The following is a 72,089-nucleotide window of genomic DNA, read 5'->3' on the forward strand; positions in this document are numbered from 1 at the left end:
ATTCAGGTTAGGAACAACTTGAGGGTTCGTAAATGATGACAGAATCTTTCTTTTTTGGGTGAACTATCCATTTAACAATAATTGTGCACAAAGTCATTTTCTAAACTAATTTGTTGCAAGCAAATAAAAGAACATTAGCCTACGTGAAATTTAGAGGGAGGGGGGAGGGGGGGGGGGGGAATTACAAACGATCCAATTGATCAAAATTCTGGTGAGGGTTGGTGTAATGTCGTTTAGCTCCTTCAGTCGATTTAATTATTCTGCAGCGGGCCCCAAAAAAGCCAGGCTACCTCGAGCAACTTTCATGATGAATATATCGAAGACGAAGCTGCCGACATGTGCTCATGGCTGACGGACACAGTCACAGAGCGAGAAGAATGATGTGCTGCTGCAGCGTTTGTTCCGACATCTGCTGTCCTCGTAGTAGTGGAGTTTAACTCCGCCCACCGGGATCTCAGCTCACTGGCTGCTGCCCTAGCAACCGGACCCGCCCACGTTTCCCGCGTAATTTTCTTTTCCTTATATGGGCAATAGAATGCAGACGCAGTCAAACGTCAGCAGCGTATGCAAATGAGGTTGATTGAAGAAATTCAGAAAATGGTGGATGGACATCCGCGCATGCGTAAACATTTTACTATACTCAGACAGAAAGTGAGACAGTTACGAGTGGCGCATTGTTAAATGTGTAACGCCTGTAACTCTTTGATTTCGCTGTGTGGTTTGACTTCAACTGATCCAAGTCGAGGTAAGAATAAAGGTATTTTTCTTAAAAGTTATTTAACAGTTTATATGTGTGCAGAAGATGTCATAATTCGCCGTTCGTCAGGCCCCCTTAAGAAGTTGTGTGACAGTGCGATGTCCGGGTGAAAGCTGTCGCGTTCATCAGAAATGTAACAGTAAGATCACTTGTAGGCTAAAGCTTGCTGGAATTGTTTTACATTTTTGCTCTAGTATTAAAGCGAGCAGTAAGTTTAGTGTTTATATGCTGCCTATACAGCGCATCACATAGGGCGCTCGCATCCTTTCCTGATGATCGCTGTTAGGTGTTTGATAACAGAATTTATTTATTTGAGTTGATTTTTATTTCACTAACTTAGTCAGAACAGGCACGAACAAAAAAAATGCGTTATAAATGAGTATTTTGACAGAAACGGACAATGTTGCATTTTAAAATAAACAGTTTGCATTCGTAGTCTGGTTGAAAGCCTATATAAAACTACAGTAGTGAACATGCACTTTCAAATATATGTGTATTTGGTGTTGCATACATTCATTAAAACAAGTTTAGCTCTACTCGTTTTGAACTTGCGATGCTATTCGTCTGACTGCGTGTGGTCTCTTACTCCGCTGTTGGTGGGTGTGCTTCAAAACAAACCCGCATTTTCACAAGCTCATTAACAACATTTCCAAACTTCTGCTTTACTAACTCAACGAGTTTCGCGTTAATGTAATGGCTAGAGCTCTGGTACTGTTAGAGATTCGTTTAATGTGAGATGGAGGCTGTGTCACTGACGCATTTAAATGTGGAGCTTATAAAATCGATATTTAATTTAAGCATTCTGAATTGTTTAAAAGTGTATTAAGTTGTCTTATTATATTAAGGAAATACACATACAAATACGTGTTTTGTTGCGCTCAATGCTCTTCCGTGAAGTTGTTGCACGGACCGCATGTGTTTACAGTCTCGAGCGCGAAGCATGGAGTCGCACGAGCCACTGACGCAGAGTCGCGCCGAAAACAAAGAGCAGCGGTCGAACATTTCGACTAAATTCAACCGTGCTTCTTCTTTTAGCATAACTGACATCAAATAAAGTTCGCGAATTATTTGCTCGTACAGAGCAGGGTCGTTAATCAGTGAAACTGCGGTTAAAACATGCTAAATGTGTGTGTTTAAAGATGCCGTGTGGCGTGCCATGCTTCCGCGCGAGCTGGTGGGCGGTGAATTAATACGGCGGGACACACGCACCATTTCACTGCAGTGCGCGCGCGTGTACATTTAAACACCGCGAAACATTGATAATGTTCGTTCGATGTTATCTGGATAACTTTAGATGACACACTAAGATATTTTAATGCCACTTTTGATCGTGGTTTCCGCGACGGCATTGCATTACTTTCTTGTCCCCATTTTCTGCCCCTCCTCTCAAACGCATTGCCATGTTGAATTGCGTCAGAGCAGAGGCAGATAGAAGCGCGTTTCAACTCACACTGTACAGAGCCCAGGCTAAATGTTAGAAATCTCTCTCTCTCTCTCTCTCTCTCTCTCTCTCTCTCTCTCCTCTCTCTCTCTCTCTCTCTCTCTCTCTCTCTCTCTCAAATAAAAATGTTTGCACAGATGCTTCCTCTGTAATGACCCAGTTATACCGTATGAATTTGATGCCTCGTGAAGGCACCGCTGCTGTCCCCGACCTGTCGATGCGCGAGGCCACTGTGGTGTTGTCCGGCTCCATCATCAGCACGAGGTTATGGAGCACTCGATTAAGCTCTTATCCCATTGACGCGATGATGTCTAACGATAATCAATATTTCACATCTCTCTCTCTCTCTCTCTCTCTCTAATACATACTATACAGCTGTAATAACTACATTTAATAACACTTTAATGTTATTATTTAAATTTACTTTATATCTATAAAGTAATATGTACATATGTGTATAAATATATAAAATGCATGTACAGAAATTATGAAAATACTATGATAAAAACAAGACAACAATAAGCAGTTATAATATTTTCATATTAATTAGTGTAATTTTTAACCACTATTTCCATGACGTGACAATTTTATTTTAACTATTAAATTTTATTCCAAACATTTCCATATTTAAACTTACATCATTATATAAATAAAATTACAAAGTATGTTTATTATAATTATTAGTAAATGTATTATTATTGTTATTATTATTATTATTATAGCAGGCATTATTCTTGTCACATGATCTTTGAGAAATATGCTGATTTGGTGAAACATTTCTTATTATCAATGTTGAATATTATTCTTTATTTTATACTTAATCATTTAGTGGAAACCGTGATACACTACGATGTTTTCAACATTGATAATAATGAGGACGATAACAGTAACTTTGTTTGGAACTATGGGACTTCTATTGTGCAACCAATGTGTTTAAACGTGTGTTAAATCATTGTGATTAAGCAGAAGTACCAAAAAGAGAGTTGTTTTTCTTGTCACAGATGTTTGGCTTTCATAAGCCAAAGATGTACCGCAGCCTTGATGGATGCTGCATCTGCAGGGCAAAATCCTCCAGCTCTCGTTTCACTGACAGCAAACGCTATGAGAGAGACTTTCAGAGCTGCTTTGGGTGAGTATGTCTCTATTGTGTGTGGTTCATTTGTATTAACATGATATTCACATCTGCCTGGTGAAATTACAGTAAGTACAGGATTTGTATATTGTGTCTCTAGTCAAGCGATCAGACCTTTTCTTTTAGAAGAATGTAGAGGAAATAATGTTGTTTGTTCTTAACATAAGAACTTCAATGATTTCCATACGCATGCTGCCATTACAATGATATAACAATGGGATACTTCTACAGTTTAGGCGAGACTCGCTCTGGTGAAATCTGCAACGCTTGTGTCCTGCTGGTAAAACGCTGGAAGAAGCTTCCTGTCGGTTCCAAGAAGAACTGGAATCATGTAAGCGCCGCCGATTCCACCAGGCTGTGCACATCCACACTTACACAGCCTCTTGTTTATCACACTGAGTCTTTTCAAATCCATTTTCGAACCATATTGTTTCAAAGCAGCTTTTCACTGAATCCCCTCTGAGTGTGATTCAAATCCCTATAAGATGATAAAGTAGATGAGGATGAAACCTTGAGAAGAAATGGGAATTAGTTGAAGCCCACATCCTCAGGATGACACATATTTAAACAATTTTCTGCATGCACAAATGTGTATTTGAACAGATGTAATAGTATTAATAACAATTAGCTACATTGTATTAATCAAAGTATTCTCTAATTTGTTCTTCAATAGAGTACGATTCTAATGCAGTTATTAATATGATATATAAAAAATAAGATAATGTAATCATGTTTGGTCCACTGATGAAATATATATAAATGTGTGTGTGTGTGTATGTATGTTATAAATATTACAAATTAATATAAATGTATTTATTGTTTTTATAGTTATTTTAACCAGTATAATATAAATTATATGACAATAATTAAATAAATTAAACAATTAAAAACCTGATCTATAAGAAAATGAATATAAAAAATAAAATAAATAACATACAATCTAAAATAATAAGTCTATGCCAAAGAAACGAATTATGTATTTAACGTACATTTATATATGATTAAATATATATTTATTGTTTTGCTTATACGTAATAAAATATAATTTACATGAAAATAAATGTATTAAATAACTATAAATCTGACACATAATAGATAAAACCATTTATTGTTTTGTTTATAAATACTATAATATAAATATTATGACAATAAAATAATGATTTGATAAAACATGATTAAATAAATAAATAATTATGAACCTGACATATAATAGAATGCCTAAAACACATATTAATGTAAATATATGTATTGTTTTGTTTATAACTAAAATAATTATATGAAAATTAAATAAATAAAAGAATGAATATCACATTTCAATCACTATATGGAGATTGTTATTGTTATCGATGGTTATCAGGTGGTTGATGCACGAGGGGGACCCAGTCTGAAAACTACAGTGAAGTCAAAGAAAGTCAAATCCCTATCCAGACGGATCAGACCGAACCAGATCAGCAGAGTTCAGAAGGAGCTGAAGAGACACAGTGAGTACTGAATCACAAAACTAAATCAAACAAAACATGAAATTGCTCTTGGCATGTTCCTGATAAATAAACAAATGTCTTTATTAACAGATTCAGACGCTCACAGCACCACCTCCAGCGCAAGCCCCGCCCAGTCGCCCAGCTACAGTAACCAATCAGACGAGGGTTCTGACTCTGAGTTGACTCCTGGCTCCGCCCGCTCTCCAGTCTTTTCTTTCCTGGACCTGACATACTGGAAGAGGTATTCACTCTGCCGAGTCAGTCTGATTTACAAGTTTGACCTTTCAATGTTCATCAGATCGAGTACTTTTAAATGACATGAGCTCGTTTTTAAATCTCTCTAGGCAGCGGGTCTGTTGTGGCATCATCTATAAAGGTCGCTTCGGGGAGGTTCTGATTGACCCACATCTCTACAAGCCCTGCTGTCAGAAAAAACAGGAGCAAGAGCAAGAGGAAGAAGAAGAAGAGGAGGAGGAAGACGAGGACGGAGACCTTGAGAAAGAGGAGGTGCAGAGCAGTCAAGAAATCCTCTCGTCTATTCAACCACACTCCTCTTCCCAAATAAAAATGGAACAGGAAGTGGATGAGGAGTGGTGATGCCACATTCCCAGGTTACTGAATTGGCATTCTTAAGAAGCCTTCGAGAGTCAGAGGCGTAGCGTTGCCCCTCAGACACTCTCAAAGACGTTCTCTCGGATTGCCTTCGATTCATGAGCAGCTGGATCCTTGTTTGTCTTTTCCTGTTTTTTTCCTCCTTGTTGAGAATGTGTCTCTTTCATTTCCTTTGCAGTCGAAGCAACCTTTATTTATCAAACTGACTGAAAACCTTCCTTGTTTTTCAGAGCCTGGTACCACGCTATTCCAGTTCACCCCTTCTTTTTTTTGTAGATCAGGGAAAATGAGTTTGCTTTTTTTGCTATTTCACTCAAACACAGAATGCTGGATCTACATATATCATGCATAGAAATGTAGAGAATAGACTTGGACAGTGACCGCAATCCTACGCTGTCACTTTTCTACCCTTGAGCACCATTGTGCCCTTCCTCTGGGGTGACTGTGTCTGCAGTTAGTGTACAGCATTCCACCATTCCAGCTGGGATATAGCCATTATTTAGGGAAGCTTCTGATCTTTGCCTTTAAAATATTTATTTTGTTCTCTTTGTCTTTATTTTTAAGGCCTGCTATGTTCGCCCCCCCTATTGATTTGTAGTAAATTGGACAGGACACCTTAAAAAAAAAAAAAATCTGTCATTCACCCTCATGTTGTTTCAACTTTCAACTGTTTTGGAACTTTTTTCTAAAATGATCCAAGATTCAGCAAATTTTTTAAAGTCTGTTTAATGTAATTTAAGTTGCAATGACTTAAACATCCAAGTTGATTGTACTTTAAATATAAGGCAGCATCTTTTTTGTTTTTGTTTTGGGGGGGTGAATGGTCACTTTTAAACCCTGATTTCAGTGCAGGTTTTCTGTATTCAGCCACTAATGGGCAACAAACTCAAAGCAGACTGGGCACCGCCAGCCAAATATGATGCCTGGTTATCAACACTCTTGTATTCAGCATTCTAATGTAAATATCCAAAAGTGTAGATTTAAGGTTTTTGGTGAAGATCAGTGTCGAGCATGAACGCTAAGGAAAATATCGTCTTGATAAAAATCTGCATGAATTTTGCATGGCCTTCTAAAGAGATTTTAATTTTGTTTTGCAATAAGTTGGGCACATTTTGAGACAGTTCCAATATATATTTTTGTAGATAAATACAAGAAAAGAACAAAAATGAAATCAGAGTTTGACTACAACTTTGAGATGACAGTGACGTTTAATTATGACAGGGATTTAATTGTCTTCAAATATTTTTTAGAATTGGATATTTTCAATATTGTCTCACTCAAAGCCAAAAAGCCCAACATTTTGCTATTTATACTGTCATCGTATGTGTTTATACCCATTCCTCTCTCCCTCTCTGCCTTTTGAAAATAGTGTTCAATGACGTGTGTGTGTGTGTGTGTGTGTGTGTGTGTGTGTATGTGTGATGAAAGATTTGAGCACATGATCTGATCGTTTTGTCCATTTTTATGCTCCAGGGAAAACTCTTTTCAAAATACTAAAAAGCTAAATCAACGTCAGCTTGTACATTTTCATTATAAATTACTAGTCTGTAATAAGCTTTCATATATAAGGAGTATTCATATTTCATAGTATTCCCCTATAGTTTTCCCCTATGGTCCAATATGCCTGTCCTGTCAGTTTTTGTTATTATTATTATTATTTTATTGTTTGTGATTTCTGTCTAGGATTGTACAAATTACGTTGACGCACACATACTTCTGTTGAATTCCAGGGGGTGGCGCTAGAGATTTCATTTGTTTCACACAAAACACTCAATTGCACATTTATTTTAATTCTCTCTCTGGGCAATCTATTTAATATATGCTCAGTTTTGAAATGGGTATTTTGATGGTGGCAGCTTGTGGCTTTAGTGTGAATATGCCATATCATGGAATGACATTTGACTGTATTTGTGGTAACATCCTTTCAGCTGAAGCACCTATATGGGGTTTCTATCGTGTCATCTATGACGGCATTATTTGTAAATATAAGATGTGTAAGACTGAACAATGGTTATGATGAATACGCTTTTTGTCTTATTTATTTCATATTTATTTGTTTTGTGGTCTTTTTCTTTTTAAGTCTCATCAGAATTTGTCGTAGGACTGGCCTGTCTGTCCTAACAACACTGCAATATGGACTGAAAGTGCTTTTACACATCACAGATAGTAGGCTGAGATTCACTAAACGTCATGGAGAACTTCAGGACTGGATAGCTGTAAAAACAAATATTTGTGTGTGTATGCTAAGTACAACAATTTTATTTGATTATTTTTATACTTTAGTTTGAGGGTGTCTAATGCCCACATACCTTTCCTTAGCCTAGTCCTTTAGTTGTAGTGCTACAGGCATGTATGGTAGCTATGCACTTTGTATTCACATTATTAGAGATATATGAAGCAGGTTTTGTATTTTTTTTACATATTGTACTTTTTACTTGTTCCTCAATAAATGTAACTTGTGATGGTTACACTTGTGTGCATTGGTGTATACATGTATGCATTTGGCAGATGCTTTAAAAGCAACTTTTACACTGCGTTCAAGATGAATATTTTACTAACTCGTGCATTCCTTGGGAAGTGAACCCATGGCCTTGGCATTGCTTGTACCATGCTGTTTATACAAAAACTATAGTTAGATCATAAATAGCATTAAATAAGCTAGATAGGGTAACAATGGCTATAGAGAATGGAGTTTGCAACACAAAGGTTGTGGGTTCAGTTCAGGTAATATGTGAACTGCATGATGAAATACACTGTTTTGGGAGAAGAAATTAATATTTTGATTCAGCATTGATGAATTGAATGAATCAAAAGTGTATAATAATAATAATAATAATAGTAAGACATATAATAAGATAATAATATGAAATATTTCTTGAGCACCGAATCAGCATATTAGAATGATTCCTGAAGGATCATGTGACACTGAAGACTGGAGTCATCATGCTGAAAATTGAAAACAATCTTAAGTTGTAATACTCTTTTACAATATTACTGTTTTTACTGTATTTGTGATCAAATAAATGAAGCCTTGAAGAGAAGATAACCGACCCCAAACATTAACACTTTTTTTAACAACAAATGCCTGCCCCTTACGTGATGATTTTTGAAACGGTGACCCCATAAATATCATTATTTGAACCCATTCTAGAGCAAGAAGGGAAGTCAAGTAAACAATCTCAGATAGATAGATAGATAGATAGATAGATAGATAGATAGGGGTGTTGAGGTTGCGCGAGGGGACTGTCTGTCTGTGTCATATAGGTCTGTGTATGGCTGTGTGACGTCATGATTGCTCCTCCAGCTGAGCCGATGGGTTTCCTCTTCTCTGAGGGCATAAAAAGGTGAGAGGCTGCTGCTGTCTGTCCTCTCGGTTTACCCATCGCTTTATTTCGTCTTTCCTGCAGCTCACCGAAAGGCTATCCCATTTGCTTTTGACTCCAAATGAGCAGCCTTCCCACCCAAGTCATCCTAAAGATCTGAATCGCAGCAAACAAACTCACACACCGGCAAAGACGCATGAGGTCGGTGAGATATAGCGCGTTATGTTGTCACGTGCATCTGTGCTTTTATTCGTACTCTAGCAATTTATTTGCGTTCTGCGCGTGCATTTTGGGTGGTGGCACCCCGTCGATGCTGTTTGGGGAGGATTATTCTGGAATGCATTAAAATCGTGTCGGATAAATGATTTAAAAGTTGCGCTTTACAATATTGCAGCTGCTCTTTTTAAAATGCAAGTGATTATAGCTTGACTTGGTGGTATGCTGGATGCATAACCTGTGCTTTTGAACGCCAGAATTGCATTTTACGTTCTGTTGAATATTTGTAAATGGCTGACAGTAAATTATTATGGTTTTACATAGTGATTTCCGGGGGTTATTCGCCTTTTGTTGTTGCATTTGTCAGTCTATCATGTAAATGCCATGTCATGGTTGGTGAGCACTGGCGAATGTCCAGACACATGGGCAGAGTTTAGCTTATGATGCGGTTATCATACAGTAGCCTAAGTTCAGGCTATGCTTTTCGTGCCTAACTTCTCAATATCTGCTGATATTTCCTTTTTCAGTATTGTCATTGGGTTACTGAAATACTTGCATGATAAACAATACATTATATGGCACTACTATATACATACTTTTAAAGGTGAAACAAGTTTATGTAGCACAGGCACGAAAGAGTGATTACATTAAAAGTTTCTTTACATATTTAATTAGGTTGTTCACTTAAAATGAAGTTTGTAGTTTCTATTTTTCGTTAACTAAAATCATATTAGGCTAGTATCTCAATGATACTAAAATAACACAGAGGAATTTACACATCTGATTATACATACAAATTATACATAATTAGACTACATAAAACACCAGTATTGGTGGCCTTAAAGTTTAAGGAGAGTTGCCCCATTATTGTCACACATCCACACTTTTTAAATACAGTTCCGGAGTTTTTTTTTCCGCAGTGATGCCATAGAAGAACCATTTTTTTCTTTTCTATTTTAATAGTCTGAAGAACCTTTTCCCACAATAAAGTACTTTTGTCCAGTGGAAAGGTTCTATAAATTTTAGGTTATTTGTGGAACCATAGATGCATGTTGAGATCACATGACCCCATATCAGCAAACTCTATTGGCTGCAAATAAACTGAGTTTGTGTGATGCTGCATTCATACCAATAGGTGTCAGTATAAAGTTTGACCACTGTGTTGTTAGTGACATGTATTGTTAGGGCAATATAAAGGTGTATATACTGCTCATTATTCAGTAATAAGTAATATACTATTCCATTCTCAAGTGTTTTTATTTCCACAATAAATAGTGTGACCTTTCTATTCATTCCCCTGTCTATCAGAGAGACTAAGATCATGGTTCAGCTGTCACCATCTCGGACTATGGAGACGTTGTCTCCCTCAGAGTTAACCGTGGAGGAGGATGGCCAGGACAGCCCTAAATCTGGGTCCCCTCGAGTGCTCACCGCCCTCCAGCTCGCCCTTAACCCGGCCGCGACCACCTACTACGGCTACGAGAAGTACATCGAGGACGGCCTCATTTGCCTCAAGCACAAGATCCGTAACATTGAGAAAAAGAAGGTGCCGTAATTATGATATTTGGGCAGAATTGCCATAAAATTAGTTGTATTGTAGTCAGGTGGAATTGGTTTTGTTTTACTCGTAGAGCATCAAATGACCTTCTGACTTTGTTTTACAGCTGAAACTGGAGAGCTACAATGAGAGGCTGGAAAAGGGGGAAAAACTAAATCAAGACCAACTGGTATCATTCTTTTTTTTTATGTGCTGCATTTTGGGAAATGGGGCTTGATTTGACATCCCTGATGTGTGGTAATGTTGTAGGATGCTGTGGGGAAGTACGAGGAGGTTGTCCACAATCTTACATTTGCCAAAGAGCTCCAGAAGACCATTAGTGCCCTCACACAAGATGTAAGGCTTATGCATTTGTAAAGTACTGCGCAGAATGGAATTGTGCTAAATGGTTCACTGGATCTTCTGATGCTCTCCGTCACAGTTGTTGAAGGCTCAGCGGAAGGTTGTTCGCCAAGAGAAGATCATGAGGATCGAACAAGAGAGGAAGCGTCTGAGCTTGATTCTCCAGGTGCAATACGTCCTCCACAGTCTGCAGAGAGAGGACGTCCGGAGGAACTTCTGCAACGTCAGACAACATTCCCGTCACCTGACCACACGGGACACGGAGCGTTTGCTGGAACTGGCATCATTACTGGGATGCAAACGAGACCATAAGATGAGGTTTGTGCTACACCTGATAATGCCTTCAGCTCTAGTGTCAACGTTTTTGTATTTTGTTTATACATGTTTGATTTTATTACTAAGTGCTCGTCAGTGTCATTTTTACATGGCTCTCTGGAATTCTTGATTCTGATTTGTCAAACATGACATTCTGTGATCAAGCATAGTACTAAAGTTTATTATTGGAGACTAATTTCCCATATTGTTCGTCTGTTTTACCAAGTCGTTTTCGTTATTTAAAAAAGTTTATTGGAAAAAAATATTGATTTTGTGCTAGGTGTGTAATAGTGGGATAATTTACTGTGAAAAACTCCTTTGGGATGTTACAAGAGCCCTCATTTATTGTGCAATAATGACTGGCTTGACTGTTGTCCTCAACATGTCTATCTGTGGGTGCTGGTTATTTTTAACGCTATCACAGTACTGTGTTTGGTGTCTATTCAGCCTGTTGATGTGGCATGGTCTTCCTGTTGTTTCCTGCTCTAGTTTAGCGGATCAGATGGAACAGGCTGCTATTGTTTACTCTGAGCTGCTGGAAGGGAAAGAAAGGCCAGTTGCTGGCTCGACATGTGAGTTTCTAGCTCATTCTCTGATTGTCAAATTAATTTGATGGCTTTCCATGCGTGATATCTAATAAGCTATGATGTTTTTTTTCCCCCTTCTATAATTATATAGGGTAACGTTATTGCAGGTTTAAGTGTTTTTGTTACCAATTGTTCGTACTAGTTATTTAAAGTATTTAAAAAAATGAATTAAAGGGCATACGTTGCACAAAATATAATTTTTTTACCATTAATATTGTTACACGTATTGTATGTATTTCAAGGCATGGTGTTATTATGTATATGTAATTTAGCAAAAAACAACTTTTTTTATATTTGTATTGATGAAGGTGGGTTTGAGCCTTACTAATAGGGCTGTGAAGGCTCAAAGTAAAATGTTTTGAATGTTTCCACAGATAAGCACATGAAGGAGAAGTTACTTCAGCTAGTGGACTGTGGCTTTTTTGACCACCTACCACTTCCTAAAGTTGACAGCCAAGAGAAGACTGAGGCCGTAAAGGCTGACTCTCCATCTAGGCCTTGTAACCTCTCCAGTGAGATTTATTTAAATTTAACAATTTCAGCAGCCATTGTTTTGCTCTAATACATGCCATTTATATTTCTGTGTTTTAGCACTGGTGAAGCTGAACTCAAAAGAAGTGCCTCCCAAAGAGGTAAAAACAAGTAACCCTACTCAAGTCTTCAGCGCTATTAACTGTATTTTGGAGAGACCCAAGCAGGCCAGTAACTTCTGAATGATGCCAGTTTCTTAACAGACGATACCTACCTGAAACGAACGTCGCTGACCGTAGAACGGATGAGAAGGCTTTGTCCCGTAGCTGGAAGGATGAGTTTTTGGCTATGAAGGAAAGGGAGCCACCGGACTCATGGGAAATGGAGCTTTCTGATCCTCCTGTATCCTCTCAGTCCCCCATACAGAAGCCATGGAAAGGGGCAGCAGGATTGATTCCTAAGACTACAGACATCCTGAAGAGACCCACGGTTGACCCCAAGGAGGTGAGAATTTTATTTACTTTTCATTTTTATATTTATATGGGACCCCAAATATGATGATCCCGTTGCTTAACTACAAAGGCAGCTATATATTTTCATGAATACAGACCAGTTTATACTGAAAGAGAAATTGAAATGCAGCCAGAAAAAATTTAAATATCTGGAAATTAACAGCGTTTACCTCCCATATCCCAATATTATTTTTATATATAAAATGTGTAATTTAAAATGCACTTTTTTTTTTTTTTTTAAATTGAGAGGAATATTTTCTTACAATTATTGTATGGACCCCTAAGGTCACCTAGGGCTCTGTGGACTGTAGTTTTAAAACCCATTAAAAAAATGTTGCTGCTTATGACTTATCTTGCATGTGCTAATATGTAACACGGTAAGTTTCTATCTCTTCACATGTGTGTTCTCTTCTAGAAACGTCAAAAGAAGACCAAAGTGGAGCAGGACTCCAAATCGGTGCGTTATTTACATCCATCAAACTAATTTTTCAAAACAATTTAATCATTTTATGCTTTATACTCTCAGACTCCTGTCGCAGTGGAAGTCTTTAGCTCTCCATCTCCGTTACCACAAGACCCTGTTCAGCGTAAACAGCAGCTGGAGACTCTGATGGACCAGATCTCTGGCTCATTCAGTTTCATGCAGGCATGCATTAAAGGGGATTTTTAAATTAAAATGCAATGATACATAAATCAATTTGACCATTTTTGTTGAAACAAAGATCTTTTAGAAAGTAAGTGTTCAGAGACTTTCTCTCTATTCTGTTTGCAGGAGTCTCATCTGGATGGAGAAACTTCACCTGTAAACGGTCGTGCAAAGAGATGCCATCCATCTCCAGGCTGCTCTACTCCTCTTGGTACATGAGCGCTCCATATTGAAGAGACAGTTCTCAAAAAAATGTAAATTATGTCATTACTCGCCCTAATGTCGTTCCAAACCCATAAGACTTTTGTTTTCGGAACACAAATGAAGATCTCCATGATGAAATCTGACAGCTTTCTGTCCCTCCATTGACAGCTACGCAACTGACATTTTGACACTTCAAAATGTTCATAAAGAGATCTGAATGAATCGTGGTTTAGTCCAAATTGTCTGAAGAGATTTGGTCGCTTTATGATGAACTGATTTAATTTAGGCATGAGGGAGAGTAATAAATGAATTTTAATTTTTAGGTGAACTATCCCTTTAAGTTACACATTAAAATTAGGATGGTGTTAAACTGATATTGATAGTCTGCTTTTAACATGCAGCACAAAGGGAACTGACAAAAAGCCCATCAGATAGTCTGCCTCCGTCCCAGCTGGTGAGCATGTTTGACTTGATATGAGCTTATTTTGTGTATAACAATAAACATGAGGTCAGCATTCTCTGTGACCGACCGCCTAATATGACATGATGTGATCGTAGAGCACTCCTTTACGGATCCTGCTGTCTGGAGAGGGTAAAGACTGTCTGTCAAACGGAGACCATTCTATAACCAGCTCTGACCTGGATCTACACCATGAAGATAAGCCACATGTAAATATTTTTTTTTGTGATGGTACAGTTATTGAATGTAAGATACCAAAAAGTTGGCTTGTGATCTTAAATATGCTATAATTGTATCTGTTGTGTTTTATTAGAAGCAAAGTGAGGGCTTCACCTCTCCTCCACTGTACCACAGGGGATCCTCCATCTCACTCCCTCTAGAAAATCAAAGCACTGTACCGGTAAGAACTTCAGACAAATAATTCTCATTCATGCTAAACGGAGCGTTCCTAAACCTTAGAGATTGAATTTCTTTTCTTTTTCTATTAGTTTGAGACTTGAAGGTACAAATTTAAGGTTTAAAAATGTTATTTAGAGGTTTTAGTTGCGTACATTTGATTTGGATATTTAATATTCTCATTTCCACTATTTTTACGTTTAGATTACTTTTGCCTTCATCTATCACTCACTTAAAGTTAATCTTTAAAATGCCAATAAAAAAAATCTTTACCAAATCTCAAAATGAAGGGCAGGTTTTATACTGTACACTATAATGTTGTGGTTCCTAAATTCCTTATTTAGCAAATCTTTTTAAACTCTAAGGTAATTATCTGTTTTAGACAGAGTTTTAAGCTTAAATTTGCAGCCTTGCAAGGAAGTGATTTTAAAAGTTTCTAACCTTGAGCTCTAGAGATTCAGAAGACTTTGTGGCTATGAGTGTTTACAAGTGGAAATATGACTGGAGATGTCATGTGGTGCCATGGAAATGACTATCCAGTGCTTTTAAAACCTTGTTTGGGATTGACTTTATTTTTTGTATGCGTCAGGCAGGAAAGCAGATGTTATGCAATGGAGTATCAACCTCTGTGGTCACGCAGACATTTACAACCCCTCCTAGTCACCGATCCATCAGTGCAGAGAACAACTTCCACAACATCCACTCTGTGAGCATAATGTTTGTCTCCATGTGCTTCAGACGTCCCTAATATCAATTCCATTTATTTAATTCAAAACATCCTATCTTAAGCCTCTCCTCTCCTCATCAGGTGTTTAATGTGGCATCTTTGCCAATCAGTGAGAGCTCGGGGATGAAGTCAGATGAGAGTGGATTCTCGGAGTCTATGCATCTGAGTTACACGTCAGCCAAAACGCAGAATTATTCCACCGCAAGCACCCAGACGCCACCTGAACTCAACCTACCTGAAGATGACCTACAGATTGGTAAAACATGACCTACAGATTAGTGACGCCCTCTCTCAGACTGTTAGATTTTGCTTCTCTAATCGTGTGAGTTTTTGCAGAAGGCCAGTACCAGCTGGAGTGTCCTGTCAGTACAGGTGGTCACGTGTTCTCTACCCCTCAGCCACAGTCTCGTCTGAGTCAGTCCTGCTACCCCCGTGGTACAGCGAGAGGTATGACGCGTGCAGGCAGGGGTTTGGGTCACTCATACAGATCACCTGGTGGCTACAGAGGTACCCTCTTCCTCGGTCTCCTTATTCTCTTAGGCTTTCTTTTTAAATTTTTTTATTTGTATTGTGCAGATCACGTAATGGTGGTGTTTTCTGTTATAAACTTTAACACAGATCCAATGCATGGGTTCGCTTGTTCTTGCACAAACTTTATATACCGTTTACTTTACTATTTGTTATCTCTGCAGAACTGGATTAATAGTTTAAAACCTGCATTTTTCTTTCCTTCTGACTGATTTCCAGGTGGTTATGAGGCTTACAGAGTGAATGTGCGTTCTCCAGGAGGGGGCTTCATATCCCAGACACACAGAGACTCTGGATCTGCCTTTTATGTGTCTAGAGTAAGTTTGTTTTTACTGATTTGCTTAGTGTCAACACCAAAACAGTGTATATTCACTTTTTGTATTATAAAGGACAAACCAGTACACTTTATATTTATTTTGTGCTGTAGCCATTATATATTATATAATATATTTTATGCTTTTAGTTTAATTGTATCTTTATTTTTGTGTTTAAGTCATTTATATTTTGTATGTTCAGGGTTACTAATGCAATTTGTTATATAAATAGCAAGATTAATTTTGTTTTCATTGTGTTGTAGGCAATATTTTAGATTATATATATATATATTGGGTCAGTTGTGATCTGTTTTACCAATAGGAAAATGGGTATCCGCAGAGCTTCAAACGAGGTGGAGGCACAGCAACTCAAAGGAGCAATGGTATGAGTAATCTCCCATACTGGTATTTTGTCAAATATATTTAAATAAAAAAATTAATGCTTTCAATTTTAAAAATGGTCCCTGTTCAAAAGTTAAGATGTGAGGAACGGTATTGGGGGTAACTCTTTACTAGTTACTTGAAGTAATTGGATTACATAACTCGCATTACTTGTACATTTAAAATTAATGCTTTCATTTTACAACAGAATCTGAGTTATTTTAAATAAAGTTCTTGTTTGAAAAACTAATTATAAAAAAACACAAGCCCAGGTGGGTTACGCAATGCATTACTTTCTATGTAATTAGTCACTTTTAGGGTGTAAAGCGATGTTTTAATGCATTACTTTTTAAAAGTAGCTTTCCCCAACACTGGTGAGGAATGGCTCATAATAGATCAAAGTGATGGTCTGTCTTTGTCTCTTCCCCTCTTTAAGCTGGTTGGAGTGACTCTTCTCAGGTGAGCAGCCCAGACCGGGAAGGTGCGTATCCGCTCGACTCAGGAATCAGTGACACTCTCTCCATCCCGCCAATGGAAGTGCCCATCACACCCCAAGGCCCGCACACTATGATGCCCGTACACGTGTACCCGCTCAACCAACTCCGCGTGGCTTTCTCCGCCGCCCGCGCGGCCAACTTCGCCCCTGGCACTCTGGATCAGCCGATCGCCTTCGAACTGCTGCACACCAACCTCGGCGAAATGTTCGACACGTCCAACGGCCGTTTCACCTGTCCCGCTGCCGGCACTTACGTCTTCATCTTCCACATCCTGAAGCTTGCCATCAGCGTGCCCCTGTACATCAACCTCATGCGCAACGAAGAGGTGATGGTGTCCGCGTATGCCAATGACGGTGCTCCGGACCACGAGACCGCCAGCAATCACGCGGTCCTCCAGCTGTTCCAGGGTGACCAGGTGTGGCTGCGGCTTCACCGCGGCGCCATCTACGGCAGCAGCTGGAAGTACAGCACCTTCTCTGGTTTCTTGCTGTACCAGGACTGAACATCTATCTCTAAATGGGCACAAAATTGAGGATGGGGCATTTTGGATGTTCTTTGAAAGCTATTCTGCACTTTATTGCGCTTTTGGTTACGCATGGTGCAACTGCATGTTTGAAAGATGTTCAATAGTACAAAAGTTAGTGTTAAAGCTAATGTAAGATGTTTTGCTGGTGAATGTTTACATGGGTTTACCTGGGTTGTTCTCTTTATTTCATATCATTATTTAGTATACTTATGTTTTTCTTTCAGTGTTTTGAAAGTCTTTACTGTGTACTTGGGTGCACAAACCCGTAACCCAAAGTAGCTGCATTTAGTGTGCACTAAACTGAAATCCTAGCGTTCAGAAACATCTTCTGGTGTTTGTTAGATGGCCTTGTATTCTCGCCTGTTCATTTTAGATGAAAGGGGTTTCCCAGCCATACAAAAGTCTGCAACATGGTGCCTTTCTGTTTTGCAAGAATGGAGGATTCTTTTTTTTTTCTGGTAATACTTGACATGTTGAGCACTTTAAAATGACTTGGTGGCCTTGTTGGGATTTTGGGTGTATGTGTGCTAATCTGCGTGTGTTTGTCTGGAATACTGTGAGTGAATCAGTTGAACACTGTCTCCACCGAGAAGGCGTTTAGGCCAAAATTGCTCCCTCTTGTGCCTGATAATAAAAATGTGCAGTTTACTTCTGTGATGGCTTCATTTGTGCATCAAGTAAAGTTGTGAATGCGGTTCACATTTGCAGCTGGTCTAGCTAATATTGATTAGTATCAGTGCTGATAGTGTGGGAAGCTTCTATTATAAGTCTCACAGAAATTAGGTTTCTGCTAATTTTCATCTCCTGAAGTTGCTTATTGCAATAAGCTGAAAGTTATCAAAAGCAGGTTTTCTGTTAAAATGTGAGTATTGGAGGAAAGCAAGCTGACTACACTTTACAATAAGGTTTCAGTAGTTAACATTAGTAAATGCTTTAGTTAACATGAACCATCAATGAACAATACTTCTACAGTATTTATTAATCTTAATTTCAACATTAATACATTGTTAACAAATACAATATTTGATTTTAATAATGTACTGTAAACTATCACGGACTAACAATGAAAAACTGTTTTTAACTACCACTAACAAAGATTAAATGCTGTAACATGTATTGCTCAATGTTAGTTCATGTTAGTTAAAACATTAGAATGAGGTCTCATTTGTTAAAATTATTACCAGTGTGGTAATTAAAAGTGTTACCATTCATTTAATGAAATTTATATATTTAAACTGTAATATATAAATGTTTAATTTTAGTTTGAAATGACATTTTAACAATATATTTGTTCAAAAAGTTTATGTATCTTAAATTAAACCTATTTCTCACGTTCTGCATAATTCAATGCAATTAGCCTACAACTTGACTGAACATACAATAAAGTACGTTTGTTTCGGATGTGTTTATTACACATGGTTTTATGCTAGATGTAATGTCTGCGACACCGTATATACACACCCTTATATTAGAAGGTCCCTCGGAAAGGGTAAACGAAACCCCCTGATACATAATACGTAATCGCGAGGATAGTGCGTTGTCTCGTAGTGCATGTTTAGAAAATATTTAAGAGGAACACAAGAGGCCACTGTTGCCCAACTCGTTGATCGCCTCTGTACTGTGCGTAATGGAAAAACAAACACATTCGTTCAGTTGGACTTCACGCGTCTCTCGCGAGAGCTTCTACTCAGATCACTTGAGTCCTGCCATGGGCCATAAATGTTACAATGCACAAATGTTTACTTTCCATTTCTCAGCTTAAACAGCCGAGTGTGTCCCCGTGTATTCAAGTTATATTCTACTAATAGCCTAGGCTACTAATGGCTTTTAAGATTACGATTCATATTGATTTTGTCATTTAGTATGGTAGGCTAATATATTTATCTTTGTGGTTATGACACTTGTAGCCTACATTGGTTATACATGTGTTTATCAGCCGAGAGGGTGGTGATATAGCGTTTTTTTATTTTTATTTTTAGCTCAATTGAGAATCAACCTGTCTAGTCCATGCTAAGCAAATAAAAAAATCAGGGAGAGTGTCTGATATTATAATCCCTAAACTGAAATTTAACCTCCTGCTGGTCTGTAGGGCAAGTCTGTCTGCGGTCAACCTGCCCAGACTTGTTCATTTAATACCCTCTCTTTCTTAAACCTAGTTTTACGCCCCTGTATCTGGTCATTCCTCATGTGAACCCACTGCTCCTCCTCACCCATGTGTTCTGCGAGGTCCCGGGATGGCTGGGATGGTCAGCTGTCTTTTTGCATGCCTTGGTCTGGAGATCCTTTGCTGGACTTTGGATAAAGGGACTACTGTTCATTGTGTCCTTTTAAACAAACTGTTCTTTAGGCAGATGGGTTGTCTCTGTGCTTTTGGGCTTTTGGGGAGATGCAGGAGAGTGTAAAATTCCCACTTCTCTTTTTCTAGTTTCAGCCTGAGGCTTTTCTGATTTTCAGTTCAAAACAATGTTGAGGTCATGAGTCATATTCTGAGAGTGTAAATTTGGGAAGACACCGTATTCTGTGGTTATATCCCTGAGATTACCGTCATAACCAAAAGTCAACAAAGAAACTATACAGCTGTAGCTACATGCACAAAGAGTGGGTAAAGTTAACTAATCGAACATGACTATTTCTTTCGATTCATTTTAGTTTTTACAACAGTACCCAAATTAATACTTGGAATTCAGCCATTTATCAGTGGAAGACAGCAGCTAAATGGTGTTTTCACAAGCCACTAAACGTGTGAGACTAAACAGTCGTTTCTTCATGTTTCCTATCTTTAAACTTAATGCTGGTTATTTGTCATCTGCCACAATGTCATTCCTGAGAGAAACTAGATGTACTTTGTGAACAAAAGGACAGGTGACAGTGTCATTAGCAGAGATTTTTTGAACAAACAACTTTATAACAACTTTATGAAAATGGGTCATTGTTGTAATGTCTGTTCTAGCAAGTACAACATGTGACACTCCTGGCACTGTTTCAGGCAATCATACGTAATTTGATAGCCTTCTGTCACCTTGCCTTGCCGTTTTTTTTTTTTAAATCACACCTAAAATGAATAGTACTTTAGAATTTAAAAAGAAAATTCATGTAGATTCAAGCAGTGTTGGGGGTTATGCATTTCAAGTAATGCGAGGTACGTCATCAGATTACTTTTTTAAGTAACTGAAGTAACACATTACTTTTAAATTTACAAAAAACATCTCCATTGCTTTTTCAAATAAGCAATGCAGTTTATTCTCCTATGTTTTGACTGACAGCTCTCCTGTCCTCATGTTGAGAGAAATCAGGAGTTAGTGCAGAGGCGTTGTGTGCGCTGTGTGAATATGATGGATATTGTTGTTCTAGACTAAATGAGAGCATCTATCACTTGCACAAAAACAGATTCAGTATTCCTCAAAATTAATAAAAACAGTGAACTGCAAACTCAGAATATCATGCAAATCTGCAATGAAATGTTTAATTTGATTGAATTTGATTGAGCTGTCCCCTCCACTGTACAGATGTGAATTTGCATTTCCTTAATAAGCCTGAGGCTTATCGCCCCCATACCCTGAAATAGGGCATTATTTGAGGGGACAGCCATTTGTAGTGGTGTCTGAAACCATAGTGGAATGCACTCATTCAATCCCACATTACACTGCAATAATCATTTTCAATGCTCACTCATTTTCATTCACTCCTTTAAGTGAACTGTATTAGTGCACTAACGTAGAGAATAGGGATTGAGGGTTTAGGGGGCGATTTTGGATTCAGCATTGATTACATGTTTGACGTGAAAGGGCCTTTACATTTGCCAATATATATATATATATATTGTTATTAAAAAACAAACAAAAAAAGCTCAATCCAAGTGAATTTTTTAACGCAATTAGTTCCTTTTTAGGGAGTAACGCACTATATTGTAACACACTACTTTTAAAAGTAACTTTCCCCAATCGAGTTTTTCTAATCAGATCAGTAGCCTTAAAAAAAGCAGTTTTATTAGTGGGTCCCCTCATGGGGGCAGCCATTTTGAGATCACATGACCAGCCTACTGGAAATACTACTTTTTTTGATCTTGTTAACCCCTGTTATTGGTCATTTTCGAGAGCATTTCTTGGCAACTGAAAACTTTTGCATTTTGCATTGAGCATAAATTACTCAGTGTACCTTTAAGGTGCAAATCAGGATAGTAATTGTTTTTCTTGTTTTTGATTGACAAATATATATATTCTTAACATTAATTTATGCTATTTGGCTAATACATGCACAGCATTTGAGTTGCAAAAAACTGGCAGTCTGCGAAACAGGAAAATGAACATTTGCGTATTTGCACCATGAGTTTGGTGTCACATTTTTGCATGTTAGAACCTAACACTGTGACCACTGTCTTGCCCAAGCTTGGCAATGTTTTTCATATGTTTCCAATGAAAAAGTATTTTTATGGCTTGCATCTGTGTAAGAAGCGAGTAAAAGGATTTTAGAATTACATTCCATGAAAAGCACTTACGACAATAAGTTTGCATTGTGGGTTGGACTGATGACAGACTAAACTGTAGGCTGTGGTCAGTTTTGTTCACAGAGCTATATTGAGAGATGTTAATAAATACAGATCCATCCATTGCTGTATAATAAATTAAGATTACTTGGATCTCCTTTTGTCAGCAGAATACTTTGTTCATGTTGGCTTTTATCATTGGGTCGTTGTGTGTTTACTTCTCTTTTTTTATCACTTTTAGCACTGACATTCTTTAAAAAATTCCTTAGCGGGGAAAGGCTGTGTGCAAAATAGTTCAGCATAACATAGCAGGAAATCCCCTATCAGAGGTCCAATCCAACACATTTGCTGGGTGTCTTGCATTGTTGCCATCTACAGTGCATGATGGGATGGGGTAAATATTCTATTTTCCACCCAGGAAATAAACTCTGTAAGCTGCGATGGGTTTGTGATAAGATTTGCGTCTGATTCTGCAAATCCTGCCCTGTTGTTTTAATCTCTCTGATAACCATCTTCTCATAACAAGTAGTAAATTGAAAACAACTGAATTGCTAGTTTACAGTGAACTGCAGAAATGTGATGCCGAGGCGCATGTAGAATGTAAGTGACCCAAACACCCAGCGGAGTGAATGTTTTCTCACGGCCGTGACAGAATTCAGACATTTCGCACAAAAGAACAGTTGTGTGCCTTGTGCTTACACCTCTATGAGGAGGTCCAGGTGTGTGATTCTAACCTGAAGCTGCACCCCGTCGTTTCTTCTCATCCATGCGATTTCACTCCTTCATGTTGGACGTATATTTTTCCTAAACCTCCTCCCATCCTTTAACTCCTCCACTCAGTGTCAACATGTGGGCCTGCAGTTAGCTCAGTCTCGTGCTATGTTTGGAAAAGCATATTCTTACTATTCCAGCAATAGCATTTATAATGTTACGTTTTCTGTATGCAGTATGGATGAGCTACTATATTTGCAAAAAATATGCAGGACATTATGACGTGTTTACATTCAAGTTGAACATTTAATTTATGTGAAAAGTTATGAATATTGCAAAAATATTTAGCAAAGAAAGCACAGTTTGCACCCTCTGTGTTCTTGTGAACAAAATAGTCACTTCCAGAGAAAATCGGTGCAAAATGAAAGTTGAAGTCACTATACTCCATTATAAAATAAATTTACTTGCTATTTAGAGTGGACAAACAAAATGCTCTGATGCACTTCATGTTTTCTGTAATTCTGGAAGCGACGAGGTCAGTCATTTGGGAGGTAAAAGTAGTCAATCATCTTGGCAAACTATTCAGTTTTTACATCTTGGAATTTATTTGTTAAATGTGGTTCCATTGTAGTTTATGTACATGCCTTCTTACAGAATATGTTTCCATTTATGCACATTTTGGAAATCTAATCCACATCTATCCAATATCCCAATTTGCATAAAAGTATGTGAATGGAAACCTGACTAATGCTGTATTATTTGTATTATTATGTTCAGAATAACATACTATTCTTTCTACTCCTACACTACTATAGTGTGTACTGTGTGCACTACACGGAAATGGTTTATGCGTGGAATACCCAGATGACCAAATTTTGATCTGATTCCATTGTAGAGTATTATTGCAGAATGTTTTTCTAATGTACATATAGCAAATTTTATCCATATCCATCCAGCTTCATTATGCAATATCCCAATTGGCACAAACATATGTGAATGGAAACCTGACTAATGCTATTCTAACCTGATTACTACTATTCTACTCCCTTACAGATGACCACATTTGTTAAAATATGTAGTATGCAGCAGATCACACATGCTAGTAGACAACTGAGCTTATGAGGTGACAAGACTAGCAGTCAGTATCCAGTAAAATCTACACTGTATCAGTGAGTGGTAAATTAGTATCTCATTTTGAACACAACACTCTCTTTTACACATTTGTTTACTTTATAGCACAGACTTAACAAATTTCTGCCATTATAACATTTCTTCCTTGATGTAGTGTGTTGTAATATGTAAACACTGCGCTATGGTTTAAATCTGATTTATGTTTATATTAATGGCTGCCATCTTTCTAGTGTTTGTAGGCTGGAAGCAAATGAGTTTGATGCTTGGCATGGGGGCAGGCTCCTGTTTGCAGACTGAAGATAATATTGGGGCAGGTTGGAAAGTGCTGTGGTGTGGTTTGACTTGTTGGCGGGCGAGACCGAGTCTTTATCAGAACATCTGAAATCTACTACTTTTAGACACTGTTAGCAATATTAGCAATGTTTCTCGTACTGCACTATGAACCATGAAGCTATAACCAGTCCTATGATGTTTTCACATGCTAAAAAGGAACTAATCATCTATGTGTTTACACAGAACCAAACAAATAAAGATGAATGGCTAACACGCTAACACTGTGGTTCTTTTCCCAGTATACACACATGCTTTGTTTGTCATAGCAGGCCACTGTTTCTTATTCTTTTTTTTTTTTTAAGTATCGCTCTGTCTCCATCTCCTTCTTGTTCTCTTTCATCGTTATTTGCTGCAGTAGAAGGATAATTATAGCTTTCGGGAAATGATGCCTCTGTAAAGGCTCCTTTGGGAAAGAATCAGGCTGTAAAATGATTCTTCGCCTGCTGTGTAGAAAAGCATTGTGCTGTGTGGAGAAAGTGTGAGGTAAACAAGTTCTTTCAGCTTTCTCCGTATATAGTCTAAATGGTGAAATGCTTCCATGTTCCCTATTCATCTCTGCAGGACGTTCAGTGTGGAATAGACTCCAAACTCACTGGCATGTTAACAGAAGGCTGTTTTACCCATAATGCTCAAATATTTCCAGTTCATCTTAGCTTCACAGTGTAATGCAGTGTGAAATTTCCTTTTTTTTGTTTCATCTTAGATCCAAGGGTTGAGTCATTCATTGCCTGAGTCCTTTTGGGATATATGTGGCCCTACTGGTCTGTATGGAAAAGCATGCGTGAGAGCTTCAGAACCACAGCTCTAGGCCCGACTGGTTTACATTAGAGTTGTTTATCACATGTAAATTATCCAGAACTGATTTTCATCAACAAACGCACACGGACACAAAACCTCTGACGTCAACTCTTACTCAGGGGTCTGGCACAAAACTCACTGCATCACGCAGATATTTACAGCAATATTTTGACGCTGTCGAAACCACCTGGAAAACAATTGCACATTCCACTTCATTCCGTTTGTGCTCATTTCATACCGACACGGCTGCTGTACTGCATGTTGTTTAACTGTTTAGTCTCTCTTTTCACTTAAGCACTATGTTCTCTGACAATTACAAATCTGTAAATTTGATGTTTGAGTAATAGTACCACAGTGCTTCTGAATGTAATGTAACACAAACCTTTGTTTTTAGTTTCAGCTCTAATGAGGTTGTTGAACTAAACACTTAACCTAAAATTCAGGTAAAAGAAGCAGTAATCAGAATGTAAGGAATGTAGATACACCCACTTTCAGCAGGCTTGCCTTTCTGACTAAATAATTAACTGTCACTAAAGTTATTAGCTATACATATCATGGAAATTCATAAAGTCAGTTATGCTCAGCTCTAAAATACTTTAGCCTATTGGCTAGAAATTGCCCTTTGTAAATGCAATCTCAACAAAATATTTCAGTAATTTCACAAGTAGGCTACTGTTGTTCTAATTAACAAGTGTGATGTTGCTTAAATAAAATAGGCCAGTAAACAATAAATAATTTAGTAGGCCTATTCTGTATATCAAGTAATATAGCTTTTATACAACAGTTCAGTAAACAAGAAGTATTTTTTTTGTAACTTTCATTTATTTTAGACACACTATTGCCAGATGTTGTAGTGCTGTTTTGTTTCTAATGATTATCTCTGTTTTGCTGATTCAAGTGCTAGCAGAATAATATTCGTATTTAAAATTGGACATGACCGCCCTCTCAAGTCAAAATTTGAATGCGATGAGCTCGTAATCACGACTTCAGAACTGGGAAGTAAGATATTTCCGATAGCACGTGAAAGCAGCAATGCATGTTTTTAAACGAATCTTTCGAATGAACGATTCACTTAGCTGAATGAATCAGTAGTTTTAAACGAATCGTTTAAGAAAATGGCTCACTCATTAAAGATAATTTGTCGCCAGCACCTACTGGCGTCACAGATATACAAAGAAAAGTGTTAAACACCACCACAAATCCACCTTTCGGGAACGTTTAAACAAACGGTGAATAGACCAAGCCGTTTAGCCAATCAAATTCGAGGACCGGAACTGACTGTTGTTGTTTGTGTGTTCTGTTTTCAAATTCGTATGGAGAAAACTCGACCGACTAAAAATTCATGGATATTCATTAATGCAGATGTATGGCAACCCTGTCCTTCCATGTCACGCTTCGAAGGTCTATGGAAACCTATACATTCTACATTTGTTTTTGTTTTACAGGAGAGAAAGTCAGCATAGCTTCTCCTGGTTGACATACAATGTTTGTAATGCTACTAATGTCCCAGTTTAGTTAGTCACCTTGTGTTTTTTCTTTGTGGCCATTTGCAGGTGTTAATGGACTTCTGCACTCATCCATCTCAGAGAAATAGAGCCCTTGTTTCACACCAATGCTCTGTGGGATTGCATCAAATTCATGTATGAAGAGGTATTTCCAGTTTTGAGCCTAATTCCTTATGAACACCTTGAAATCTGAGAAAGGAAAAAAAGGTATGTACTGCAAACAATAGAATGGAAAAGTGTGTGAGTGTGTCTTCATGTGGCCCAGGACTGTATCTTGTCAGCGTGGTTGTATTTTCTTCAGCTGATTCAGTGCTATCAGTCTAGGCTAGACTAAACTGGAGACAAACAATATAAGCATGTGAGCAAGCTAGGATGTAACTCACATATTTAGCAAGGAATGATCATGGAAAAATCCTTATTATCCATATTAATGTTGATATTTGCTTGTAGTATGAGCAGGTTGGGAAATTGAATGACTCACTTATTTGTTTAATTTGACTGAGATTGTTTATTAATTTTAAATTATAGTGTATTGTGGGGGAATTAGTGTAGACCTTCTGATTTGAACATCATGAAAAAATTTGTTCATCACTTTGTGACTCATGTTTTGCCATTTGAGGGCTGATATGAACCGTCACTACATCCAGAGATTTTCTCTTTCCCTTTTCTCATTTTGGGGAGAGAGCGTGACCGGTTGGAACTGGCAGTGAATTTTTCTGTTTCATCCAGTTGGCCATGCAGAGAGAAATAAGAGCAGCTGATAAGAAGTCAAGCAACCTTGTATAATTTGTGTTGACCTGGAAAACAGAGTTTTTTATTTGGATTTTATTATCCAATCAGCCATTGCTGGAGGCTTTTTTTTAGGGCCAGTGAAAGATAACCAACATATGGGGATCTGATGCGGATTGTGACTTTCGTGTCCCACCTCACTGCAGCATTATATTAGGCACACCAGGTGCAGGAAGATAGACAAAGAAAGGAAGGATAAAAAGGACATGTACTGTATATTAGTTTGAAATGTTTGTATAGGCTTTTGTGAGTGATGTAAACCATTTCCCAGTTATTAACTGTACCACCCATCTCCACCCTTACAGCAACCATTCATTTCTTCTGTGGTTCACACAATGATTGTACATCACTATGGTGACTGAAGCATTAAATCTGTTGTGTAAGAGCTGATTACTTGACTGCAGTTGAATTTACAGAGAGGTTTTGTTGTATGGTGCATGCAGCAGATAGGTGTGCCATCAAGCACAGATTTCTATATGTCATTGTTAATGTTTAAAAAATGAGGTAATTTTTATATTTAGTTAATCTTTAAAATAAAAAGTATAAAATATAAGTAAATAGAAATCTATCTATCTGCAATATACATGCAAAAAATTATAAATAAAAATATATAACCGGTAGATAGAGTTGAAAATATCGCGATCTTAATTCAAACAAACCTCATGATCTTATTCCTAATGACAACGATTCGCCTGTGTCTATTAAACCTTTGACAAGCAGCCTTTGATCACCGAGGAACATTCTATTGGGAATCTGCCTTGGCGCTTTTGCTGAGCCAGAGAGAGCAGTTGTCGTGTATGATTGAAACAGCTTCACAAACCACACAGTATCATTATTTCTATTACAATAATTACAATTATCACAAAAGTTAATATTTTGGATATAAACACTGATAGCGATCAAAATAGAGTAAATTACTTTTTGAAAGCAACTTTCTGCTTCCAATAAAGATGATATCAATTACATTGATACACCAGTAGGTGACAACAAGGGACTGTTAAAAATGTATTTGTCATTGAATCATTCAAGAGATTTGTGAAAAAACACAATTCACCCAGCAATGAAACAAGTGAAGTCTTTGAGTGAGTCATTGAATCAATCATTAAAAAATAAATAAAAACGATTTCAAATTGCTTCAGCAATCAACATTTTGTCAGAACCAAGTAAATTACATGTTATTTTGTTAAGTTGTCTTGTTGTCATGATCTCTATTTAAAAAGAACAAAACAATGTGAATCTCAATTTATCCAGAATTGTGCGGCTCTAGTTGTATGTGCGTGCATGTCTGTATTTATGGTAATTGTTTTGGGGCCTGTTTAGGGAGAGGCTTTAGACCATCTAGTGTTGACGCAACAAAGCCTGGAAGTGCTGTTTTCCTGGAAGTGTCTGGCTGTAAGTGGTCATGTTGATGTTCCAGCTCTGCTTGCTTGCATGTAAGGATGTGTTTTATGCTTTTTCGCCTTAGTGCTGAATCACTTATATTCTTTTTCACTGTGTTTTGGAGCAATCATGACAGGCGTGTTCATGGCATGTATGAGTGCTGACACACAAGAAGGGTTGAGTTTGATTTGGATCCAGCAGTTTGGAAAACCACAGCTCTGGCTGAGATGGAAAGCTGAAAGCTTGGGAGGTGTCTCTTGTTATTCATACTTATAACTTTCAAAAATAATTTGTATGTGTGTGTGTGTGTGTGTGTGTGAGTAAGTATGAAAGTGTACAATACTTAACCAGTCCTAACCATACTCTTACTGGTACTCACACTTTCTGAAACGCACATGAACAACTATAATTTATTTCCAGTGTGCAGAGATGCTTGGTTGCATTTTTGCATCTTGTGAATGTGATATAAACACCAAAAATTCTCAAAACCCGTATATATATATATATGCTGCCGAGTTGAACAATTACGAATGTGCCTGCATGCCAGAAGTATTTATATGGATATTTTTACTGGTTTCTTGCTAAATGTCTTTTTCCACATAAATTACACTATTGAATTGCTCTGCTTATACGAAGAATTTCTCTTAAGTGCTGTGAAATGGTAATAAACCAGATAGCCAATCTATTGCAGGATTGAGTCTCTGAATTGTTAGCATTGCAGGTCAAATGTCATCTTACAGGGCGCTGTGAGCCTTACAGGCCTTAATGGGACCCTCTGTTCAGTTAAGGCACTGGCGGTCTTGGACCACTGACCTCAAGCTTATTTAAAGTCAGAGAGATGCATTCAAAAACAGCTGTGGGACAAAAACCAAGAGAGGACAGAAAGAAAGGAGAGAGCTTTGAATCCACTTGCATGTGTTTGCATATAGACCGTGTATGTGAGATACATACACAAACATTGAGTGCTGTGTTTCCCTCGAGTGGTAATGCAAAGCTTTCTTAGTTAATCTGGCCTAAAGAAAGTGTCTCACATAGAGCATGTTTTTGCTTATAATGTTAGACACTGGCAGTGGAACAGGGAATAAACACAAGGTCTTTAAACATCTTTTAAAAGTTGAACTTCTTTTAACTTGAGGTTCGCTTTTCTAGAACGCTGTGCCATGCGGGAGACGCTGCATAAGATGCAAACGCAAAGGTCGAAGTGCAAAAGCAATGGAAATGCAGTGCAGTGGAATACAAAAATGTGTTCTGTTTGAAAAGTCCCTTAGAAGTCTAAGGCAGGATCATATGTATCCTTTGCAGACAAATTATAATCCCAGAATACATTGCAACCAACAATATCCCACCTAGTGGCTGTGTCTCTCTAAAATATAAAATATTTTTCATCAATTTGAATTCAGATGTATTTATGGGCTTATTGTCCAATATATTATTTTGTGTTAAAGCTACTTCCATGTAATGTTTCCGACTTCAATGCAAGACATGTTGTTGTAATGAACAAACACCCAACTCAAGAGGTATGAGTTTTCCAGACTGCATTAAGCAACAAAGCAAAACTGAAGCGCCCCAATGGATCGGAGCTGTTGTGTGTGTGTGTGTGTGTGAGCAAGCAGCCACATGAGTGGGTTAGCATAGCTCTCGGAAGAACAGCTGCTTATTCCAGCTGTCTGTCACACATGTACAATGACTCACACTCTCATGGGTGGATGTTTTCATCTTCAAAATACCTTTACAGTCTTCCCACATACACATCACCACCACTTTAAACGACAACCAGCCCACACTGGAGGAAAGCTGCATGGTGTGTTCAAAACTGTACATTTTCCACAGAAAGCGAAGAGCCATCGGGCTGTTATGGCAACAAATAAAACCCCCTGATTCAGCAGCTCTCACACCCTGAAAATATCCATACAGAAAAATCGTCCTGTTTTCCCCCCCATCAGTGTTTATATTACGCAGAACTCTGTTTGGGCTACGCAAACGCATTATCATCCCTGTTCTTCCCCTCGGGCTGCGATATACAAGCACGGACAGGGCCGGCACACCCAGTGGTATTCAGGTAACACAAGAGACGTGGGCTGCTCGGTTAGCAATTATCTGATAACGTTGTTAGGCAGCTTTTTGTATGACAAAATAAAAAATAGAAAACGCATCACAACAAATGTGCAGTCCTTGTGTAGTATTGTTTGCCCTTAGAGACTTGTTTTTGCAAAATATCTGTTGTCCTGATGGTGCTGTTTGCATTTTTGCATGTTTGCAGCTGCTGTAAAGCCAAAACAATCTCTATTATCACTGTAAAGCTGCTATGAAACAATCTATATTGTTAAAAGCGCTATATAAATGGTGACTTGACTTGACTTGACTGTTTATTGTATGGGTATGCGTGTATGTGCCTGTGCCTAAGAAATAAACGAAAACTAGAACCCAGAAAAAAAAACCTGGCTGAAATAAATGAATCATAAACCAGAATAAGCATGTTTACTGTTCTTAGTTGGTCTGACAACTGGTTTGGTGGCTGGTTTTAGGGAATTTTAAGACCAGCTTGAACCAAACAAGACCAGCAAACTGATTGTTTTTAAAAGCCTTTCCTCAATACTAGCCCATATGTGACTTAAAAGCATCAAACAAACTATCTTATCTGCCTGTTTTGCTTTGTGATTAGGCCTGTGTTGGCTTGATGAAAGTTTCCGGGTTTTTTACCGCTTTCTTATTCTAATAGAGATGTTTTTGGTATGTTGTTTATTCTGTCTGTAGAGTCGTATGAAGCCGCGCAAGTGGGTGTGTTTGGAACGGCATTGTGGTTGATGCCCTCAGGCTGTTTTTCATCTCTGTGTTGCAGGTCCTGGCCCACAGTAAAAACAAACACAGGTGACATTTCAGCCATAAAAAAACAAACTTTGCATTTGCTCTAATCAGATAACAAGACAGGTTTGGGATGATGAGGAAATATAACAAATGTCACTTCATGTGCATCTCTCCCCTAGACCTCAAGTTTCCAAGTTTGTTGTTATGCTATAGCTAAGGTTCGTGTTTTTACATGTGCATGTGAGTAAAATAGACAAACAAGGAATTGAAAGTGTCTGTGCTATGTCTTAGTTCCTCTTACAAATGTGCTTGAGATTTTCCATACTCTATGTATGTTTTTGTCGAAATCTTCAGAAATTCTTCAAGTGAAAGAAGAACTAGCATGATTAGCTATTAGCCATTAGCTTTCTATCTTTAAATTATTTCTTTTTTCCCTCTTGTTTCTCTAATAATTCTGGATCTCTAGGATATTGAGAGTATATTGCTTTGCTCTGTCTTTTGCTTTTAAGTCACAATTTTTGTCTCGTGCCCACATGTTTTGCATAGTGCTAGCTGTGCCTGGTTATCAGACTTCTGTTTGTGTGTGTATGTACTTTTAGGAGGAGGGTATTTGGCTGGTGGTATAACCAGGCTATTGAGAGGCAGAAGGCCTGTGGGGGTCATGAGCAAAGGCGGCCATTGTTACTACAGATGTGTGTGTGCGCAAGCGTCTGTGTGTGTGTGTGTGTGTGTGCTGGGGCGGTGGACTACGTAAATGTGGTGGCCGTAAAGGAAAGGCGAGGGTGTTTTGGAGTCACAGACAGTCATTGTTGTTGTCTGCTGCGCCGGTCAATGAAGACCTCTGGAAGGTCCTGCCACTCTGAACTGTAACCCTGTTCTTTTGAGAGGGTCTTTTCATGTCTCTTGGCTTGTGAGAGTTAAGAGCTGGCTTTTGGACTGGGAAGAATGATGTGACACAGCCATGGTTTCTCCTGCCACTGGCTGAAGAAAGGGGGCTTTCAAATAGCAGGGCACGAGATCTCTTTCTAGGACGGTGACAAAGACCGTCAGCCACCCCTCTTGAAAATTGTTTATAGGTCAGACAGAATCCACCCTGCTGAAAAAAACTTCTCACTGTAAGCTGGTTAGTCTTAGTTGATGTGCCCTTTTAAATAACAAGCTTTATATTGGTCATATGCTTTTATATTTGTCATAATTAGCTTAGCAACATGTTAACATCAAACTATTGGCATCAATTAATTTGGAGTTTCATGCAATCCACTCTGCTAAAACAACAACAACAACAACATTTAAACCGGTCTGAGCTGGGGCCCGTTCTTTGTACGTTGCTTAAAACATCCGAGATCAAACGAGACATCCAAGATAATATCATCGTGCTCATCATGATCCGGCTAATTAGGTTGTTCGAACACTCCTGCTGGTTATGATTAGTATAGCTGGATTGAGTTATCTGAGATAATTGCGCGTTCATGCGCTGGGTTAAAAGGGGATATGTATCGATAGTAGAAACATTGATCAGCAACGCTGCTATTGGCTGCTCACCGTGGCCAAAGAGCGCGCTCGGTTTTTTTCTCCACAGAAGAGCAAGAGTTATTGCTTGAAGGATATGCAGAATTTGAAAATTTAATTAAAACGCCAGGGAACACCTCAAAGTGTGCAAAAGCCAAGAGAGAGGGCTGGCAAAACGTAGCAGACAAATTAAGTTTGTAGTTAGATGTTTTTATCACTTATTAAAGTATATATTTTGATATTTTAATAATTTCTAAATAATTAAAAACTTTGTTCATTGTAATGTCAGAGTCACCACCCACTACTAGAACATGGGAACAAGTAAAAGTGAAGTACTAGAATATTCTACATAATAGTAATTTGTACTAACTAATCTCTTTTAAAAAGGCACTGTTAATAAATGTTTGCCTGTTTAAAGAAACCAAGAAAAAGGCTGAGAAAAATGAAAAGAAAAGAAAAACAAACAGGTGGTGGTCCTGCACCCCCACATTATACCCAGGCAGAAGAGCTTACCCTTGGGTTGAGTGTGAACCTTGTGGAGGGCATCCCTGGGTTCAGATCTTCCTCAGACCCACAGCCAGAGGCCAGGAGCAGCAACACCTTCACTGCAGGTAAATGAACTTTAAATGATCCTAGTAGACTGTAAAATAATTTGTTGCTGCATTAAATTAAGTAGGCCTATAATCCAAATGGCTGTCCAGTCATATGAGCTGTTAAACCTTGAGTAGCAATGAATTGCTTTGACTTGTGAAAGTCTAAATGTGTGACTGTGAAACTACATAGTTAATGTAAAAAAAAAACTGTTGCCATGAGTTATTGATCACATTTCCCCCCCAGTGTACTTCATTGTAATGAAATTGGGTTTTCCTCTTTTGTGCAGTATTAAACAATACACCAACACTTTTATGTGTTCCCAAGCAAGTGGCTGAAGCATGTGCAGTAAGTGGACTTTTTCTAATGTTACATCAAAAGGGAAGAAAGTAGCTACAACACTTTGTAATGCCCATTCTTCCCCCCCAATGCACAGGACAGTGAAGAAACCCTCTCAGGTATAAATAACTTTACTTAATTTACACTTGAGTACCTATTATTTCTAATATGAGTTGCAGGAGTCCACATCTGAAGAGTCTGCACAAAGCAGTGATGCAGAGGTTGGCAGTGTTGTACTTTTCCTTTTAATTTTTGATGCATAAGCCATGTGTTTGACGGGTTTACCCCTACCCCTAGAAAACAGAGTATTTTGAAAATACTTGACAACTTAAAGAAAAAAAAAACTGGCACTAGAGATAGAGTTGCTTCATAGGAACTTCAGAGTAAGTGCTAATATATTATTTCACACAGAGTACAATGTATATTATTTGGAGGCAAAAGATGACTTGATCACTGGCTTTTCTTTACAAAGAACAATTAAAATAAAAATCAAGGAACTAAGCATATTTGTCTTGTCTTTTATTAAACATTAATAAAATGTTTTATATTTTTTCTGATGGTGCAGTGTTGTGTAATATGGCCCATGCAATGTCACAGGCCCTGTCAGGTGCAACCCTCAGACCTTTCAGATACTTTAGTTGGCTAAAGTTCACTTCATTGTGTGCCCTTGTCCTGGCTAGAGCTGCATTGTAACTGGTCTGGGGTTTGGGTCAGGGAATGGGGTCATAAAACACCTGTCTCCAAGCAGGATCCTGTTGTAATCACCTGTTTAATGGAAAAATGCAGTTCTGTTAGGATAAGCATACGTGTATGTAATACAGTGAGCTTGATATTTATATTTTCCTTACCACGTTCAAATAATGTGCATAAATCTCTGAAAATTCTTGAGTCATGCACGGATCCTGGCCATATTTGTGATATGGAACATAGTCGCACACCATCTAAGAGATTTTAGTCAGTCAACTGCCTTTTTAAAATTTGATATAATACTAATCTGGATAAGAATCGCAATAGTAACTTGCCTGCACTGTTATTAAAGCCCGACTCCGAGTCGAACATTTATGCGTTACCAACAAATTAATGATGTAAACGACATCCTCACGAGTCATAAGAAAAATGATATCTCTCAAAAAGTACACTATCGCGCTGCGCTAAAAGACGTCCCGTATCAGCTCCGTTTAAAAGGCCCCGATCTAATCCTGTTAACATGAAATAAACCTGCTCTCGAGCAGGTTAAGCTGGCACACCTGTTGCTATAACAGCAAGTCCAGGATGAGCGTCAAAGAACCAAACAATCCAAGATCATGCCAAATCGCCAACAATCAAATCCAGCTAACTGAGTTAGCGACGTACGAAGAACAGGCCCCTGGTTTGCTGGTCTTAAAGCCAGGTCAGGCTGATTTGGTTTGCTGGTTTTAGAGTTTTTTTGGGCACTTAAGCCCTACAAACTTAGGTTGGTTTAATGGTGCACTCAAGTCATGTCATATTCATGAGTTGAATGCCACCATAAAATCATAATTATGAGTAGAAAACTTTCAGTGAGAAAACATTGTATATTTATATACATATACATTTTGTATAAGTGGCATTAAAAGATAACCTTGCTGTATTTTTTGTAGAACTGGTACAACAGCATACTCCAACCAAAGTGAATTGAACACACCTTACATCGTAACTCATAAATACAAACTTCCTTGGAGGACTTGCACCATTTTTTTGTAACTAGTGCAGCTTGTGGGGAAAACAGCGGTTGTCTTACTGCCGCCTGACAGCGTGAAGGTCATTTCCAGTTATCCCCCACCCCTACACCTACGGTTTTCCTCTAATGTAAATGGCACGAGAAAGCGTATTATACATTCCGTTCAGCTGGAACGGAACAGTCAGGAAAGCAGAGGCTGTGAAAGAGAAACAGCAATAATCTTTTAATGCTTAAAGCAAGAACACATGCTGCACTTTTTATTCATTCAACGCCTACTCCATACATAAACAGTTGTTTTGTTTCAAAACCTTGTAAGCCACCTACCTAAACAGCATGTTGCGCATCAAAAACACACTCCTGAATTCATCAATTCTTCCAAACTTACAGTTTGCACGACCCATACCAAATTCATATGAATTAGCCACCAATTCGCCAAAACGTAACAGTTACAAATTGCCATGAGCGTGTGTTGACAACATCACAAAAAAATCAGTCTAGAATGCATTGCGACTAATGATAGAGATTGGTGGACAAGTTAACCAAAATGCAGATTCAAATTGTCATTAAATACTGAAAAATATTAATTAAAATAGTTTAAATGTAATTTTAAGTTGGAGATTTGCCCGATATTTGAGTGTGTGTGGTCTATTTTGTATGCTTATTGGCGCATCACTTTGTTTGCATACTACATAAAACTCTGTTGGAGTCATGTCTCACTTGAGCAGCACAATTTGAACGTAATCGATGCCTATGGATGTTACCTATTATGAGCTTTTATGATTAGGACACCTATAGGCAGTAGACACTGATAACTTGTTATGTTTCGGAACAGAGCTAATATGACTTGTGTTTTTGCTTTGTGTTGAAACAAAGTCAAGAGAGAAACTGACCGATCAGCAAACAGACCCTTTTGTTATTTGCTTTCTATCCTTTTTACTTAGGCGCACTCTCTCACACTCTCTTTCACAGATATACACCGGTTGGCTAGCATAACAAACTTGTTAATAAATATTTGAAATGGATGATGTAATGATGAGCAAGAGAGGGAGAGGGATGACAGAAACCATTTGTCTTTTATGATGAAGGTAGAAAAAAGTGGTTTGGATCACATGCAATTTTTAATACACTGGCGAATTTAAACACTAAACCCACATCATGCTAATATGCACACCCACACTTCTCTGTTCTATCTCATATTGAAGACCTTGGAGGTGAGATCATCGAACAATCAGGGCACTGCACTGCACTCAGACACATGACCCCGACCAGATCATTCAGACACATGAGCACATTTGGCTAATTGTGTGTGTGTACACGTGAGACAATCTGTAAGTGTGTGTGTGTGTGTTAAAGGGAAAGCTTCAGCTGCAGTCAAATACGCCCTTCAGTGCTGTGTGTGTACCATTCCAGCTGAATTACATTAAGACCTTCATCATATTGATCCACAGCATGATATCACTGTCTCTTCAATGCATTTCCCATTCAGGACGTTTGGGGAATGGGACAACGTGAGTGTGAGTGTGTTTAATGGGATGGCTGAATCATTTTCAGTATCTCTTTCATATTGACTGTTTAGTTTGTCTATAAATGAAAATGGTCATCATTCACTCATCCTTATGTTGTTGTTCCAAACCTGTATGCCTTTCTTTCTTCTGTGGAACACAAAAGAAGATACTTTGAAGAAATTTAGCATGGAAATTAAGTTCCAAATGCATTTTGAGGCAACATTTGGCTTGGTTAGGTTCGTAATATGGTGCACGTGCATTTTCAGGACGTGGTTTTGTTTTTTGCCTGTGTCAGTGGATGCATGTTCCAGAGGAATTTGTGTATCTTCATGATACACAATATATATAAGCGATAAATATACAGTGTTATGGTTTATTCTAGTCATCCTTATGCATGTGTTTGGATCTGTATGCAAGTTGAAAGAGAGACTCAATACTAATAAAATATGCTTTTTGTTTCTGTTATATAACTCTAGCATAATGCAGAGTGGACCACAATTCCTCCATGAGATACTTGTATTTGAAACAAACAAAGATTAGCAATTCATTAGTTGATGATGTCTGGTAAGTTGGCAATGTTCCTACAGAACAGAAAAAGAGCAATGGTCCAATATAAAGAGGCGAAAGGGAAAGAAAAGGAGTTGTTTTATGTTGGAGCTATAGAGAACAGAGAACAGATGACAGATTTATTTTTTAATGTCTATCTGTCTTCATACTATAGCCATGGCTCATTCACTCACTGAATTAGACTTCACATTTGAATTAGGTCATGTAGTCTGTGTTCATAAAGCTGCGGTCCATAATCCATGCTTAAAAAGAGCAATGCTTTTATGACGGTTATCACTGAAGCTCACACACTCATGCTGCCTGCTTTCTTCAAAATGAAAAACGGCCATGCAGGTTCAAATCAGTTGGCCTCTGCACTGGTCTTTTTAGTAGAGGATACGGAGATTTGAGGTATTTGCTGGAATGTGTTGCATGGACATTGACATCACTGGCAACTTGTGTTAGTTATTCCCAAAGCGAGACCACAGAAGTAAAACTGCCAATCTATGAAACAGATTCTGTTTAATTGTACGTGTCCATTATCTAAAGTAACTTAAATTGCATTGGTAATGAATGTGTTAGCATATGTGCTAGTGGCTATTACCTTTTAGATACTGTGAATGAATGTGTTAGCATAAATGCTAATTCCTGTTACCAATGAGATACTTGGCAAAATCAAAACAGTACATATCATATTTTGTTAAAAATCACGTTACTGTTAATTGCCTGTCATATTTAGTAGCATAATGGTTTTTGACTCTCATTTCATATAAGATCAGGTTTAATATAAATATAAACAAATGTACAAAAAAGGCTTCCAAATGATTCCAAAATATGCCAACAGCCGCTTATATCCTCTTCGAACCTTCATTTGCATGTACAATTTCGAAACAAATCACACAGGGGCTTGATTTTTCTTTTATTGATTTAAAAAAAGAAGAAAATTACACTTTAGAGGGAAAGTGGATAATCCAACCTTCCATTTAATTGTTGTGATCAAAAGGAAAATCGTTCAAGCTGTTGCTATGGAAATGCTGATGTCATAATGGCATATTTAGTGTTTGTGCCGTGTCTCTGGGTTCTGATAGGATTGTGTATCTGTGAGAGAAAATACAGATTTCCAATTGAATTATCACCCCTTATTAATTTGCGTGATATCGGCGTATGATAAACCAGAATAGGCTTTAGAGATTGAATTCATTCCTTCATTCAAATGATAAATTCAACACCTTTGCCTACAAACAAAAGCAAACAAAAACGAAACAGATTTGATTCTAAAGGAAATCCTTTGGCCTTTTAGAAACCGACAAAAGCCCTTTAGGTGACACAATCAATATCAGAGCTGAATACTGAATTTTAATGAGTTATAATTATGACTGGTCTTGAATAGCTGAATGATTGAGTTATGATGCTCAGATTGGCGTCCCTGAGAGACTCGAGGCATGTGGAAATCATGGCGTGGAAGCTTTTTCCCCCCACATAATCTCATCAAGTGCTGCTTTACATTTCGTCCTCCTACAAGAATCCCAAAGAATTTCATCCTTTTGAATCTTTCAGCAAAGACGATTTCACAGAATCGTTGTTTTTTCCCACTTTCTCCACAGTTTTACCAGGAATGCCAAAACTTGTTTAAATCTTATTTTTGAATTCTTGATAAGCCATATGCCCACATATCTTCAAAGGAGCCATGCTCCTCCTGTTTTAGCAGACCATGAGAGCTTTATCAAACCCAGAGCAAAACCAAAGAGCAATTTAACCGTAAACAGCTTTTAATCTTCAAAGCGCTCTACAGTTAGCACGTTGAAAGAAGTTGTTTTCACAGACCATCTAGCAGGGATCTTGTTTAGCTCACATTATTCACATGGGACTCTGAAGTGAAGCCATGAATTAAAGAACTGCAAACTGCTGGCAGGAATAAGAAGCTTTGCAAGCTTTAACATTTATAACTGGATGAATTACATTTAATGCCCTTGATAAAGAAAAGGGGAAATATTGCCCTTTGTTGAAATTCATTTTTGTTTTATTTGATTTTGAAAAACTGTTATTCCATTAAAAAAAAGAAGCTTTTAAATATATAATTTCAAGGGGAAAAGTATTGTTTTAACAAATATAATGAATTGTTAATTCATAAACATCATTAAGTTTATTTTGGGCAGTTTTATCACCCTGACATTTTTTATCCCTGAAAAAAAAAAAAAAAACATGCTCTGTTAGTTTAAACCATACTTAAAGTGTTCCCAGAAGTCATTTAAATTTCATTTATGGACAATATGGCTCTCTTTGATAGTTTGCTACTTACACTTTACTGACAAAAAACATATTTGACTTCCATTCTCTCCTCCCTTCTTTGTAATCAGCCTACCAGGCTTGACCTCTCATTAACACTGACCTGAGGTCAGTGTGATGGCATACACACCGATTTGACGTGTCCTTCCCGGTTTCCAGGACTGTTTTTCTCACGAACCACTTGAACAAAAGCACAAATCCCCAAAATGCATGACCTTTAACCTCTCTGGTGTTTTTAAGGTTTCAGCAACCTCTGGGCTGGGTGGAGAGAAGAACGTTGTGTGTGAGAGAGAATTAGAAGGAGAGTGAAAGAAAAAGAGAAGGCGGCAGCAGTTCCATGAAATAAAAGACTAAAAGTGCTGCAGGCTGTGGTTTTTTTTTCTGCCAGGCCATCTGATTTGTTTTCTTGGTCTCAAATTCTTCTGTTAAATATGTTTTCGTTGACATGAGAGATCGCCGTCTGAAGGGTAGATGCAAAAGTGTGGTAGTCTGTTTCTGCCTTGGAGAAGAACAAAAAAGGTAACTGTGAGAGGCAGCTTAAAAAATCATGTTGTTGAGATATAAATTTGTAATTGCGAGATATAAAGTCAGATTGTGAGATATAAACAATTATATAAACATAAATGAACAATTACTATTATTTTTATTTTGAATGAAATAGGCTTCCGTACACAATTCCTCTGCTAGTAAGAGAAGATGGCCGTTCTCTATTTTAAAATATTATTATAAGAACTTAAGAAACCACCTGTCCAGTCCAAAAATAGCTTTTTTTTTTTTTTACTCAGAAAACCAAAACATTAACAAATGTTCATAACCATTTTTACGTCAAAGATGTCTTTTCAACAACGTGGTCCATGCAGTCACGGTGAGAGAAGTTGGGTAAATACTATTATTCCTAGACAACAGAACAACTAAAACTAACATTAACATGTTGTAAAGTCTGCCAAACCTTGTGCTGTTCCTGGCTGTGTGTAGCACCTAAAGCTCTGCACATGCTCCTGAAGGATCCCAATATTAGAACAGGGAAAATAAAATTTTAAAAGCTATGCCATGTAATTTCACAGTGTGAATGACAAATTTGGCCTCAAATTGTTTAGCAAACCTAACCCTGTAGCCCTATAGTCTTGAATAAAAAGTCTGTTGAATTCAAAGGGTCAGTGAGAGTGTTGAAAATGGTAATGAAAACTAAATAATGACTGTTTTGGCACAAAAATGTGAACCTGCAGGAAGAAAAATTTAATGATAAGAAAAAATCTCACAAATATGAGATGACCCCTTTAATGCAAAGGACACAGACAAATTAAACTCGGATTATGGGCCATTCAAACAAAACAGACAGTTAACTTAGTTGTGCAGACTGAAAACAGTGCCCTGCCCTGAACAAAGAACAATTTTCCAGCTGAAATTTAATTTGAGTCAAACACACCTCTACCCTTCAGCTGGGTGAAGATCCAATCTGAAATATGATGAGCAGCACAATGTTCAAGATTAAATTACATTAGTCTTCTCTATTTCAGTCCCTTTCCTTCCTCTTATCTTTCCCCGTCCCCCATTTGTTTTCGCTCTGTCCTTCTGACGGTCTTTCACTAGTGTTCATTTGTCTGGGATTGTGTATGCAGGTATAGATATGAGCCTTTCAGATATCTGATTATGTATATAGCAGGTGCTCTGTGTTCCTGCTGGTTTCTTTATCTCAGAATTCAACTGGAATTCCCACACTTGGTTTTACGAATCTTCCTCTCGAGACCCTTCAGCAGAACGCTGTCTCATTTTTAATAATGTTTGGAAACAGAATGTGTATTGACGGGCTGTCATTCAAGAATGCTGGGTTTGAGGGCTCACCTCTATCTTATATTGAGTATAATTGAGTAAAACTCCAAGTATTCATTTTCAGTAGTTCTCAAGTTAATTGTGCAAATTGGCCGAATTATGCTATATATTAATAATACTAATGTACAGTGTAAATGTTCTGTAATTGAAGGCTTCGTGAATAATAGCACCAAAACACAAGACCAGGAAATACTGGGGATGATCTTTGGAATGTAAAATACTTAAGACTCTCCTTAGATTAATGATCCAATGAATAATGGTTGTATTGTCATTCAGAATTACTGTCAGATACAGAAAATGACTGTTGTCTTGTCAGGATTCTCAAGAACTGCTGGTCTGATAGGATTTAGTCATTGAGGATGTTTCTTTACAAACTGTTTTATGAAACCATGGCAAGTTGCAACGAGTGTTCTGCTATTGTTGATAAACTTTTTAATGATTCAGTCCTGTTGAATAATCTGTTCCTTAAACACGCTTAAAATCTATGGGTGACAGGGCTTTTTCTTCTTATGCTCTTTGGAACTCTCTTTCTTCCTCTTGAACTTGGGGAAGCTCAGACGTTTTGAATTTTTAAAGTTTAACTTGAGACATTTTTTTTAGACCAGCGCATGCTGGTTTTTATTCTGAAATACATTTTTATTATTTTATTCATTGTTTTATGTGTTGTTTGTCTTGTGTACAGCGCTTTGAAGAAGGTGTTTTTAAAGGTGCTATATAAGAGGAAGTTTATTATGTTAGTTTATTTGCAAGTTTGCTTTGAATTTGGGTCAAATTAAATATGACATATATGGTTTAGGGCCCCTTAAATGCCCCTCTTATATATATATATATATGTATGTATGTGTTTGTTTTTTATACAAATGAAAAAAAGGTATAAATATATTTTTATGTATATATATTAATATACCTATAATACCTATAATATAATAGCATTATTATTATATCAATGTTTTAATATTATTATTATTATTATTATTTATTAATGTAATTATTTATGTTTTTGTTTATATAAACAGGTAGATTGTCACTCATAGCAAAACCTGTAAAAAGCAAATGCACACAGCTGGACACAGGTCACAGGACAGGTAATTAATTAGAGATGCTGACAAAGACTGTTAGAAAAGGTCAGACTGAATCAATTTAGAGCTTTGATTAACGCTTTCACTATATTATTCAACATGTGAGATTAATTCCCAGAAGCCATTAAAGTGCTGTGGATTCAAATGGAGGAGCATCCATATAAGGTGCTGGTGGCAGACTCATCACTGTACTGGACTACACATTCAAGGTGATTCTACCCATATGTTTAAACATGATTTATGGCTTTTACACAGTTTCACCAGAACATTAATGCAACAAGAAAGAGAAGCAAAGGACAAGCATCATATAGTTGTTTAAAAAGTTTCTTACATTTCAAGAAAGTTACAGCATAAAGTGAAATCATTTTAAAGAAGAAATGTTCCTCAGAGTTGCATGATCAAATATTCAGGAAAAGGGCTGAAATTTTGTGAGATTGTGTGTATTGTAATGGACAGATCAGAGGTAAGTCAACAGGAAAGCGAGTTTCAGGGTGAGGTGGCCAGTCAGCTGCTGTGTCTGAACACACACATTGTTTTGTGACCGTGAAGGTTTGCCTCAGAAGACCTATGCGTACACCTGTCTTTTTCTGTCCTGCACGTCTCATTGAGGGATGAGAATGAAAGCACAAAAATGTCAAGCTCCCTTGGTCTAAAACCCAGGTCTAAGGCTACTTTCAGACTGTCAGACTTCAGATTTTTCTGCATATCCGATTGAAATCCGATCAGATTTAGCAAATGTGAATGGCAAAAAATCACATGGAATGCTACATTCATAGATGGTTTGAAATCCTATTCAAATCGCATTTTTGGGTCAGCGCCAATAGCCTCGTGGGCAGCACGGCGACATATAGCGCCATTGCGCTTCGGGTAACCCGAGTTTGAGTCCCGGCTCGCGGTCCTTTTCCAATCCTGTCCCCTTCTCTCTCTCTCTCTCTCCCACCTTGCTTCCTGTCCACTCTATACTATCCTCTAAAAGCAAAGATTTGGCAAAAAATAAAAATCTGTTTGGGTTACCGGTCTGACTCTCTAACCACTAAGCCTGTTTTATGCCACGACGCCGTAGGAGTGACGGCGTAGCTACGCCGTGGAGTTGACGCAGAAGCATAATGAGGCCTTTAGGCGACAACTGCCTCAGTTGGTTTTTAGTTTCCAACACATGCTTTTAAGTGGTTGACCAATCACAATTGACTGGGCCATCTGACCAATCAGAGCATAGTAGGCTCTCAGAAAGGAGAGGTTTAGAGAGACCGGATCCTTTATCGAACTTTTTCAGACACTGTGAAAAAAAAGGTGATGCTACAATGTATGTTATCATGAGAAATTATTATACTTTTTTTATAATTTTGTTTTACCTTGGATGCATGTTAATATTGCTAATAATACTGCAAAACAAAATTAGATAAATATAGATAGCATAATATGGGCACTTTGAGGAAGTAAGATCATCTCTAACAGTATTCAGTTGATTCATTTTTCTATCCTAATGAATGAAGAGAAGGTTTTTCATTTTTAGCTCCTGTCTAAGGTGACTACAGTTCTTTTCACAACAGAAATAATCTTAATTTCTGAACCACGTCACAGGCTTATAGCCAAACGGTGTAATTGCTTCAGGTCCTTCAGAACATTGTAATTGTATCTCTTGTACAACAAACCCTTAATATTACGGCTTTATTCAGGCATATAACATCGGCGTGGCCCTTTTCCAGCAATGTTACAACTTCTTAAACCTGTTCAATGGGTTCTGTTCACATGATGTGTGGAAGGTTGGTAAAGTGTTGAATTGACAGAACAGGCTGGATGTGTGAAACTGGCTGTTGATCACATATTTATTTTTGTGAGATATGCCTTTTGTTTAAAATATTTTTTTTTCTAAAGAAGTAGAATATTATAGATAAATACACATTTTCGGGAACACTTTAGGGTCCAATTCTCACTATTAACTAGTTGCTTATTAGCATGCATATTACTAAGATATTGGCTGTTTATTAGTACTTATAAAGCACATATTATTGCATTATTCTGCATGACCATATTCTACATCTCTTAATCGTACCCAATACCTAAGCTGTGGTAATACCTAATACCTAGCTACTGAACTATTAACAGCTACTTAACTATTAACAAGCAGTAATTAGGGGTTTATTGAGGCAAAAGTCATAGTTAATAGTTTGTTAATAGTGAGAATTGGACCCTAAACTAAAGTGTGACCAAATTTTGTATCTATTTATTTGCAAACTAACCTTGGCGACATTGTGTACATCTTTAAGGCTGTCATTTTTCTCTTCAACGTGCCCAATTTATTCATTGCTCTCGTTGAATGAGGAGCGCTCGCCCTGACAAGATCATCTCAAGAGATTGCCATAGCAACAAGCACTCCTCACTCAAGCGTTTTGTTTTGTGCTTTAGTTTCTGAGGACTCATTTCCCACACACACTGATATTTTTTTTTGGTGTACAACTTACTTTCAAACAACTTTTCACAATGAATTACAAAGAAACAGCATTGTATTAAAAGTACATTTTTGAAATAGAAATAGTATTTTCTTGTACTTTTCTTTTTTCTTTTTCTTGTACAGTACTTTTTTCACATTTGTGCCCCTCCTCCCATCCTCTGCTGGATCCTGTTTTACAGCTGATAGGTACATGTCCCAACAAACACCCAAGTCTGAGTGATAGATGAATACAGGCCTGTTTGGATGGGACTAGTTTTCCTTGAGGGACTAGTTTTCTCTTGAGTTTTACAGACCGGCTTTGTGATTTTCATCTTGTCCAAATCATAAAGTTTTTCTCAGTACTTATACAGTACTTTTCAGGGTTCCTCCGAATATATATATATATATATATATATATATATATATATATATATATATATATATATATATATATATACCCTTAACATAATCGTTTTTGCCAACTTAATGTAAAAAAATAAACACTTAATAGGGCAACATACTTTGTTTGTTTGTCCTGTAAACATTTTGACTGGCCCCACCACAAAAGATTAGTAATATATTAAATGTAAATTACTAGAGATTGTAATCCTGTCTGAATCACTACATGAAATAATGGGCATCTTATGTTAAGAGTTGTAAATCTGATGTAAATTAGAAAACTAATCCTGTCTGAAAACTTCTAGTTATCTGTCATTATATGAGCACATCTTAACCTACTATAAAGAAATGCTTCACTGATATGTCAGATTTAGGCCCTGTTTCACAGACAAGGCTTAGATTAAGCCAGGATTAGGCTTTAGTTAAATTAGGACATTTAAGTAGCTTTATGGTGTGCATCTTGAGACGAAACAACGGCATTGACGTAAACATTGATGTTTAAAGATATGTCAGTGCAAGTTACTTTAGTTAAGACAATTCAAACATGCATTTTAGTCTTGGACTAGACTTAAACCTTGTCTGTAAACTGGTCATTAGTGTGTCAACGATGCACATTGTACACATTACATAAAGTAAAAAGGTTTTTTTGCTAGATTTAGATTGTTTTAGCACCAACTCCTTTTCAACACACACATATTTCCAAGACAGCTCTTTAAATAGTTTGTGAGGGGTATGTGAGGAGGTCAAGAGAGGGGGACGTTTTTTTTGTGTTGCTTCTGATTGTGTGAAAGCGGCTCCCGTTTACTGAAAACAGATCAGCCTAATCTCTAAACCTGCAACTACAGCACAACCTCAAGCAAAGAGTCAACACACATTGAGCTTACAGCACAGAGAGAAAACACTGCCTTAAACACTGTAGGCATATATTAAATCCAGTTCTATCATGTCCATTTAAACCCTGAGGTCAAGTTGACTCTGTAAATGCACTGATGTTGGACTATGAATCACCTTTTGTCCCAGATTAATAAATAATCAGACTGTTTGTTTAGGTTCATATTTGCTGAGAGCAGTCTTTTAATCTGCTGTATTTAGTGTCAACGCTCACTTTTCCAGTTTAGTGATTGTGGAAGGAGGACACTTTCTCCATATCATCTCTAAACAATGTAAAAAAAAAAGGTCTTCATGTGTTAAGGTGTGTGCAGGAAGTTAAATGTGGTCTCTGTTTTACTAAGTAGCGTTTATAGCCTGTTGTAAACTGGTATTGTTTTTAGTGTATGTGTGTATCCTGTGCATGTGTGACGGGTTTCTGCCTTATCTGATAAGGCAACAGCTGCTGAGCTGGTTATAGAATGACTCACTGTTGGCTGTCTGTCATCTTTCACTCACACACACACCCTTTTAAGTCCTCAGGAGCTGTGTCATCTATTTGCCACTCATAGCCTGAGACATGCTGGAGATCAGTGTGGCCAGAGCAGACTGGAGCTGCTTGAGTTGATATTACGCTGCTTTGTGGTGTGATGGTCACTGTAACGTTTTGTGTTTTTAAATGTGGGATCTATCCTAATTTTCTGTTTTAAAAGCCATACTTTATTTTTTTATTTTTGATTATGTATTACTATTGTTTATATATATATATATATATTAATATAATGTAAAATATTAATATTATTAATATTAAGTTATTTCTTAATATGAATATGATTAATAATAAGTTATTAATAAGTATGCGTTATTTTATTAAATTAGATTTAAAATTGGATTTTATTATAAATTTTTTTTTAAATGTATTTAAAATGTTATTTAATTTTTTAATAGAAAATGTTTTTAAAACTAAATTAATCAACCTTGTTTTAATGGTAAAAAATAAACCTTGTTTTCAAATTTTATTGGTCAGAGATTTCTCTTTCATAGCTCTGGACACATATTTGGGTATAATAATATTATAATAATAAAGTAAATTATACATTATTTGTTTATTTATTTATTTAAATCAGTCTTCTCTGGTCTGATATCACAATGGAAAATTTAAGTGGTCAGATGTTGCTTTTTCATAGAGTAATAATACAACAATAATATTATATTTATTTATTGGAAAATCAGTATGCAACAGTCAGATATTGTTCTTGCATAGCTCTAGAGAAATAATTGAGGACTATAACTTCAGGCATTTAATTAGATAAAATTGGAAACATTTGAATGTTCCACAACATATTGATATTTATATATCTCTCTAAAGTATAGAACTCTATTTACCAATTCAGTGACAGAAGAGAGAGTTTACGTGTGTTCAAGCTCATGTTACAACACACTCAAACACAGACAAACAGACCCGCTACCGGACATGACTCACAGGGTGGTGAAAGTGTGGAAAACCTGGAAAATATGAGACACACACACACACACACACACACACACACACACACACACACACACACACACACACACACACACACACACACACACACACACACACACACACACAGACACACAGACACACACACACACACACACACACACACAGGCTTGACAAGGATGTTCCCATTCTGATATGACTTTGACGTGTGTGATAGTTCGTGATTACAGTATAGATTAAAATATCATCCTCAGCATATGTAGAAGAAGCAGCTGAAGCGATTAAAACCTAAACCAGTAACATTCCTCCCACTGCCAGATATGTTCCATGACTTCAGAGATCTGGATCAGCCCTGCTCTGCTAAGCATCATTTGAGGCAAAACAACTTAAATACAGCCCATATTGCTGCTGTGATATTTCTTAAACCCTTTGCCTCCATCTGGGGTTCTCACTAAATTATCTTTATATTTTGAATTAACTTCTGGAGCTCAGGCCTGGTTCCGCAGATTTTAGTTTAAAATAAAATCTGAACACTGAACACTGTTGAAGAGAGTGTTGATCTCGTTATTGAAAGTCTTTAACAAAGGGGGGTTCTTAATTTGTCAGTGAAATTTTTATTTTTATCATTTTTTTAAAACATTTTATAAAAGTAATTTTAAAAATATAATATATATATATATAGCAAATGTATATAAATATATAAATATATAATCACAATATATAAATATATAATATTTTATATTAAATGTTTCTATAAGCATTATATATAATGTGTGGATATGTGTGGATAAATTGTTTTCTAATTTTTATATGATTTATATAAAAATATAAATGTGTAAATAAAAAGTAAATATTACACACATTTTATAATTATATATACACTCACCTAAAGGATTATTAGGAACACCATACTAATACTGTGTTTTACCCCCTTTTGCCTCAAAAACTGCCTTAATTCTACGTGGCATTGATTCAACAAGGTGCTGAAAGCATTCTTTAGAAATGTTGGCTCATATTGATAGGATTGCATCTTGCAGTTGATGGAGATTTGTGGGATTCACATGCAGGGCACGAAGTTCCCGTTCCACCACATCCCAAAGATGCTCTATTGGGTTGAGATCTGGTGACTGTGGGGGCCATTTTTGTACAGTGAACTCATTGTCATGTTCAAGAAACCAATTTGAAATGATTCGAGCTTTGTGACATGGTGCATTATCCTGCTGGAAGTAGCCATCGGAGGATGGGTACATGGTGGCCATAAAGGGATGGACATGGTCAGAAACAATGCTCAGGTAGGCCGTGGCATTTAAACGATGCCCAATTGGCACTAAGGGGCCTAAAGTGTGCCAAGAAAACATCCCCCACACCATTACAACATCACCACCAGCCTTCACAGTGGTAACAAGGCATGATGGATCCATGTTCTCATTCTGTTTACGCCAAATTCTGAGTCTACCATCTGAATGCCTCAACAGAAATCGAGACTCATCAGACCAGGCAACATTTTTCCAGTCTTCAACTGTCCACTTTTGGTGAGCTTTTGCAAATTGTAGCCTCTTTTTCCTATTTGTAGTGGAGATGAGTGGTACCCGGTGGGGTCTTCTGCTGTTGTAGCCCATCCGGCTCAAGGTTGTGTGTGTTGTGGCTTCACAAATGCTTTGCTGCATACCTCGGTTGTAACGAGTGGTTATTTCAGTCAAAGTTGCTCTTCTATCAGCTTGAATCAGTCGGCCCATTCTCCTCTGACCTCTAGAATCAACAAGGCATTTTCGTCCACAGGACTGCCGCATACTGGATGTTTTTCCCTTTTCACACCATTCTTTGTAAACCCTAGAAATGGTTGTGCGTGAAAATCCCAGTAACTGAGCAGATTGTGAAATACTCAGACTGGCCCGTCTGGCTGCAACAACCATGCCACGCTCAAAATTGCTTAAATCACCTTTCTTTCCCATTCTGACATTCAGTTTGGAGTTCAGGAGATTGTCTTGACCAGGACCACACCCCTAAATGCATTGAAGCAACTGTCATGTGATTGGTGATAGGTGAGTGTGTGTGTGTGTGTATATATATATATATATATATATATACACATATATATATATATATATATACATAAAGGTATATATATATATATATATATATATATATATATATATATATAATTTGTGTAATATTTACTTTTTATGAATATATTTTATTTTTTGCATGATTTATATTATTATATTTTATCAATATGTAATATTTTTATTAGTACTGTGCAACGATTAATCGTGATTAATCGTATCCAAAATAAAAGTTTGTTTACATAATATATGTGTGTGTACTGTGTATAATTATTTTGTATATAAATACACACGTATGCATGTATATATTTACGATTTTTATTTATTTATATCTAATATATTTATATATAATATAAATTATGTATATATGCAAATATTTCTTAAAGCTGCAGTCCGTAACTTTTTTGGGTTAAAAATTATCAAAAATAAATTGAGCAAGTACATAACCAGCCAGTTTTCAAAACTATCTTCTTGCCTTAGCTTGATTCAAAATGCCAAGCTTGTAATAAAGTTTTTAATTCCAGTGGAACTGGTGGATTTCCGCAGGAAATTCGAGCATGTCTTTGCGTCATTACGTCACATGTACACATAAAGAAGGTGTCTCGGCTAGTAGGCTGTATTGTGTGTGAGGATGTTGGAGGTGGAGATTTATAGCCTTTTCTCACAGCACTTGATATAATTAAAGTTTTCAATTTAATGGCGGATCCAGATAGGTTCAAACGACAATCACTAGTGACAACTGGAGATTCACCCGTTGTAAAATGCAAAAGACTTTAGACTTCGGAGTGGCTACAGAAAAAAAGAAACTGCAACCGGGCCCATGCGAAAACAAGGACAAATATCGGAAGACCTTTTGAAAGGTGGCGTGAACTCCGTGTTTTGAAGGGGTTCAAAACGGATGCAGAGACAGCTTTTTTTCAATGGTTCAATTATGTAACAGTAGCGCACTTGTTCGCTTAATTCATACAGTTATGGAATAGGCTACTGAACTACAGGTAGCCCTAATACACATTAAATGTAGTCATGCAATGCTGATGTTGTTAACATTGACAATTTAAAGAACAAAGTACAATTTGCACGGTTTGACGTGATATTATAAGCGATCGTTAGACTTAATCAGCGCGATTTGCTGCAATGATTTTTTTCCCTTAGTTGGTCAGAACAAAATTGGATGTTAATTACTTGTTCAGATGACATTTTCCAGTGAAAATTCTTATGTTGGTCATACTTCCAAAAAGGGGAATCCGTGATTCCGACTGACAGTATCCACACCGGCGTGGTGAGTGACAGCCGCACATTCTCCTCAAAACATGGGATTCATCCACGCAGTGCCGTGCCGAGGCACAACCCACATAAAGTTCATAATTCCGCGAATATCTGCAATTGCAGATTTCGAACAGAGATGGCGACAAAGAGGAAAAACTACGGACTGCAGCTTTAAATATATACATGCACATATATATATGTATGTAATTTTTTTTATTTTGAATTGTGATTAATCGTTGACCAGCACAAATTTTATAGACAATATTATATATATATATATATATATATATATATATATATATATATATATATATATATATATATATATATATCATATATTGTAATATGTGACCCTGGATGACAAAGCCAGTCATATGGGTCATTTTTCTGAAATTGAGATTTATACATCACATGGAATCTGAATAAATAAGCTTTCCATTGATGTATGGTTTGTTAGGATAGGACAGTATTGGCCGAGATACAACTATTTGAAAATCTGGAATCTGAGGGTGCAAAAAATCGAAACATTGAGAAAATCGCCTTAAAGTTGTCCATTTATGTTCGCGATTGTGCTGCATTCACTCACAAAAATAAATGTTTTATACATTTACGGTAGGACATTTACAAAATATCTTCATGGAACATGATCTTTACTTAATATCCTAATGATTTTGGGGATAAAAGAAAAATTTATAATTTTGACCCATACAATGTATTGTTGGCTATTCCCACAAATATACCCGTGCTACTTAAGACCGTGGTTTTGTGATCCAGGGTCACATATATAATTATATATATATATAAAAAAATTCAGTATAGTGAACAGTGGTTGAGGATACTAAGCTCAGCTTTATGTGTCAGCAAAGTTACACAATGTCTTGAGTATCTGATGAAGTCAGGGGCTCATGAGGATATTCTGGAAAAGGCTTCTCTTCTCTCTCAACTCTAAAAATAAAGTCATACCAGCCTGGCGACTGGGGGAGATATGGACAGATACGGAGAGTGGGGAGCACAGATTAGCCCCCCTATAAATAGACAGGGCCTGCAAGGTTTTTTGTTCAGTGTGAAGGTTATCAAGAGCCAATACACATTAATGTGATCTTATAAAAAAAACTATTTTTGTTCCTGAATGTTGCTTCCTTCGTTAGTGTTTCAAAAACCAGTTTTCAGGGCCTTTGGAAATGAATGGGAAGCGTGTGAAGGTCTTTGAGCTGAAAGGGGGTTGAGTTTCCAGAGGAATGTCCTGCCTATGGAAGCAATGGCCAAACCACACAGTTGGGGGTTTTGACTTCCAACCGTTAGAAAGAGCACTCCCATGCTTCCTGGATTAGAACTAGAGGAAAGAGAAGGAAATTAGTCATGGAGGGTTTTTAGTTTTTAGTTTTTTTTGGGAGGGCCAATAGTTATATACCTGAAGGGCATTTCCCCGTTTTTTTCCACCAGCGGTTTATTCATAAGCCATGCTCAAGTGTTTGCAGTTCAGTGGCTTTCCTTTTTATGACTTTTGTATGTCCCAATATACTGGCAGAGCAGAGATAACCTCTTGTGTTTGCTATACAAACACTTTCTTACCTAAAAAAGACTTAATGTACACTGAGAATGTTAATGGACCTTATAGGCAATATATACAACATTTCATTTAATGTGAATGAAAATGGGGCTGTGACGGATAATGTTGTTTTTGAGGGCCACGTCACAATTTTGAAAGCTTTTCATTCACATTGAATTAAATATGATAGATATTATTATTATGGCCTCAAATGCCATAAAGGCAAATGATGATATAATAATGTAATCAAACTAATTTAAAGAACAAAGTATTTTGCTCTAGACAAAGTATTTTTGTGAATAAATATGTGTGGATCAAAATGTTACATTAAGTATTGTTGAAGTATCAAGTAGTGTGCAAGCAACTATTAATTTTTATTCCAAGTGTGTATCTTGTTCTCAAAAGGACTATGATTCAGAGACACAACCCAAACACCACACTCATGCCCTGTCCAATGAAAAGCATTCACAGTATGTGTCTGTGTAATGGGTGTGGGATACAGTCTGGTTCATTTAGTTACAGTAGAATATTCCCTTAAAGTAATTTTGTAACACACACACTCACACACACACACACACACACACACACACACACACACACACACACACACACACACACACACACACACACACACACACACACACACACACACACACACACACACACACACACACACACACACACACACACACACAATTTAATTATAATGCTCATATATATATATATATTATATTTTAAATATATATATTTTAAATGTGTGTACATACATATATTGTATACATTATACATTATTATATATTAATTAATGAGTGAATATTAATTATATTTTATAAACGCACGTATATAATTGTGTATATGTGTGTGTATATTTGTACATATAATATCTAAAATAAAACAATATAAGTAATATTAAAATTTGTAAAATCAAAATTTAGTATACAAATTATTATTAATTTATAAATGTATTATAATGATACATATAATTTAATTAAATGTTAATATACATTAATTTATATTAATAGAATTTACATTAAGACCTGAGTTAACATTCTGAGTTAACTGATCAAAGTTTTATCTATGTCCTTTTAAACATATTTCTAGTCTTCCTTCCTTCTATTTTTAATGTTCACCTCTCTGTTATCCCTCTCTCGTGTTTACTCACTCCATCAGCCGCGTCAAGGGGAAAGATTGCGTCAGTTCTAACGGATGAAGGCAATATTCTCTGAAGAGAGGTCAAGAGCGAGGGATGAAGAAATAACGGCGTAATAAAACATTGTCTCAGTCAAGTGATTCCACAGCTTGTCTTTATATTGGTGTTGTCTTACATAGTCCATCTCAATCACCTTGAGAAAAGTGAGAAAGGAGCTCAAACTCACATATCACATGTCTGCTTTTCTTCTGTTCTCTGTCACGGTCATTATTCTTTTCTTTGAGGAATCTGTATTCCGGTAATGGGACAGTAATTGTCAGAATGGCTTGTTTAATATGGGGTATTACTGTCACTTTTGAGGCATTATGGGCTATGAAAGATTAAGTATAGCACTTGTCTGGTTTCAGCGTTAACATTTAGAGTCAGTTCCCCCACCGCTAAAATCCTATACCTAAAAGAAACAGGGAAAGCTGATCTCACAGCCCTGCAAAATGCATGAATTCCTCTCATCCCTTCGAGCCCCTTGGACTTGTGGGTGGAGTGAGGGCAGACATAGTGATGTTGTGATTCATCGCTGACACTAAAATGTTGATTATTTTCAGTCACGGTGGATTTTTCCAGTGCGAGGGTAAATGGCGGCCATGTTTACCTGAGGCTTTGATTCGGTCGTCTCTGAAACACCCTGGGAGGATTGTTGAATATTAGGATAACTGTGAAACAAGGTTTCATGGACTTACTTTAAAATATTCTGATTCAAATATAGCCAAACGATAGCCTAATTCTAGTGACTTGCAGACATTGGCATTAAAGAGATTTGCAGAGATGATCAGGCAATTTCAGAATGTAGTTATTTGCTAAATACTGCCTTTAGCTGGTTTTGGACCAACCAAGATGTCAGTGTAATTGAATAATAGGTGTGCAGGGCAGGTCAGGTTGAGGCTTGAGTCAGCACACGCTAGTTCAGGGGTGGTTTGCCTTTGGCCACAACAGAAAAAGCAACAAAATTAGGTCAGAATGTTCCTTAGTCCCTTTGAAACACCTTCCAGTGGTTCATTCCCACTGGTAGGTAAATACATAGCCACATACAAACATCATAACCCGCTGTTCTGAGAAAAGGTTAATGCCAAGGTTTCTCTCAGGGATGAAAACAAGCTGTGGAAATGTACAGGTCCATAACCTAATCACACGGTCAAACATTATTAATATTATTATATATTTTTGTCTCTTTTAAGATAAAGTAAATGGCTTAGACAACATATTTTATTCTATTTTCTTTCACCGCCAGCAATGTTTAAAAGGCACGTGTGTATGTATGCACACACACACACACACACACACACACACACACACACACACACACACACACACACACACACACACACACACACACACACGTGTATGTAACTGTGTAAGCTTTGTGTGCAGACAGTAACAACTAGCCTATAGAAGCCTGTTTCTGTTTCAAGTAAACGAAAAATAAAGTAATTGTGACATATCTCACAATAAGCAGAAGGGCAGAAAGAGACTTCCTTAAAAAACCTACAGTTTGGTCAGAAAACTTGTGGTTGTGTAGGATGTACAATGTGTCCATTTTAAAAGACTAGTAGGCTACACTATGTTGGGTCTTCCCCTTGAAGTGAGTGGGGATTTCCAAATATCACTGCAGAAGTTACTAATAAATGCTAAAGCATGCACACCTCTCTTAAATGGCAGTCTGAGCCGTTATTATACGTAGGTTTTGTAGGCTGTATCAATTTTGTACAAGAAATTCAAGTCTATGTTATGTTGTGGTTCAGAGGAAGGGGTTAAAAACCTCCATCCAGCGGTTTTTTCACATGCTCTGTTTATTTCTAGAGTTGTGACGTAATGAGCCCACTCCTCCGCGCATACGTCAGCTCGTATAAGCGCGGTGATTGGTTGGTTGTTGTTGCTGTTGTTGCTGGTGGTGGAGGGGGCATTACATAAGCGCTGCTCGCTTTCATTACGGTCTACTCTTCTGGAGGACCGTGACCAAGGAGGGTGGTGCCCACCTCTATGTGTTTATTCGGACAAAACAACCTCAGTCGAAGCACTGTACCGTCCTGGAACACGTAGCACTCTCCGAGTTTTTCCTTAATCGACAAATAAATGCTCAGCATAGGCATCAGAGAACTAAAACACTCGAAAAACAAGGATCATTTTGCAAACGGAAACAAAATCGCATTGGCCATACAGCACACGAAGCCTCTCAATGCATACCCTCTGTGCCCGAGGAACGATGAAGCCAGAAATAAACGCCGCTGTCGGGTTTCTGTCGAGATTCCTGCGGATTAAAGGACATGTGAACGACAGACAGCTCCAGACATTCAACCAGACCCTACAGGACATCCTGGCAGGTAAGTATCATTCTCTGCACACGGATATGAACTTCATTATATCCACGTTCTATTCATGCGTCGTTTGTTTGTGAAAAATGTGTAAAACATCGATCTCTTTGTTTATCAGCTAATTTATGTGCTTTGGCCACATAGGCGGAAGCGCGCGGACGCTTTGCGCACGAACATAAACTGGCAAAACAGAGACCCAAGACCTAACAGGACAAAAGATATACATGTTTATAAACGTGTGTGTATAGAGAGGAAATCGTAATTAATAGCTCAGTTTATCGACGGACTATTTGTTTAGTTCATAAAATGGACGTATCGGGTTCTTTAGACATCATATGGCAAGCTGATTTAACATTTATTCCATTAAACTAATAGGTATGTTTTTGTTAAAATTACGTGGCTAGAACGCAATCAAATAGTGAATCGTATCTCACTAGTAAGTAAGCTACTTATTTGGCTTATATCCCTTTCATTTGTAACTGTATATTAATAATTATTCCAGTAGTGAGTAATATCTATTTATTAACTCAGTATTATTTATTTATTACATACTAGTAACTATTTGAATGCTATTAGGTTGAGGAAAAAGTGCTAATTAATATCGGATCACTGTGTAGTAATTAAAAAATATCTCTAAAATTAGATGCTAGTTATTTTTAAGGAATAAATGTTAAATGGCTTGCCATATGCGGTTGGCAGTAAATTACGTAATGCACAGCAAGTCTGGAGATATGAAACGTAGGGTTAATGTTTCATCTCTTTTGCACACTGATAATAGTGTTTATAACAAACACTGTGCCTGTGTTTCGTTATAATAAACATTCAAGTAAACAGCGTCCTAACAACAAATTGAATGGCCAATTTCGTCTGTTTTGTGTTCAACTGGAAATGTTTGTAAATGGAAAGTTTTAACTACATTACAATTCTTTACAATTTATGTTAGTTTTTCTAACAAATATTTGATCAAATAAAAGAAAAAAGGGTGTAAAGACAGAAGTAGAATAACAATTAAATATTATTGTTTATTGTTAGCCATAAAAAATAATATCTGTTCTTTTAACGTTTTTGTCCTTTCCCTCTTTTTTTTACCACCCATCTTTTTCCTGTTTTTTTTAATGGAACATGATTTTGTTTAACCCTTCATTTCGACTCAAGACAAAAACAATACAATAGAATTAGAATGTGGTTTGCAGTTGAAATGGCAATCAAACAAAAAATGTATCTACATAGCATTACTATAATCGTAATAGAAGTTATTTTAGGTTATACACAAATAGCCTACACGTGTTTGCAGTCAGATGTGGAACAAAATGTTTAAAATAAGCTGTGTATTTATGTAAATATTTTTCATTTAGTATTTGAACATCTTTTATTTTATTTTTGTTTTATTTTCCTTGTTTTGGGAAAAGGCAGTCACTAAATGCTCTTTAGGTAAACAACTGATGTTTTGGCCCTAGTCAGACAAAATGGCCGTCAATGGAGGAAGCGAGGCTAGTGTGTGTGTGTGGGGTGGGGGGTTTGGGGGCTAGTTGCACATCACATATTACTGTTGCAGAGGACTTCATAATGTTTAGATTTTCTCTTTCCTTCCCTTCTCGGCTGTCTCAACCCAGCATATGTCCACACAATGGAACAAAGACTCCTCATAATCCCCATAGGGTAGACAAAGTGGGTTAGTTCCTTCTCCACACAGTTAAAATGTGTGTGTATAATGGCCAGATTGAAAAAAACCCAGGTGTTGTGTAAGATGTATCTGAAAATCTGTCTCTGCTTCCTGTTCACTAATCACATCACTAAATACACGTCCGTCACGGCTTTGTCCTAATTCCCAACATTACAGCAAGCCTTGTTTCAAAAATAAAACTCCCTAATACAGCCACCACACGGTCCAAAGGTTATCTTGTAGTTGACGAGCAACGTTCTCACTTCGTTAAACATTTTGTACGTGTAGTACGAGCATTTTTGTGGTTTGGGTTCCATCCAGAGTTGTGGGTGGGTTGATTTGCATTGATCATTGTGTACAGGGCTTTTAGGAGAATGGGACGGCACGTCACAGACGGTACACGGGCGTCATTATCTAACCAAAGTCTACAGGTGGCCTGTGGGGGCCTGGCTTATTTTAGAGCCGCACAAAGAGGCTTGGGACCCATCCCTCCGTCTTCTGTTCTCCACCTGTCACCCAATACGCCGAGCCAGAAGGGAAAGAAAATGCAACTGCGAAAAGTCTTTTTCTTTTTTGAAAAAAAAAAGTGTAGGACAAATGGACAGAAATGGACAAAAACGTCATCTTCTAGCAAAAAGCAAAGTTGATCCATTTGAAACTGTGATGTTTGATGAAATCAGGTTGTTTAAATGGGGACACTTTGTCTTTAAGAGGAGGGTCCCTCCCCCTCCAGCTGCTCTGCCAGGACTTCAGCCTTTTGCTCTCGTTGTGTTTGAAGACTTTGTGACTTACAGGCCAAAAGGGGATTGAGCAATCAAATGGCCTTCTCTCTCTCCGTCACGTAGGCTTTGGACACAGATGGTTAATGGTTGTTTATCTGTTTTCTACCAACAGTCATTTCACATTGTGAAAAACATCTTTTCTAGACCCGCCCATCTTTTTTCTGCTACATTTGCTGCCTAACAAGGCCAAACTATCAAATTGCAGAATGTGTGTTTTTTAATACAGTGTTCGTTCAATTCATTATGGGTAGGGATAAGTATTATTCCAGAATAACCAAGTTGATTTTTTTTTGTTTCTAAATATTTGTAAGTCCTTTTCCATATGCCTATTTGTTTTGTTGTTGTTGTTGTTAGAATAACACATGCATTAAAAAAAGTTTATGAAGGACTCTGAAACGTAGTCATTTTTTATTATTGAAAATGTTGACATTGAAAGATTTCAAACTATAAAAGAAAATTCTGGAACTTAGTTAAGTGTAACTAACCGTTAACCATTGTCTTCGTGTCTACTAAGCTTAGGGATGCACAATATATTTGGGCTATATGTTTTCGGACAATATTAGTAATATTACCTGAATATTATTGGCTGATAATGGATATTTAAAAATGCATGTTCATTTCCACCTAAAATTATATGCAGCACTCGCTTAAAATTAATAGTGTTCTTTAATAACATTTGCCTAACACATCTTTTTACTTTTTAATAGAAATCTCCAAAATAAATCTCTTTCATGTACATTATAATTTAGGCTACATTTATAACACAAAAACAGTTGGTGTCAAGTTATCGGCTAGAGTTTTCATATGCTTCCCCAAATGAATTGAATTAATAATTTGTGCGATATTATTCTTCTTTAATAAGCATAATTTGTTGCAGATCTTAAAATAAATATATTTCTTATACATCATAATTAATATTTACTACTTAATTTTGCCCATGAATTATGGGCTATAGTTTTAATGTCTGTACAGTTTACAGTTGAATAAATAATTAGCAAGTTCCACAGAACAAATCTTACACAACATTTCAGTGAATTTTTGTTCTTTGCTTTGTTTACCAATGCTTTTTATTTATAATTTTATATATGGGCGATTACATAACCACCCCCTCTGTCTCTCTCCTACAGAGCAATACAAACACCACTGGTTCCCAGATCGTCCCAACAAGGGTTCTGGTTATCGCTGCATACGTATCAACCACAAGATGGACCCTCTGGTGGGACAGGCCGGTCAGCGCATTGGCCTGAGCATCCAGCAACTCTACCTGCTGCTTCCTAGTGAGCTCACATTGTGGGTCGACCCATTTGAGGTGTCCTACCGCATCGGAGAGGACGGCTCAATCTGCGTGCTTTACGAGTCCCTCCCAATTACCAACGGAAACCCCAGCGTTAGCACTGGAAACGGCCACCCCTCCTCCTCTGTCACCCAGGTATCCCCGATGGTGGACAGTCGCATCAGCTGCAAGGAGGAACTAAGGGTTTTGGGTCGCACCAGCCCCGCTAAACCCTTGATGATGACTGTGTCCAGCTAAACGCTTCACAGAAATAATTTTTAAGAAATAAAAAAGAGAGAAAGGAGAAGAAGAAGAAAAAAAAACAGGATGTGTCCTATCGTCCAGGTGATGGAAACCTTGTAGGTTTAAATTTCACTCGTTTGGTTGTCTGTTCTGTTATTGTGTTGGATCTACCAGAGGCTCGACCCTGGGGCAGCTAATGAAAACCTGAAACATCGCCCGGCCCCACAGCTCACAGAGGGGTCTTTTTCTGCCATCGTCTGTCGATGTTGACTTTGCACTTTCGCTTTCACGGTTTATGTTATCGCATAAACACAAACTCCCTCTAAAATGCTTAGGAATTGCACTCAGAATCCTATTTCATCATCTCTCCGTTTGCCGTCGAGCTGAAGCCCAGACCTTCGGGAAGCCGTGCCAGACCTGAGTAGCCGCTACGAGCCTTTTTTTTTTCTTTTTATAAAAACCTCCCTTTTTTTGGACCACAAAGCGGTACTTTTGTCTCTTTTCTCAGTGTCTGGCACACAACCGGAGCTCCTTTTGGGCTTCAGGTCGATGTGAACCGGTTTCAAACCGCCTCCATCCTGTTCACTGCCGCGATGGAATACCTGTGTCATACTGTTACCCACTCTAGCCGTCAATGCCACTGTGATGCAAAGGTTCTCATGCTTGTAGCTTTTTCTAGGGGCTCCCTCCTGGATGAATGTAATTTCTAACAAAAAAGAGAAAAAAAAAACTCAAGAAAAATCCAACAATGACAAAACATTTGATTTATTTAAGCCCCTTGTCATACCAAAATGAAAGATGTAGCAAAGTTTTTATTTTATTTTTTAAACTTGGAGCAGATGTGGTCTTTACTTTCTGCCTGGTTTAGAAAGGATGTTGAATGCACTTTGACATTTTAGACTGTGTGGGATGACGTTTCGATTTGACCCAGCTGCATTCCATCGCGCACCTCCTCATTCAGTTGTCGTAAATCGCTTTCTCTGCTTACGCTCTGCACAGGGCGACGTGGTTGCAATATTTTCAAAGCTGAGGGAGACATTTCAATCCCAGGTTGTTCTCTCTAGCCAATTTTATCCTTTCAATTGAGTGATTCAGGCTGTTCGAGATTAGTTGTCAATCACTAGGACTTCATTTACGGCCAGTACATGGCCAACAAGAAAGGGCGTTGAAAAACGGACCAATGTTCCCATCTCCTCGCAGAATCGCAGGGCCAGTGGTGCTCGGTTGTTACGGAGGGTGTCCCGACGCACTTTCCAAACAGATGTCACCTGTCTCAGTCATAACTTAGGAGTGCGCGGTCAAAACATATCACCTCCCTCTGTCGGCTGGGCGAAGGAGGGGGTAGGACCCTCACATAAGGGCAGCTACAATCCTCTCCGGCCCCCTTCTCGCAGCCTGGTGGAGAGTTTTTATGCCAGCACACACACACCAAGCGCACTCCAAACCCCACTGAGGCTTACGTACAGGGCCGAGTCGGGACGGGAAGAGATGCTAATACGGGATGCTGCTGGTCTCTGGCTGATTCTGTTTACATTGGTGCAAGGTGGTGGAAATAAGCGGGTTGCAGACTTTGGGTGCGTTTATGTGTGCGACAAACTGCTCTTGCCTTAGTCGTTAAACTGCCGAGACAGGGTGCTGATGATCAGTCCTATGTGTGCTAATACTTAAGACCCTCGAGGACCATGGGTAACGCCGGGTTGTCATTGCACTGATGTCCCTTTCTGTCTCGTTTTGGTCCAGACATTATTTTAGATGGATGGAAAGTCTGTTTTTAAATCAAATTGACATTTTAAGCATGGGTCGAACCCTAATATTCGGACGCAATTCGCCATCCCAACCCTCTGAATGCTTTGAAATCTGACACGTGGCCCCCTTCGCCTGATGGCTTTACCGTTGAAGCTTTTTAACCACTTTCTGGTGATCTCAACCAAATTGGAACAGACAATTTAAGTGTTTTTTAATATCTGCAGCTTTTAAACTACCACAAGCTACTTTTCCCACTCCCCCACCTCCACTGATATAACATCAGCAAACTGTTTCTATTCTCCGTTTCAGTTCGGTAACTGTTTGCACACAAGTTTTAAGTATCGTTGTGAGTCTAAACTCTAGTATACTCGGAGGCAAGAGCACATGAAATGCACTAATAGGTTAAACATTGAAGTTTTGTGACTTTGAGACCGAAGCGTCTCGATTGGAATGTATTGCCAAGCTCAGGCCACAGACATTCATTGAAACCCTTATGGATGTTAAGATGTGAAAAACAGAAGGGAATGATTCGGTTGGGAATTTTGTTGGTCATTTCAGAAGTGAATTGCATTATTGCCACTTTCGCATCTGAGGTGGTTCCATATTTGTAGAATGTATTGTTATTGTACAACATATGGTAGACTAAGTACATAACCATACATATGGGAAGTGCCAATAATTGATATTTTGCTGTGTGTAGACGTGTTCCTTTTTGTATTTCATATTTTAACATGAATTCCTCTTTCATAAGCGAAGCCATTTGTGTTAGGAGTGTTGGAGAGGACCAAAGTTGTTTTGGTAATATATAAATCAGTTTCCATGCTCTGTGCTGATAGACTTTCCGTGTTTGTTTTTTCCCCTCTTTTCTTTTCTTTCTTTTTTTTTTAAATTAAAACAAAAAAGAAAAAATTCTGAGCAACCCAAGATAAAGCTGTCTGTATCTTGTGATTTTTCCCGTCTGTACATCTCTTGTGTTCATTATTTTCCTCATTCTTGGGTATGTTGTGATGAACTGCTGTAAATTTGTACAGTTCATGTAAATTGATTGTGCGGAAGTTGTACAGATTTCTATATTTTGGAAGAAAAGTTTTTTTCTCTGTAATAAAAGATTTCCTATCTTGGCAATGTTTTCCCGTGGATCTGGTCTTATTATTTATCAAAACACTCTAAAATATGCTTTCATGATTCATTAGGTAATTCTTTGTCTTCTTGGACGAAATTTAGTGTAACAGCACGGGGATGGGACAGTTTTGTATCACAGACCAGAGTATGCTGCTATACGCCGCTCCAGTTCGGGCATTTTAAACAAATATGCCAGAGGTTGTTAGTAACCAGGCCCTGATGTCACTGACTTGGTTTGAGTTTTTCCTCTATTAGGACAAAGAAAGGAAGTCTGTATGGACGTTAGTAGAGAGCATGAGTCTAGTACAGCTGTGTTTTGAAAATAATAGACTCAGCCAACATTAGCCAGCTTAAAGTTAATTATAAATGATCCCTGTTATTCATTAATCTGTAACTCAATATGTGGAAAAGCATTTGGCCGTTCTTATGTCCTATAAATATAAATGCTATAAACTATGAACATAATTTTTTTCAATTACGCATGAAGTTCATTTAATTTTAACTACGGGTTTCCTCACTTTTGTACAATTCCACTTAAATTAATTTAGTCAATTACACGAAGTTTATTAAAAATTTTAACGGAATGGGTTTCCTCACTTTTTTAGGTACGTCATCTGATCACTTTACAGTGTAACGACAGACAAAGATATCTTCGGAATCATTGCGTTTTTTCATTCAGAATCCACCCGACCTTAAAGAGATTGTCGTCTGCCACAATAAATGTTCAATGCAGCACTTGCCTATAATAATAGAAAGTTATAGTCTGTGGATGATACTATTGTTATTGTTATAGTTATCTTTATCATTCTTGGTGTGAACAGGCCTTTGGCCCTAGGGTTCAAGCTTCAGCTAGTTAGCAGTTAGCCCTTGCTGTAGGTGCTGTAACTACAACATCACCAAAATATCCTCTGTACTATAATGAAATACTAGCAATATGGTAAGCAAGCTAATAGTAGTATTAGCTATATTGTTATTAACTTCCTTACCAGATTGCCAGTATTTCATTATAGTACAGAGGATATTTTATCAGTATATTTTTTTTCCCTCAATTGGGTCTTAAAAATGTGCAATAGGATTTATGTTTTGGATTTTCCCCTGGCTACTGCATTTTGACATCACTAGCGTAGGATAGTTGTTTGCACAATGTGTCCTTGTAGTGCTAATCAGCTAATTAGCAATTTTCCTGTGATTCTGTAGTCATTTATGGATCAAAAACCTAGATGTAGAAAAGATTAAAAACACTTCCAGGGGTGTTGCGCTAGCTGAGCAGCTAACATGGATAAAAAAGGAATGCTAATGCATAGCTTTCTCTATTATACGATTCTTTGTTTCACTGAGTAATCTTCTCACATTAAGCTTGAACTTAAATCAATTACGTTTGTCTATATCAGTACAATTCTTCTTTTGTGTTTGCTGACATGCAGGTTTGCAAAGATATATTGTTCTCTAGCAAGAGCATATCAAATAAGACACTTCACACAAGGCATTGTGGGTGCTGTCAAAGTGCTGACTCTCCAAGATTCTGTTTTCTGCCAGGTAGCGGTCTGAAATGGAGGGTATTTCGATTTAATGGACAAAGACCGAGAATGGAAAGAGAGATGGGGGTGGGGAGAAGACGAGTATAACAAAAAAGAAAATGAAAGGACCTGAATAGCTGTCCGTGTGTGCTTTAGATGTTTGAACACTTGTAAAGTAGCGAGAGCGTTTGAAGCTGGACATCAATTCTGTAGGTGTGCATGTCATGTGACTCAAAACAGGTCCAATACATCTATTTACCTGCAGGCCTTGCCAGTTCACAGTCGTCGCGCTTGTTTCCTACTCTGCTAAAAGTCATTCTGACCAACATCACAAACGCAGAGCTTGAGATTGTGTTTAGATGCAAGACCACACAGTAAAAACAAATCTGTGGATTTGCTGTAAGTGTGTGTTCCTTCGCACTGTGTGGCCTCGGTTTGTTCCTCTCTCTTCTCACTTCTGCCTTTTGGCGCTCAACCACCCTCTCGTTCTTCATCTGCAGCACTGGACCACAACAAAGAGGACCTGAGTGAAAGCAGCTGGAAGGAAACTGCAGTCTCTCTTTCACTGTGGGAGAGACTCACCTGGTTGCTTTCTCTCTCTCTCTCTCTGTGTGTCTTTCCTCTTTTATACAGAAACTTTCTACTCCTGTCAGGTGCTACTTTCCTCTCATCTCAAAGAACAGACTGTAGAACTAACACGATGAGCAAATTCTTTTGATTAATTATACATAATATTATGATCTGATCTGATAAAATGATTTCTGCGTTGAAAGCTCCAGCATACCTTTGGCTTTCAAAAGCAGGGTTTCTGCCATGTATGTCTTTATATTTTTATGTGCGCAGTAGTTTATAAAGTGAGGGTCAGGAAAATGCCTGTTATCGGTTGTGTTTACAATTATCTTATCAGGGACCAGAGACCTGATAGCAGGTGGAGATATCTCTTATTTACTAATATATTTCAAGTTTGTCTATAATTTGTGTTATGGTGTTTAAAAGTCTGAGTCTACACTGGAAATCTAGGATTCACAATTTAATTTAAACCATAAACAGTTTTAGGATTGGAAAGAAGTTTGTAGAGTTCATGCAGCTCAAATGCTGTTGCCATTTAAAGAAAAAGAGAGACACATCAATTACTAAGACATTGGCACTGAGACATTGATCTCTTTTGCCGTGTTTGTCATTTAGGGAACTTCCAGATCTATATCTCACCTCGTTTTCTCTCTCTCTGTTTCTGTAATGGAATGTACGTATGTTCCTGCTGTTACTGTGAGAGGAATGCTTAGAATAGCTGTGTACTTTTTACAGGCCTCTCGCTCTCTGTTTCTCTGTCTCTTAGAAAGGTCTCTGGCCTGTGGTGTATGTGGTTAACTGCTGACTCAGAGAAGGGAAAGGATAACCAGCAACTAATACATCACAGCAACAGCAGACACATATGAAAACACCAACACTTTCTCACTCTCACACACACATATAGGCAAATCTCATGGAAACAAGTCCAAGTCTTATTTTTTCTATAATGATCTTATTTATTTTCCTCCAGATTGTCATACTGTGATGCATCTGCAATACGATTCTTTTCTGATTATTGAATGTTGTTTGATTGAAATATCAAGATTTCAATATTTTCAGGATAAAGATAAATCTTTAATTTCTTTGCGGCATTTAAAAGTACTTCTTTTTTTGCATTACGGTAATGACAATTGCGAGGGAAAATATGGCCAACTTTCATATAATTCATATAATAATAAAAAAATGCAAACACTCTTAATGGCCCTAAAAAAAGGCTTAATCTTCTTTAAGCAAAATATCATTTATTTATTTCCTATGAGTTTTTGGCTGAAATGTTCGTGACAGGTTTCTTGTAACTCATATTTAGTTAAAAAAATCTGCTGTTATTTTGTCTCTTGCTCAAAAATGGCACGATGATCTTGTTTACAGATCTGAGTTGGAAGGATATATTGTGTGGATTTGCTGTACTCTGGCTTGGTGTGGAACGAGGAGCTTTAGGAGGGCCAAACCCTTTGTAAACATCCCTTGACTGTTCGAGCTAAGCAGTCAAGCCTGTTTTTTTTTACCACCATTTTTTCATCAAACTGCTTTGATGTACTCTGGAACTAATACGAATCTTTATTAGTTTGATAAGTGTTATGACGTATCAGAAGGGGAAGGTGATAAAGAGCAGGCACGACCATAAGCTAAGCACATGGTAAATTTAAAGCCCTCTGATTGCAAACAACTGCACATGTTTGTGTTTTCTGAGAACTCGCGAACGCGCTTCAGCTGTTTCCTGTTTTCTGTTGAAAAGCACACCGCAGACCTGAGACAGCTGAGAACGACAGAAAAAGAGAGAACGACCGCAATGGAAGATGTGCTTTATGCTGCAACCTTGCAGCATTGTGCGAAACTGTCTTCAAGTGTTTAGGCTGAACCTTATAACAACAAAACTGCATGCACACTTACACTTCCCTTTGCATTTTTAAAACAGATGGCCACTTTAAGCTAAGGAGCAAGACAAAATTGTCTTATGAGAGCTCAATTTGTATTGCTTTTTCACAATAATTCCTTGCTGAAAGCCAGTAATAGCTTGTTCTTCAGTTTGAAAGCACTAAATATTTCGTTCTTATCATGAAATGCACAACACTCTTCCTCTGTGGTTATACATCGAGAAAAAACAGTGTTGTTTTGTAAGTTAGCACATCATTCGGTTCCCCTAAATGTCAAATTTCAGATTCAGACTGCTTTTTTTTTCCTCAGCCAAGCAGCCTTGACCCAGAAAAGCAGCTCGCTGTTATCAATGAGTAACATGGGGCATTTTTTTCATGCCTCTGAGACCGATTAGTAACTAATTTACTCAGACGGTTCAATTAATTCACCCTGCAAGCGCAACGCAGCCTCAGATAAACAACATTTGTGCAGAGCTGTAATGAATCCCAGTACAGCCATGCTGTTTGCCATCTCATCATCACCACATTTCTGACCTTATTTGAATGAATTTACACAAACAAATTTGCAGGAAAGGTGTTAGGTGCAGTGAAATAAAAGACCAAGTAGGCTGTCCGAGGTAAACTGTGAGAGCGTTGTCGCAAATGTGCATAAACCACATCTATTGCCGATCCATAACATCTATACACGCCTGGGCAGCTGTGAATGTAATAGCTGCCATAGTGATCAGGACTGATTGCTCTAATGTGTAGCGATTACTGCAGTGAAGAGCACATTACATGCGTGGGAGATTGGGATATTCAAGGCTTATAACCTGCTACGAATCAGCAGGAATAACGTGAGCTGGTCAATATAGAAAAAAACACATTTATGAGGTTTCATATCATTGGGGTCCAGAAGTCTGAGAGCAACGAAAAATAAATAAATAAATATATATATATATATGCATTTATTATATATATATATATATATATATATATATATATATATATATATATATATATATATATATACATAAAATAAGTTATTTAAAAAAAGGTTGGTAACCAGACGTTTTTTTTCCGTAAAACTTTCGTAAAAAAAAGTTTGATGCAAAATTTCTTTCTATCTTATTCTTATATTCTTATATATCTTATTTCATGTTCAGCAGAAGAAAGAAACTTATACAGGTTTGGAACAATATGAGGGTGAGTAAATGATGACAGTATTTTCATTTTTGGGTAAACTATCCCTTTATGAAACAAACAAGCAAGCCCAGCCCTGGTGAGAAAGTAATGTAACACATTTCTTTACATGGAAGTGACTCTATTAGTTACTTTTTTTAGGGAGTAATGCAATATTGTAAAACATTTTAAAAGTAACTTTAGGCCAGGCTAGGCATGCTTATAAATATTTGAAAAACTTTTGTCCACCAGATCGAAGTCATGTTGTGCAACCGTCATGCAAAACAAAGCAAAACAAAACAAAACAAAACAAAACAAAAAAACAGGAAATAATATAGAAAGGATGGCTTCAGACCCTCATGACTGTGTGTCAAGGTCAGTAAGTCTCTTAAAATATTAGATAATTTTACTTTTTGTGGGATAGTTCATGTTCATGCAAAATGTCATGTGGTGTGGCTCACCAAAAACATAAATAGATTAATGTAATAATAATATTTGAGTCATTAAAACCTTTCTTAAAAATGGTATAAAAGTTTTACCAACATGAATACATATATATTAAAAATGTAAAAAAAAATTAAGAGCTTGCCACATGTTTTAAAATATACATTTTATGTATTGTGGACACACAGTGACTTATTTGTCACTGACTCAAATATTATTTATGTACAATTTTGTATTAAAAAAAGAAGCATTTTCATTAGTGATCACAGACTTTTGGACCCCAATGTATGTCCAAGTTGCATAATATAATTCGAGTGTAAAAAGTGGGTGAAGACTGAAATTTGTGTGTTGGTGTGGTGTATGTGTGTTCACGCCAGTTTGTGATATGCCCTGAATGTGTTTGTTTTCAGTCAGGCTTCATTTCTATAGCCTTGTATATGCAGTCACATGTATACACAAAATTGGACACACTCCTTATGCAATTCATCATACCATTTTGCTCTTCCTGGCCTAGTTTTCCTTTCCAGACGATGAGTGAAATCCCTTTTGCTACTGACAGACTCCTGTAAATCTCTCTCACACACACATTTCTTCTCCTCGTTCATGGCAAAGCTGTTGTTTTTCCACTCTCCTTCTGGCTAGTTCTGCAGTCCGTACTTGTTTTTATGATGGTTATATTCAGTTTTGCTCCCGTTTATGGAGAGCATGCCTGAGATTCTAGATGAGTGGATCCTCTGGAGCATTCAGTTCGGTGTGTGAGTGTGTTAACTTGCCTTTTAGAGCACGTTTAATGGTTCACTTCTACCAAGACTCCGAGATGTGGGAGGTTGTGTGAGAACTGTCTAGTTTTTCCACCATAAATGAAAAAGTGGTTACCTGACTGAAAACAACACACACACACACACACACACACACACACACACACACACACACACACACACACACACACACACACACACACACACACACACACACACACACACACACACACACACAAATATAATGCTCATATTTTCACCAAATACTTAAACAGATTCATTATCAGTGTTTGTGTGATATAAATATCGGAAGATGTATTGTAGCAGCTTGCATCTTGATTGACAGTTCTAATTTCAATACACAAATACTTGTAAGTTTAAAAATATATTCATTTGATCAATTTGAATTGGCCACAGCTGACAAGAAGTTTAATTAAAATGACAGGAAGGTGAAAGAGATTCTACACAACAGAGCAATTACATTAGTCCAAATAAACAATGAAATGTTATTTTTTTTATAGAAAGAGTCATATTATTATTTGACAAACTCCACCATATCATTCATGTTGTGCAAACAGCATGCAATAAATAAATAAATAAATAAAATAGAAAATAAAGCTTATTAAGGTTGTTTCATGTTATAAAATGTCATGTGGTGCGACTCGCCAAAAACATATATATATATATATATTACTGTAATTAATAATTCATCATAGTAGTAAAAATATAGTAAAGAACTTTGTTGGAAAAGGTGATTAGGATGTTTGCAGTCACATGTCAGGAGTATAAAATGTTATTAAAAGGTCTTATTTTGGGCTAGTTACGGCATTAGGAACTAACAATAAACATTTATTTACTTATCTTAATGGTAATATATAAATATACAATAGTTCATTGTTAATTCAGGTTCGTTCATAATACATTAATTTATATTAATGTACAAGTTTATTTATCAATTTACAACTTGAAATTTTAAACATGTATTAGTTTGTGTAGACATTAACATTAACTATAATAAGAATTAAAAATGTTTTAAAAGTAGTGTGTATTGTTATTTCATCTGAGATCTTGCATTAGCTAATGCTAGCAAGGCTGAACCTTACTGTAAATATTACTGCCCTGAACGTGCTGTGGTGTGTCTCGCCCTCATCCTGTTTTTCATGCAGAAATAAGGAATGTGCTCTCTCACCCTTTCGAGATTGCACAAGAGAAATTGTGACATTCACTGCAACCATCCCTGTGTGACTCACAATCAGGGGCTTCTGTTGCCATGGTGTTGCCACGGCTTTTCTGAAAGCTGAAAGAACAGTCGCAAACAGAGAAACCGAGCTGAAGTTTATGTCGTGTTACCATAAACTGAGGTTAAGCTTCCTGCTATGACAGTTGGAAGGCACTAACTGAAAGTAGCAAGTATTGAGTAGCTACTAACTACGAAAAACTTTTTTTTTCCATTAGTGTGATAGTAGATCAGATGTTTTCTATGTAGTATAACTGTTCCAGTAACAAGCTAACAAGTAGCAGTTTAGTGTGATAAAAAGACATTTAAGTTATTGGTCGTGGTCTTAGACCACACTGGATGGGTGGAGATTAAACTGTCTGTGTGTCGGAGGGATTGTGGTGTGGTACTTTTTTAGTATGCACTACTAAAAAAAGTTTGGGGTCAGTAAGATATATGTATATTTTATATAAGATATATATAAGATATATCTATATATATATATATATCTATATATATCTATATATATATATATATATATATATATATATATATATATATATATATATATATATTAACCCTTAAATACTTGAACGTTTTGCCAATCATTGTTACATATTCTGGTCTTTAGCGACCCGGATCTATATCTAACATGGACCTCTACCTGTTGCGATAATATAAAACTCTCTTGTTATTAAAGTAACTATTACAGAAGTATAAAATAAATCATATTTTGTTACCTTTTGAAGCTTGGAAGGGTTCAGTTTGAGGAGATGTTTTATACCATCATCACTGTCCTCGTCAGAGCTCATTTTCCAGTACATTCAGCATCTGGCTCATATTCGCGATCTCAAACATATTTTCGAAACCATCATTTTCAATACCATCAAAATCATTCTGATCGCTGACAGCTTCTTCACCAGATCCACCATCAAGTGACAGTGACACTAATATTAGATAGAGGTCAGGGCTTGCTTTGCAGGAAATCGCTGAGCCATTTCAAGTTTTGCTGATGATTCTTCCTATTCTTTTTTTACCTGCGGTAACTACGAGTTCAAATGTCACTTCATCATTGTGTTTCAGACATTGCCACAATGTGGAATAAAGGTGAAATTCACTTATTCTGTCTTGAAAGATTCAATTATTGTTGTGCAGAAAAAATATACTTAAACCGTTACACAACTGGGGTCGTTAGTGACCCTATACAATTATTACAAAAATGAATGAGAAAACAGGCATTATTTTATCATTTTTAATTTTTTTATATATATTGTTATATGTTATATTGTTTTTAATGAATTGATTGAGGAATACTATAAGGTTGATGTTTAACTTTAAAAAATGAATGAGGAGGAGGGTAGTGATGAGGTATGCTTTTAAGGGTTAAAGAAATTAATA

At 37.3% G+C, this 72,089-nt stretch overlaps 3 protein-coding genes and 1 long non-coding RNA gene across 8 annotated transcripts; all 4 read left to right on the top strand.

Moving 5' to 3' along the window:
* The first annotated feature begins 572 nt into the window (after positions 1–572).
* Positions 573–7,891, top strand: sinhcaf (SIN3-HDAC complex associated factor). Of its 2 annotated transcripts, none has more exons than XM_077234449.1 (6): positions 573–745; positions 3,200–3,327; positions 3,562–3,661; positions 4,688–4,811; positions 4,902–5,052; positions 5,156–7,891. In XM_077234449.1, the coding sequence occupies exons 2-6, from the start codon at positions 3,200–3,202 to the stop codon at positions 5,406–5,408; spliced, it is 756 nt and encodes a 251-aa protein (XP_077090564.1). In that variant the 5' UTR covers positions 573–745; the 3' UTR covers positions 5,409–7,891. The 2 variants fall into 2 exon arrangements, with proteins under 2 accessions (XP_077090564.1, XP_077090565.1); XM_077234450.1 differs by having other exon boundaries at positions 579–757.
* An 810-nt stretch (positions 7,892–8,701) lies between these two features.
* On the top strand, positions 8,702–18,072 carry caprin2 (caprin family member 2). Of its 4 annotated transcripts, none has more exons than XM_077234432.1 (21): positions 8,702–8,767; positions 10,271–10,508; positions 10,627–10,689; positions 10,770–10,856; positions 10,942–11,180; positions 11,667–11,749; positions 12,139–12,276; positions 12,356–12,396; positions 12,488–12,739; positions 13,163–13,204; positions 13,274–13,393; positions 13,520–13,604; positions 13,999–14,051; positions 14,156–14,266; positions 14,371–14,457; positions 15,043–15,159; positions 15,262–15,436; positions 15,517–15,687; positions 15,928–16,025; positions 16,345–16,405; positions 16,840–18,072. In XM_077234432.1, exons 1-21 carry the CDS (start codon positions 8,712–8,714, stop codon positions 17,400–17,402), a joined length of 2,880 nt encoding a protein of 959 aa, XP_077090547.1. In that variant the 5' UTR covers positions 8,702–8,711; the 3' UTR covers positions 17,403–18,072. The 4 variants fall into 4 exon arrangements, with proteins under 4 accessions (XP_077090547.1, XP_077090549.1, XP_077090550.1 ...); XM_077234434.1 differs by having other exon boundaries at positions 15,517–15,627; XM_077234435.1 differs by having other exon boundaries at positions 8,738–8,947; positions 12,139–12,264.
* An 8,060-nt stretch (positions 18,073–26,132) lies between these two features.
* LOC143741542 (uncharacterized) lies at positions 26,133–27,353 on the top strand. The gene is made up of 3 exons (XR_013205118.1): positions 26,133–26,283; positions 26,436–26,594; positions 27,069–27,353. It is a non-coding gene; the product is annotated as an uncharacterized LOC143741542 (long non-coding RNA).
* Positions 27,354–55,906: 28,553 nt separating this feature from the next.
* btg1 (B-cell translocation gene 1, anti-proliferative) lies at positions 55,907–63,158 on the top strand. Its single transcript, XM_077234451.1, has 2 exons — positions 55,907–56,331; positions 59,895–63,158. The coding sequence occupies exons 1-2, from the start codon at positions 56,187–56,189 to the stop codon at positions 60,296–60,298; spliced, it is 549 nt and encodes a 182-aa protein (XP_077090566.1). The 5' UTR covers positions 55,907–56,186; the 3' UTR covers positions 60,299–63,158.
* The last annotated feature ends 8,931 nt before the right edge of the window (positions 63,159–72,089 follow it).

This window comes from Siphateles boraxobius, unplaced genomic scaffold (genome assembly GCF_051911475.1).
Source record: "Siphateles boraxobius isolate OS27281-9 unplaced genomic scaffold, OSU_SipBor_1 19, whole genome shotgun sequence".
Lineage (NCBI taxonomy): Eukaryota > Metazoa > Chordata > Actinopteri > Cypriniformes > Leuciscidae > Siphateles > Siphateles boraxobius.

Bases quoted from the DNA above. Each gene is read 5' to 3' on its own strand.
- btg1 (XM_077234451.1), top strand. From the start codon at position 56,187: ATGCATACCCTCTGTGCCCGAGGAACGATGAAGCCAGAAATAAACGCC. The intron at 56,332-59,894 runs GTAAGTATCATT...TCTCTCCTACAG, and splicing joins CCTACAGGACATCCTGGCAG to AGCAATACAAACACCACTGG.
- caprin2 (XM_077234432.1), top strand. From the start codon at position 8,712: ATGATTGCTCCTCCAGCTGAGCCGATGGGTTTCCTCTTCTCTGAGGGC. The intron at 12,397-12,487 runs GTAAAAACAAGT...GAATGATGCCAG, and splicing joins AAGAAGTGCCTCCCAAAGAG to TTTCTTAACAGACGATACCT. The intron at 12,740-13,162 runs GTGAGAATTTTA...GTTCTCTTCTAG, and splicing joins CCACGGTTGACCCCAAGGAG to AAACGTCAAAAGAAGACCAA.
- sinhcaf (XM_077234449.1), top strand. From the start codon at position 3,200: ATGTTTGGCTTTCATAAGCCAAAGATGTACCGCAGCCTTGATGGATGC. The intron at 3,328-3,561 runs GTGAGTATGTCT...ATACTTCTACAG, and splicing joins GACTTTCAGAGCTGCTTTGG to TTTAGGCGAGACTCGCTCTG. The intron at 4,812-4,901 runs GTGAGTACTGAA...CTTTATTAACAG, and splicing joins GAAGGAGCTGAAGAGACACA to ATTCAGACGCTCACAGCACC.